The 70,891-nt window shown below is 43.6% G+C and overlaps 4 protein-coding genes across 7 annotated transcripts in view; all 4 read left to right on the plus strand.

Moving 5' to 3' along the window:
* Nucleotides 1-9,547: 9,547 nt before the first annotated feature.
* rpl29 (ribosomal protein L29) lies at nucleotides 9,548-12,506 on the plus strand. Its single transcript, XM_076025319.1, has 4 exons — nucleotides 9,548-9,601; nucleotides 10,098-10,152; nucleotides 10,302-10,366; nucleotides 12,284-12,506. Exons 2-4 carry the CDS (start codon nucleotides 10,116-10,118, stop codon nucleotides 12,431-12,433), a joined length of 252 nt encoding a protein of 83 aa, XP_075881434.1. The 5' UTR covers nucleotides 9,548-9,601; nucleotides 10,098-10,115; the 3' UTR covers nucleotides 12,434-12,506.
* An 846-nt stretch (nucleotides 12,507-13,352) lies between these two features.
* iars1 (isoleucyl-tRNA synthetase 1) lies at nucleotides 13,353-57,481 on the plus strand. Of its 3 annotated transcripts, XM_076025322.1 has the most exons (35): nucleotides 13,353-13,417; nucleotides 14,054-14,177; nucleotides 15,167-15,323; nucleotides 15,420-15,539; nucleotides 15,780-15,862; nucleotides 16,423-16,540; nucleotides 16,621-16,768; nucleotides 17,498-17,524; nucleotides 19,725-19,812; nucleotides 20,861-20,921; nucleotides 21,156-21,251; nucleotides 23,513-23,635; nucleotides 27,606-27,697; nucleotides 28,226-28,324; nucleotides 30,843-30,969; nucleotides 34,577-34,650; nucleotides 35,689-35,883; nucleotides 36,657-36,743; nucleotides 37,471-37,554; nucleotides 38,563-38,707; nucleotides 39,448-39,568; nucleotides 40,186-40,277; nucleotides 40,491-40,568; nucleotides 41,108-41,229; nucleotides 43,178-43,280; nucleotides 43,659-43,742; nucleotides 45,849-46,023; nucleotides 47,851-47,963; nucleotides 49,808-49,903; nucleotides 53,318-53,494; nucleotides 53,642-53,762; nucleotides 53,878-54,003; nucleotides 54,909-55,055; nucleotides 55,589-55,741; nucleotides 56,500-57,481. In XM_076025322.1, the coding sequence occupies exons 2-35, from the start codon at nucleotides 14,059-14,061 to the stop codon at nucleotides 56,580-56,582; spliced, it is 3,834 nt and encodes a 1,277-aa protein (XP_075881437.1). In that variant the 5' UTR covers nucleotides 13,353-13,417; nucleotides 14,054-14,058; the 3' UTR covers nucleotides 56,583-57,481. The 3 variants fall into 3 exon arrangements, with proteins under 3 accessions (XP_075881437.1, XP_075881438.1, XP_075881435.1); XM_076025323.1 differs by lacking the exon at nucleotides 17,498-17,524; XM_076025320.1 differs by lacking the exon at nucleotides 17,498-17,524 and having other exon boundaries at nucleotides 15,167-15,539.
* Nucleotides 23,642-26,719, plus strand: LOC142887581 (vimentin). The gene has a single exon (XM_076025324.1). The coding sequence runs from the start codon at nucleotides 25,166-25,168 to the stop codon at nucleotides 26,309-26,311; it is 1,146 nt and encodes a 381-aa protein (XP_075881439.1). The 5' UTR covers nucleotides 23,642-25,165; the 3' UTR covers nucleotides 26,312-26,719.
* Nucleotides 57,482-61,590: 4,109 nt separating the features above from the next.
* atp2b2 (ATPase plasma membrane Ca2+ transporting 2) overlaps nucleotides 61,591-70,891 on the plus strand; it is a 103,518-nt gene continuing 94,217 nt past the window's right edge. For both annotated transcript variants that reach the window (XM_076025326.1, XM_076025329.1), the window contains exon 1: nucleotides 61,591-61,955. The gene's annotated coding sequence lies outside the window, so the exon portion shown is untranslated. The remainder of the gene's footprint in view (nucleotides 61,956-70,891) is intronic.

The following is a 70,891-nucleotide window of genomic DNA, read 5'->3' on the forward strand; positions in this document are numbered from 1 at the left end:
AGAGAGTGTGTGTGTGTGTGCGTGCGCGCGCGTCCCCTCCCAATATGATGTTCTCCCCGCTGCGTGCACACGATTCGGCCCGCACGGCACGCACACAGACAGACACGGGCGCGTGCGTGTCCATTGCCCGTCCGTCCGTCCTGCTCGAAGAGATGCATTAGCGTGTGCATGAGTGCATGCGTAATTGTGCGTGCATGCTCCTTCGCTTTGTTGTTGCATGCAGTCGCTCCGCTCCGCTCCGCCGCCTGTCGGATCCGCTGTCACATGGCCCGCCGCTCAGGAACACACGAGGCAGCGGCAGCGCGGAGGGAAAATGATCGCATCTCACACTCGCGGGGTTGTCTTAACTTCTCCACCTGCACGTGAGAGAGCCTCTCGGTGGGGGGGGCATCAGTTTTGACTGGCTCGCCTGGAAAAGGTGAGACGCGTGGCTTTGCGGAGTCGAGCTGAGCTGCATTGCAGTCGTTTGTCAGAATGTGAAGTGTATTGTGAAGGAGGTTGCCGTTTTCCTTTTTTCCAGTTGAGATTTTTCTTCCTTCCCTCTGCTTCACGTCAAGGACTGATCGTCCTCCCTGACGGCACTTTTTACGAGGCGCCGCGCAACAATGAAACCACGTCTAATCCTTGAGGGTTTAATGAGAATCTGTGGCCATTTCTTTGTTTTTGCACTGCATTGAGAAAAATGTGCTTCGCGATCGCATGGAATCCCCGAAAATGGTGTTGTACACGTGCCAGGCCTGTTGGCACTGTCACAGAGATACACCAGAAAAACAAAGAGGAGGACATGGAGCACATGCACGCAACTCTTGCGGTGAGCAGCGTATTTAGCCCTTCGCTTGCAGCGCGCAGCAAGAGCGACGAGTTCTTGGCCTCAAGAAGAAACTGGCATGAGAAAATTTCATTCGGACGCTTTTATCGAATCCGATGGAAAAAGTTTTCCCGCATTTGACTCGGACACAGCGAACTTTCAGCTCGTGCGACCACAGCGTCCTCACCGATGTTGCCGTAACGAGCGGAGAAACGCGGCTGCTGTCAGGGGTGACGCTTTAGAATCGACATTGACGCGTCTCTCTCATCAAGGTCGACAATTATGCAACATGCTTTTTGAATGCGCCGTAAACAGGAAGTGCGCAATTTGCACAATAGGCTTCGGCAAAAAATGTCAGCAACTTCTCCCAGGACACATTTCACACTCTAGACATGCTGCCAATGTCATGAAATTTGCCACACATGTGAATACGGGTCTGAACTTTCTGATTATGAACAATGAACCCGAAAGGCCCAACAGCGCCACCTACAGAAATAAAATAAAAACACATGATTTTGAAAGCCGTCTTACGCAGTCTTCTTCAAACTTCACTATTTCGCAGAGATCTCTTCGATGAACAAAACTCCCTTTTGGGTAATTTCATGGAAACACACCGTTTTCATTTTACAGTTCATCAAAGACCGAGCATCAAATCCGAGCCCATTGAAACCCTCTGCCACAATCAGAGAGGGAGTCTTGTCCCTTTTTTCACACTCCTTACACTGGCATGGTGGTTTAAAATAAGTCGTGTCATGTCATGTCATGTTTTTAGTACATCAGTCTCTGTAATTTAATAGCACTGTGGGAGTTCAAACAACGGATTCAGCGAGGGGGATTGGTCCGCGTCTCAGCTCTCATCTGTTCTCACCCTTGGCGGGTGAGGAGTTTCCCTTTCGCCGTTTCATCTCAATTCTACCATGTGAAAAAGGAGAAAAAAAAGAAAGGAAACGTATCAGACGAGAGCGCCTCCTTAACCGCTTTGGGCTGACCTAAAAAATCCCCTGTCGGTGTGAAAATCCTCTGGCAAGGCTTCCACTCCCCTCTGTCTTTAACGCCACGTTTAATCAACACCTTCATCTGGAGGCAGCGAGCAGCACACGTGTGATTAACAAAATGAGAGACCTACTTTTTCTTCGCCGGCCCAGACGGCGGCGGTGGTGGCGGCGGCAGTGCTGCCGCTGCTGAGGAAACGCCAGCGTTCAGGAGTTCAGTATTGCACGCCTGTGTGTATGTGTGTGTGTGTGTGTGTGTGTGCATCCATGAGCATGTCAACACGAACACTTCCAGGCCAAACACTCAGAGGCTACCTCTGTAATTACTAACACCTTGAGAGGAAATAAATTTTTGCTGCGAACGAGGAGGAAGACTCAGCTTTTCTCAGGAGAGGCAGCTGCTCGAACATTTTTGGAGAATTCGGGATTATTTATGAAAAGGAACACATTGTGTTGACACATTGGGTCACAGAATTGACATGCATTGTGGGTGATGCTAAATCGGCACAGGCTTTAAAGGGGTAATGGGCGAAAAATGATCTTTGAATAAAATCTGACAGTCCATTAAATAGGTGTGAAAATCTTGATTCAAATAATGATATGACGGTCCATTACGAAAAAGCGTTTGCAGAACAATGGATCACTGGATGCCGAGGGCCAGAAGAGAAAAATGTAGTCAGCAACACGGCAACATGGACAGGAGAGGTGGAGAAAGAGACGTACACGAGTCCTCAAGGACGCTGTCCTTTCTCTGCTGTTCTGTAAAAATTCTATCTCCATCGTCAGGCTCCACGCCCACCGTCACAGGCACTGAGCAAACATCGGCAAACTTTTGGAAAAGAATTTTGTGTCGCAGAGCTTTGGTTTCAATATTGTTTTTCTACCCAGAGCAAATGAGTCGTTAAGGGATGAATGAAAAGCAGGGAGAATTCCATCCTCATGCACACAGTTGCGATGTGATTAACCCATGGGGAGGATTTCATTAACAACTAGTTCAGATGATGCAGTGACTTGCATTTCAAGATTTTAATGGATGCGCACCAATCGAGTAACTCATTATTTCAAAGAGGGCCTAAAATTCTGATTGAGATGCAAGTCGGCTTTTATTTTCCACTATTTTCATTCATTCATTCATTCATTCATTCATTTTCCATACCCGCTTAGTCCTGAGCTCAGGGTCACGGGGGTCTGCTGGAGCCTCTCCCAGCTGTCATAGGGTGAAGGCAGGGTGACACCCTGGACAAGTCGCCAGTTCATCGCAGAGACAGACAACCATTCACACTCACATGCACATCTACGGGCAATTTAGAGTCTTCAATTGACCTCACATGCATGTTTTTGGAGTGTGGGAGGAAGCCGGAGAACCCGGAGAGAACCCACGCAGACACAGGGAGAACATGCAAACTCCACACAGAAAGGTCCCAGGCCCGGAATAGAACCCACGACCTTCTTGCTGTGAGGCGGCAGCGCTAACCACTGCGCCACCGTGTCGCCCACTATTTTCATGAGATTGCAAATGTAGTGCAGTGTAAACGTCAGTGGGGCCGCTAGTGTAGGTGTGAATCTGTGACAGTTCAGACAGCGAATGGTGTCATAAGCGACATAATTCTGCGTCAGGGTCACTGTAGGTTTAACAACAGTATTCTCAGATCAAGTTTAGGAAGCGGGCCGGGGTGTGAATTGGTGCTAAAGTGACACACGCGTGCTTTACCTCTGACACAGTTCCTCTGCTAATCGCCGCTTCCATATGTTTATTTTTGCCACAGTGCCGGTGCCACCCCATTGCCTCTGCGTGCTCGCGTAACACCCACATGATGCGCACAATGGAACTGGGTTTTTATCTACTGTTGAACGTATGACACTGAAGTGTCAACAGACTGTGTCTGAAATTAACTCTCCCATAACGTCCAGAACAAAGGTGAAAAAAAAAAAAAAAAAAAAAGAGTCATGTTACATAAAAGATTTGCTGCGTGAGTGACAGAACTAGCACAGCAAGTGGAAGTGGAAGTGGCCACATGGTAATTGTATAATTGCACCGTGTTACTTGTGAGACACACATTGCCGAAACAAAAGGAGCATATCGTTGATGTCGGTAAAGCAGGGTTTCAGTTCCAGAGGGAACTTGTTAGATTAATGTCAGTGAGTTGAATGTTTCCGAAAGGACATAATTCATGTTGATTGACTGAGCAGAAAACATCTGTTTGGTGTTTAATACTGTTTTGGGCTTGTATCATAATTCTCAAGTGCCAAAAACACGATTCACAGATAAATCGTAAAAAAATATATTTTTGTAGTTGGCCGGATCACATAAACGGTACAAATACAATCATGGCTAAATCAAAATTTTAAGGCCGATTGACAATGATAAACAACTGCAGGATCTACTTTAAGCTTGGACAAACTGAAAGAGAAAAAGACTACAAAGTTTTCACTCCTCAAGGTTAAAAAAAAAAATATCCACCACTTTTTCTTTCTTTTCTTTTTTTTTGTACTGTAGACTTAACAGTCTGAAATCGACTTTTGTGGAACAGGACCTTTAGTGGTCTGCTCGTAGCACTCTTTTCTCGAGGATTTTTGAAGTGTCTGGTTAGGTAACCGACAACCTATGTCCAAGGTCGGCTCTGGTGGTTTGGTCGTGAACTAAATGCCGTCCTATCCGAGGCAGCTGCGCCCTGTGAATCAAGCTATTTTTGCCAATAGAAAACGGCAGCCACTGATAAGCAGACCCCACACACTGGTTCGGGGTTAAAATGTCAGGTGAAATGCTGCGGCAAGGACTGTAACAAGCTTTCAAGGAATGTTCTATCAGGCAGGGGACGGTCCATTTTATTTCTTCTTTATCCGTGTAGGGCAAACTAAAAGATGTTTTTTATTGGTCTGCCTTTTAATTACTTACTCTTCTTATTAACGTTACGTGGCAGTGGAAGTTGCTGTGACTCCACCAGCCATCCAAACATTTCCAAGAATTTCCTGTTAGATCAGTTCTAAGTATTAGGTAGCTAGCCTCCCTAAACACACAGGAGAAGACAAAGAAGATTCAACTACTGTACAAGCTAGCATAAATGCTAGACGACTAGCACGTCGCGGATCGATTGGCATGGCAAGGTGCCTTAACCGGTTTCCGACTGGGCCTTCACTTGTTACACATTTACTACCAGCTCTTCACCAGGTGGATTCATGGGATTAATCCAACAGACTTGGGAAAAGTTGGTCTACAGTGTACAATGTAAATATAGTGAAATGTTCTCTCCACATGCGTGTTTTCTCCCTGTGGAAGGACAATAATGAGTCGTGCCTGGGTTTAGGACAAATGTTTCCCACTGTGACGTTAAACAGGTGAGAGAGACGCTGGATGTCCCTGAGACACTCATTGTATAACAGGCTACCCAACAACACCGTGTTCAGAAATACCCAGTGTCGAGCTGCACGGTGTGCAAAGGTGTGAGTGGGTGTGTTGGGGAAACATATTATATGTGTGCGCGCGCGCTGCGCGAGTAACAAATGTGTTTGCAGCGTGCAAGGAGTGAGTCATCAGAATCTGATTGAGACAGTCTGTTTCCTTCAGTTCTTCCTCCGGTCAAACAATCCACATTCAGCTGTGCCAGTCTTTTTGAGAAAAGGATGTCTCGGGTGTTTTAGCGTGGACCATTTGACTCCTTGAGCTGATGCCCAAGTGCCTCTTGGACATATGTGGGCCTCACGATCGGTTTTGTAATAGCTGAGGTTTGAGAAAATGGCAGGAAAACAGAGAGCTGGACTGCACGCCAGGCCATCAGCGCTCAGGCCACGTCACTTCTTTTTTGACAACATATGGTGTGTTCTGTTGTGGGTCATGCTGTCAGCGGCCCTTCTTCGTTTTGATCCGCATGCTGTCTATTTAGCCACATGCTAGCGTGTTCTGCTGCTGCCCACATCTAACAGGAGGCTATGGATTTTATCGTTTCGTCTGCTTTGAGCTTTTCTTGGGGTCATTTTCATGAGAAGCTGTCAGAATAAGTGTGATAAATTTAATTTCAATCTGCCTTTTTTTATATACAGCAAACTCATTCATTCATTCATTCATTTTCTATATTTCACTTTATAGCAGGGAAACAGAAAAATAAACAACTATTTACACTTACTCACACACTCACTCACACACACACCCACTCACACACACACCATTGTTCAGGGTCATTCGGTTTAATGGTGCAGTTATACAGCACGAACAGTAGGTGGCGTACTGATTCTTGCGTCACCATTCTATTCATGCAAGTCATGCGTGTGGACTATTTCCTGGTTAGCTGCTAACTTGTAATATCAATTCAGAATCACTCAAACATCTGCTAGTAGATAGTGTCAGGCTGAACCTGCGTTTCCTATTTGACAGTCTAGCTTGTGACAGCACTTTACTTCTGACTGTGGGCTTTACTGGCTGTTCTTTAGTTTGTTTAGAGCTGCTGAATCATACTTTTGCGCTCCATGAAAATGTTTCAGCCAAGAAGCCTAACATAAGCTAACATTAGTTAGCCAAACTTAGCTTGGTGCGATACGTCTTCCTGTAAAATCTGACAAACCAGAGACAGCATAAGCGGCATCTCCTTTCGAATGTGTTGCGGTGAAGTGATTACCTGACGGTTTGACTCTGTTTCTCAAAAGCAGGATCTTTTTTTTTTCTCCCGACAGATGATGAAAACGAAAGAGGGTGGGTAGAAGTGCAAATATGAAGCGGGGAGTAAAAGAGGGTGAGTTCAAAAGTACAGAGTGAACTGAGCTGTGGCGACGGGGAAGACAAAGGCAAGGTGGGGAATTTGAGGATAACGAGAGTAGTACCGTCTCATGATAAAAAGACTTTAAGTTGTAAAGACAACTTGACTCAAAACTTGAAATCCTGGAGATAACCTTCCCTTTCAAAAACGTAGACATGCAGAACTGACTCGTGGTCCTTGCTCTGCCTAATATTGTGGAAATAAAGCGGTACGCGCACAGTGCCGCAGTCAACGTCAACGCTTCTGGTTTGGATTCCGCTCTTTTTCTCAGGCAACACTCGCATTTTGTGAACGCGGACACGTTCGCAGGCCATGTTTCCCCCAGAGGGGAGCAGTAACGCACCACTTGTGGCTCGTTATGCGGGAGCCTCACGCTGGCAAAGCGCCGTTACGGCGCAGCTACGCGGTGGCGGACGGTAAAGTTCCCATGGCGTCGGGTCAAAATTGCAGCCGATAAAAAAGGCAAAGCAGTACAATTACACCAAAGTCATCATCATTCGCGGTGGAAATTCAAAAGTAATTTAAAGTAATAGTAACTAATTTCTTTAGTGATTTAAAAAGGCCGCGCGGCAATATCGGGAGAACGAGAGGAGAAATTGTTCAATGATGAAATGCATGTGTGGGGAGTTTTCCTCTTTACCGCCTCCTGCGAAAACTGGTTCTTTGTTGTACCTCACGTGTGTCAGAAGGTGACAAAAACACGGCGGCAAAAAAACAAATGGACCTAAGGATGGACTTTTCTCCTTCTTTCTGAAGGGTTTACTGACATTATAATTCCATTTTTTTTTTCCAACAACACAGAGTCCCTTACGCAGATGTTTCTCACAGCGTGTGTTGGAATTGGATGCTGCTGTGACTCATCGTTTTTGAGACCCTGAATTTCTCTCTCATGGCAGCAACTCAGACAACTTGCCCAAGTTCAAAGCTGTCGTCAGAATGGAGGGGGGGGGGGGGGGGATTTTGAACATGGTGAACATGGTTGTTGGGGCCAGACGAGCTTTCCGGAGAATGGTCCCGGAAGAGAAAATATCCAGTGAGAGGCAGTTGTGTGGAGAAGCGTGTTGATGTCAGGGGTCAAAGGTCAGAATGGCGACAGGAAATTAAAATAACCTCTGGTAACGATGCGTTCTGCTCATATGCAGAATAGCGCAGTGTGTATGATGTGTAGCTCCCCACCAGTCACTTTATTAATAACTTTATTTAAAAAGCACCTTTCCAGACCAACTTTATTAGGTACTCGAGACCTTTCACTGTGTGCGTAATCAAGTGACTAGTGAGTTCGGGTATCAGTTCCTGGTCATTGTCCCGAGCCAGTGGGCATCATAAAATGCAAGCATGCATGTGTAGGCATCTAGCAATGAATTAGAGTCTCCTCATTCAGAAACAGAGCAGGGGCGGTTTCCAGGAATGCGCAGTACCTGAGGAAAAAAGGAGGGGGGAAAAAACGACGACAATGCACAATAACCAAAAGCTGTAATTGACTTAGCAGAGAGCTGAGCGCTGCAGAATGGAGCGGAGAGGCTCTTGTGATCAAACGGGTCTAAATATAGGATGCCGCCGCATGATTTCTTCTGCTTGAGCAGGGAATCACCCAGCCTCGGCTGAGAATGAGAGGAGGGATTAAAGGAGAGGGAAATAAAAGGAGGAGAAAGGAGAGGAAGACGGGAAGATGGGGCAAATGTTCGGAACAATCTCCTGGTTTCCACAGCGTGGACGTGCGCGCACGCGATGCGTGTGACAGTGATGTTGGCTCGCCGCGGTGTTCGCGCATTCTGTCAACATAACGTGACTGCAAGCGGCCAAAAGCAGCAGCAGCAGCAGCAGCAGCAACAGCAGCAACAGCAGCAGCTGTATTCACTCGTAGGCCCGAGCATAAATTCTGACCATCATCACATCCCTGGAGCTGCAACCTCAGTGTACCGTAGCAGGAACAGGTGTATATATTTGCATATATTTCCTTGCATATATTTATTGTATATATATATATATATATATATATATATATATATATATATATATATATATATATATACATATATATTATTTTTTTTTACACAGAGTATAGAACCCAAGTATAAAATTCCACAAAGGTTTGCCTAAAAATGTCTCTGGCTAACATTTCCTTCTGTCAAATGGACTGAAAACAACAAACAAAAGTGTTGGAGGGTGAAGGGTGTGCCCCACTGGTAAAATGGGCCTCGACCAAACTTACATTCAGCATTTGGAGGTGATAGTCAGTGTTTACAGGGAAACTGATCATGTGAAAGAACAGTTCAAATAGAGCAATTCAAATATCAATTATATACAAATGAATGAAAAATGATCAGAATTCACTCCTTTGTTGTTGAAGACAAAATAAATGGATCTCAATAATTATATTTTTCCACGTTTATGATGGACCACGGTAAAATGCAGCTTGCGTTGGCGTGAAATGAAAGAACAGCTGGTTACACTGCCACACTGCCGCAACACAATATGAGACACACAGATCCTAATGTAGTTTTTTTATTAAATGAAATTAAATGAAAAATGTATTATTATTATTGTTATTATTATTATTATTATTATTATTATTATTATTATTGCACTGCGTTGTAGAAAACGTGTATGTATGGTTGCAGTGAAAATCCGTGATGAATTTTTTCTAATGTGGAAGTACATAAATCATTTTTAGTTTTACCCAAATTAAAAAGCATCAATTACAGAATGTAGTCGTCAATTCAATAGTGTGCCACAGAAGACACGTAAACTAAGAAAAACTATAGCACACTGTAGGATGACAGAAATACATGTGGGATCATTTAAGAACCAAAAAAAAGGGTTACCCTCACTGTATCTTGACTTTTTGTATTCAGGCTTCGTTGTATGAGCAAAAGGCGACCTCATGTGGCCATATATATGAACGGTCGCCTGCTTTTCAAAAAGTCACCCCTAGGAGGCAGTGCCATTTGTAAACATACGTTTTCTCTCCTCGCTGACTCCTCTTGAACCGACTCGTCTTCTGTTCGGCCCCGCTCAATTTTCTTTCTCTTCCGGGTATCCTCTGTTCGTGTGGAAGGTAGTTTGTTTTTCCCACTAAAGTTTAGCCTTAAAATCCTTTTCAATCACAGAGTATCATACACGCCAGCACTCAAGCTTTTAAAGTTTTCAATTCCTTACAATAATAGGCATATTCTGAAGACATTATGTTGTTAATCTACCCAATTTTGGTGGTCCAAAATTGAGTTTAAATAATGCTAACACCCACTTAGCTGTAGCATTAGCTGAAATCTGTACTGAACTTGTAGCCGTGCTGCTTTGGGCCCCAATTTTTTAATTATATACCCTCAAATCGCGTAATTCATGTTATATGCGCCTCCTATCGTGAAACGTTCGGGTTTGACGCAAAGGCTGCGTTCACACGCAGTCATTGCCCTGTGCGATGCGCACACCAAACAACTAGCTATCCTACAAGTAGCTAAAAAAAAACAAAAAAAAAAACACTAAATTTACTCAGTGACGAATTACGATGTGATACACGTCTAATGTATTCTCATTTAACCATCTGCAGAAAACCTAGTGTTTGAAATGGCCAAGTCAAAGAACCACACGACTCACAACCAGTGTAAGTATCGCAACTTGGATGTTCTGCACGTGTAAAGCTCAATTTCTGTTGTATTCACAGGCATGATGCGTTAAGCTACTGTAAGATCTTCTGAAGGATGAATGTATAAGATGAAAACGTTAATCTAACTTCCCTCCTTTACCCAACAGCTCGTAAAGCCCACAGAAATGGCATCAAGAAGCCAAGAACTTTCCGCTACGAGTCTCTGAAGGGGGTATGTACAAGTTAAAATATATCCAACAGAACATACGAATTTAACGTTGTACAATGCTACTAGTGAGCATTCAACATTTAATGGTACCCTTGCCTTTTCATCTTCATGTCTTTTCAATTCAATCATGGCTGGAGTACGAGAAAATGTCTCAATAGTTCTTTATATTTTATCCTGTAGTTCAGTCTTATGGGCTTGCTTAATTATTCAGAACCATGTATAGATCTTGAGAAGAGGCATACTAAGTTTTTACAATATTTGGAAGGGGACAACTAAGGTGGACATCGGGTGATGTGAGAGGGTGGCTCAAACGCCTTACCTTGCTGGGGTTACGCTCACGAACTTAGTAGAGGTGTTATTGCCTTTTCTGACAGTTCAAAGAGTTGATTTCCAGAATGTGGTTAGTGACAAAATCACTGGAGCGAGCCTAAGTGTTGTCTGGCTTAAAGACCAATGCAGTGTGAAGAAGACAGGAGGCCGAGCTGGAGGAAGCAAAGATGAAAAGTTGAGCTTTTCATTGGGAGTGAGCAGAATGGACAGGATCGGGAATGACCACACGAAAGGTTGATGTGGACGTTGTGGAGGCCAGACTGAGATGGTGTAAAGCAGGGGTCACCAACCTTTTTGGCACTGAGAGCTACCTCATGGGTCCTGAGCCGTTTGAAGGGCTGCCCGTTTGCTAGATTCTCCTGAAATAACAAACTCTCTGAGTTATATATTATTATTAATGATACTCTTCTATGTGAAGACACTTATCAAGCTCATGAGTTCTCAATAATTATCAAAAATAACTTAACAAGATTGGATAAAATTGAATTTTTAGACGCAGCTCAACAAGCTGTGCAATTTTTCCAACGGGTCTGCGGGCTACTCATGAGGTCCTTTGGGGGGGGGCTGCTACCTGGTGCCTGCAGGCACCACGTTGGTGACCCCTGGTATAAAGGCACAATACAACTAATTGGTTGGAACTAGTAGGCAGAAGGACCAGAGAAAGAGCATGGAGCTGATTTATGGATGTAGTAGGGCTGGACGATATAGAAAAAAAAGCATATCGATTAAAAAAAACAAAAATTCATATTGATCAATATCGATAATTATCATACGGTATCGTAGCTCGTATTCCTGCGGATGCGACTAGTTTAGGTGGTAAAACAACGACCGCAGTTTGCTTTTTGTCGGACTTGAAAAAAAGCCAAAATATTGCCATGCTAGTGAGCTACTGAAATCATTTTTCGAGACGATTTCCTCCACCTCTCCTTGCTGCGGCATCTTTCTACAGGTGCTCTCTGTTGTGGTTTGAGAGGGGCGAGGCTTGGTGACAGAGCGTACCCGGGTCTGTGTTTGTGATTGGTTGGAGGAAGAAATGACCGTAATATTAAGCTACATGATTGGCTATGATGAAAAAGGAAGTGAAACTTTTTCTATCAAACTTTTTATCGACCCCTTTCCTTTTTTTTCGCTATCGCAGCACACGTCTATCGATCGATATATATCGTTATCGAATTGTCGTCCAGCCCTAGGATGTAGTGAATTTGGTGAGGAAAGAGAATGCAGAGGATAAACGCAGAATTTTATGCCGCCACTGACAAAATGGCTGAAAGGAAAAATGACTGCCAAAAGTGTTTCTTAGGGTCACATCCAAACCTATTATTTTGTTGAAAACTGGGACTTTGGCTTCCAATTAAATTGTAAAGTCAAATATGTTTAAACATTTTGAAAATGTATTTAAAAAAAAAAAAAAGCAACTTTTTTCTATCAAGGTGGATATTACTTGATGGCTCGGAGCCGCATTTTGTCACGCTGTTCTTCAAGTTTCTTAGATGTATTGCGAATAGCTGTATATTTTTTTTTGTCATTGCTCTGTTGCTATAAGATTGTAAGTTGTGCCCAATATTCATAAAATTCCCAATTCTTTTGCAGGTGGACCCTAAGTTCTTGAGGAACATGCGTTTCGCCAAGAAGCACAACAAGAAAGGCCTGAAGGTGCAGCAGAAGATGCAGATGCAGCAGAAGGCATCGCAGGCACCGCCGGCACCGAAGGCACAGAAGGCACCGAAGGCCGAGAAATAAGCTGCTGTGCGTTTGCCTCTGTCAGCGTTATTTCTAACTGTTGTAATAAAGCTATGCTTTGTGGACAAACCAATCTGTGCTTGTACTTTTCTTTTTTCTCTTCTGAACATACGAAATGAAGTTGGTGTTTTGTCTTTGCATCTCTAAAGCCAGTAAGATCTAGTTCCATTAACGAGTTTGGAGATATAAGCAGCCATCAATATTATATTGATATAATTGTTGATGATTACTGCGGTCTGAAATGGTCAATGAAATAATTTGCCTTCAATGATGATGAGTATGTGTGATTTCTATTTTATTTTTTTATTTTATTTATTTCAGGTCAGTTTGCTTAGGTAGTGTAATTCTCACAAAGGGTGGAAGTTCATGCCAAAAACAAACAATGCTTTCTGTAGGTGCAGCGACCTGTTGAATTGCATTCTACATGAGAGTTTTAATATCAAAACCTTGTTTTATGAAATTGGTCTGAGCTACACTTTGAAAAAGTAAGCAATTCTTGGAAAGCCAATTATGACAAATGTAGAGTGGTAACATATTGACTTGGGTACTGTCAAAATCCTGTGGATGACATGGACAAGTTAAGATACAGAGATTTTGTACTGATATTGTAAATGAGGTATTAGCGTTTGGGACACAATTGTGAAAGCAAATTGGACTTCAGGTGAAGTTTTTCTTTAAAATAAATATGTGTATATATATATATATCATTTGAAAATAATGGAATGCATATGGTATATTTGTGTAACAGAAGGATTTAAAAAATATATATCATTTTTACTTTCTTTATAAATGTCTAATTATTTAATTTTGTTTGTGGGAGGAGAACCCACGCAAACAACTCACAGTGAGGTCGCGGGTCGTAATCGAACGCAAGACGAGAACTTTTCTTTATTCTTTGACGCCCTCGTTTTGTCGTCACTTCCGCTCATGCTGACTTCAACTTGCATCATTTCTCTTCTCTCGGCAGCCGGTGGCAGGCAGCATGTGAGTGGACACATTCTTACTCTGATTTTACATGAACAAGACAGAAACCAAGCAAATCTCCTCAGTTCATCTGGTATTATATGTGTGCGTGTCAAAGGTGCTTTTGGCCTACTTTGTCGTCCGCGATACGACCTTGAAAAAACTAAGACTTGAGCCGGGCTAGCATAAAACTAGCATGTCAGCTAACAACAAGGAGGCGTCAGTCCTGGGAAGTCGCTGCTGTGCAGAAGTGACAGAAGCGTTGAGTATCGGCAGTGGAGTACCGACAAATAACCTGTCGTTTGTACTGAAATAGTGTTGTGCTGAAAAAGATTCAGCGTTTGTCGTTGGGCCGAGACTCCACAGGTCCGTTTGATTGTAAAAATGTCAATGATGAGAATATAAGCAGCAGACAAACTGTCACTGGTCATTTTCACCTTCAGAATACATTGTTCGTGTTTGTCAGCGAACGGATGACAGATAAAACTTAAGTTCTTGCTATTGAATTGCTTTAAACAATTTGAAGACCGTGTTGGTGTGAATGGGGGGGAGAAAAAAACGAAAGGGTTTCTAATATGACAAGTGAAGAGTGAGTTTATCAGATGCTCATCCATGATCTGTTGTGGTGTTTTACCTTGATGTTATGAATTGTGGCAGACACCATGGTGGAGCGAGTGCCCGAGTCCATCAACTTCCCCTCTGAGGAGGACAAGATCATCCAGATGTGGGATGAAAAGAACTGCTTCCGGGAATGCCTGAAACAGTCCAAGAACAGGCCCAAGTAAGAGCACATGTTTCCTCTGCAACATGAACTCTATTTCTATGTTCTCATTTTTCAAAGAGAGAGAGAGAGCGAGAGCTGGTTCATTTTTCTTTTTTTCTTTTTTCTTTTTTTTTTTACATTTAAAGTCATTCCTTGGTTCAACAATGTTCCCTTTAAGTTCAAATAAAGCGAAATATTTCAAATTTAACACGTGCACATGGGCAAGATTTTTTTTTCTCCTGGGTTTTGTAGTTTACACTTAACAATAATTTATGTAATGATTTACATATATATATTCACAACCACTGATGTCGTTAACCTGCCAACAATAAGTAAACTAAATGAATTGTTTTTCCTGGTTAACAAGTTGTTTGACTTGTCAGTCTTTATTGGAACATCCTAGGGAGTGTCAGTTCACGCATATCACATACAAAGCTTTACTTAGCAGCTAAAACTCTTGAACGCAGTCAATGCTCGAATAGCAGTTTTGTGGCTGAACCAAATCTGTTCTCTTGTTGAATTTGATACTGAACTATGTATGCGAGCCAACAACCATCAGCTGTGTTTCAGTGACTTTATCTGCAGAGCAACATTTAGTGCAGAGTTGTTTTTTTTAATCTGAAAAATACTAATTCGACGGACACATTCGTATTAACTGTTCTCCCAGCAAAGCATGCCGAGAGATTGTCACTGGCGCTCCATGTGGGAGTGACTGTAATTTGCGTCGGCCTTGCATCAGCCCAAATTACATCAGCCTTTGTGCAATCAATACCAGCTGCCGGATGTCACTAAATGTGTGATTCGACTTGGAACAACGGCATGTTTTGTTGGTCAGATAACTGCATCAGCAATCGCAGTGACCGAGTCACTGATGTTTCTGTTGTCGTGTCGGGCTGGTGAAAATTTTTCAGACTTTGTTGTCTGTGTCTCTTTAAAACTGTCTGTCGGATACATGTTTTTAAAACAGCGGTAGCAACACTGTGATTTTATCCCCATCTCTTATTCAGGTACACCTTCTATGACGGTCCTCCATTCGCCACGGGTTTACCGCACTACGGGCACATCCTTGCTGGCACCATCAAGGACATCGTCACCCGCTTTGCCCATCAGAGTGGCTTCCACGTGGACCGACGATTCGGCTGGGACTGCCACGGCTTGCCTGTGGTAAGAGACCCGAGGCTGCGCCGACGTCCACGCGAGACCCCCCCCCCCCCCCCCCCCCTCCGCGTGACTCACGCGCTTGGTTTGGCTTTTTCGCAGGAGTACGAGATCGATAAGACTTTGGGGATCAAAGGACCGGATGATGTGGCCAAGATGGGCATCGCCGAGTACAACAAGCAGTGCAGAGGCATCGTCATGAGATACTCCAAAGAGTGGGAGGTGAGAGTCTTTCAAACGTCATCTATTTTGGGTACGCACCTGAAACTTTGTTTATTAATAAAGTTTGATTGCTGTTGCTTTGTGGAATTACTAAAATTTACAGTGAATTACATTAAAGTGATGTTCATCATGTTTCTCCGTGTTTGGTGAGATTCTGAAAAAGAGTGACTTAATCTGATGCCAGAAACCTTCGAAGGCGTGCGGTTGTGTTTCAGTTTATTTCATTTTATTTTCGCACAGGCTTCTGTGAAACGAATGGGACGGTGGATTGACTTCAAGAATGACTACAAGACTCTGTACCCATGGTTCATGGAGACTGTCTGGTAGGATGAAGACGCGTCTTTTAGCCGAGTGCCCGTGTGTTTCAAACTGCCTTTATGGTCATCACCAAAAGAACAGCACACAAGATGCATGGCTGCCATTGGCGAGGGCAGCTTTATTTCCAGTTAATGCTTTTTTCTTTTCTTTTTTTTTTTGTCTTTTTTTATTCTTTTTTTTACAACGTGTTGGTTTTGGTTTTGCAGTGCAGATGCTTGTGTGTCACAAAAGAAGCGGGTTTGAGCAAAAGGGCGATAGTGCCATCAGCTTTGCTGAGGGTAGAGCAGTGTATTGTGCTGTCGAGGGCATGGTGAATTAGTAAAAGGATAGTGTGAGGGTTATAACACATAATACACCTCATCCTAGTTATACTGCTCCATTTTCTTTTATTTGAACATAAAAGTTATGAGTGCATCTTGTTATTAAAAAATAAGACGGACGCCGTCTGCAAACATCAATGTCCCAGGAGTCCAGCCCAGCTGTAACCTTCCAGCAACTGTCTCTTCCCTTAATGTGCAACTTTCCGGCCCTCTCTAAAGTTCTGCTGTGCCATCGCCTTGTTTAGGTGGGTGTTCAAGCAACTGTACGACAAGGGCCTGGTTTACCGCGGGGTCAAAGTCATGCCCTTCTCCACTGCCTGCAACACCCCCCTGTCCAACTTTGAGTCCCACCAGAACTATAAGGTTGGTGCCAAGCGACGCAGTTGAGGAGATGTACAAATTGCCACAGCCTCGGCTACATGCCCTCGATTTCCGTCCTCCAGGACGTTCAGGATCCATCCGTCATCGTTAACTTCCCATTGGTAGAGAATGAGGAGGTGGCGCTCATTGCCTGGACCACCACACCCTGGACACTGCCCAGCAACCTGGCCCTCTGTGTCAACCCAGAGATGATGTATGTGAAGGTCAAAGGTGAGAAGCAAACCTTGCAACCTGTAACAATGTGCATTTTGATTATGAACAGGCCAGCATGCAGATTGTGTTGATTTTTTCAGGCTGATATACCATGACATGAGATATTCCATTCAATAATCACTCCCTGATTTAGTTCTTTCTGTTTTTTTTAGCTGTTATAGTATAGAATAGAATAGAATGCCTTTATTAATCCCACATTGGGGAAATTAGCATAAATACAGCAACAGTATAGTATAGTAAAATTATAATTATATATATTTATATAAAATGATATTGATTATTAGTGTCGTAGTACTCGATCTCAATACTCTAGTCTCGATAATGTCTTGGTCTCAGTTGTTGCGGTCTTAACTGCAACGCTATTAATTATAAATAAATAAAATATTTATAGAGCAAGAGGAAAAAAGCAAAGTATTTAGATTGCATGGACAGATGGATTGGTTTGTACAGTATAATCTGATGTGCAGATAAGAACTAAATGCTACTTTGCAATGTTGGCTTGAATTGAGTCTGTGGGTAAACCAAATTACTCTGTTACCGAAAGTCATCAATCCACATTCTAGGAATCAGTGTGTCTCTGCTGCAGCCTGACTCTTGCTGGTGTCTGATTTTCAACATCCACTCTCGCCCCATTTCTGTTGCAAAACAAGTTTTTGATTTTGTCCTTTACTTGGCTTCTCTTCTTCTTCTTCTTCTTCTCCTCTTCTCTCCTCTCCTCTTCTTCAGCCATAAATGGAATTGCCGGTGCCGCAGGTAAACAAATAATTGCGTTCACTCGCATGCTAAAACCGAATGTCTGCGTGTGTTGTGTTGTGCTGTGATCACAACAGATGTTAAAGACTAAAAAGTTCACTTTCAGTCTCTAACATCTGGCTTTGGTGTGTTGACCCTAGAACAAAGTTTTTGTGTTTTTTTTTTTCTCCTTTACCCTAATTCAAGTCGTCATCGGCGTCTCATCCAGTTAAAAGTTTTGCTCGTTGATCGGCGAATCGAGCTCGAGGCTGTGCTTGTGAAACCAGTGAGACGCAGGAGCATCCAGTAGGGGGGTGTGCTGTGCAAGGGAGTCGCCTCTCACTTCCTGACCGGCTTAGTTTTATGCCGAATCAGTGACCTCACGCACAACACGGGGGTGGGTTGTTCGCCGGCCGACGCGGCCTAAACGCTGCCGCTTTACTTTTATGAATTTGCTGTTGTTTACCCTGCATGGAGCGTTCCGTCGTGCCAAAGTGTTAGCCAATGGCTGTTTTCCTGTTTTAGAGAGGACAAATGAAGAGAGAAGCACTGGCTTGACGACGCTCCACCCGGAGGAGAGGACGTTGGTAGCTTAATGCTAGTGGACTTTTTTTTGCTTCCGGCTGTCGTATATTAGATAATGAAATAAGAGCAGATGCGACTGCGCCGTTGTTTTTGTACACAACTAATTAGAGTGGTTTTTACAATTATGAGCAGTAATTTGCTGCTAAGTGCTCTGAGACTTTCGTAGACGGTCCCTCTTATTATGGTGATAGCGCTCTGCTTTTTGTTGTTCTAAAAAAAAAAAAAAAAAAAATGTTGCTTTTGTATTCTGAGCACAAAACCACTTATGCAATTTTGAGGAGTTGAATATTTAATCCAGGTCCAACACATCGGGGCTTTGCTGGGACCCGTCAGCTTTTCCCTGTAAACAATTTTGAGTCTGTGTGCGTATGGCTGCGTTCAGACTGCAGGCGAATCTGATTCAAATCAGATTCCTTCTCAAATCCGAGTGACCTAGATTTAGGACGTCCCGCCATTCGCGGTGTGATCCTGCAGGGGGCACTCTTGCACCACAGTCGCTCACCCGTCACTGCATTGCCGGTGCTGTGCTGCATGGAGGACAGCCTCAGAATACCAATGATTTTTTTTTCACCCCGTCAGCTTAGCTTCACTCCCTCCCTCGCTCCCTCTCCCTCTGTCTCACTCTCTCTCCCTCTGTCTCACTCTCTCTCCCTCTGTCATTCTCTCTCTCCTTTCTATGTCCCTCTTCCCATCTCTCTCTGTTGCCCTTCATCTTCTTGTTGCTCTCTTTGCTTTTACATCCTCCTGGTTTGGTCCACGGCCGTCGTTGCTTTCTGTCACTGCGTCTCATCTCATGCCTGTCCCTATCTCTCTCTCTCTCTCTCTCTCTCTCTCTCTCTCTCTCCCTCCCTCTCTCTCTCACTCTCTCCCCCTCCCTCTCTGCCCCCTTTTTTGAAAAACATTTCTCTCTCCCCGAGTTGTTGTGGGGGCTGTTAGCTGCGGCAGGTCTGAGCTGTGCAGTCATTTGTCACTCCGCTGAGGTAGAAAAGAAACATTTTTTATTGATGCTGCCGCCGCCTCCTCCTCTTCCTCCCCCTCCTCCTCCTCCTCCTTCTCTTGGTGTCTCACTGTTTCAGTCCATTTGGTTTTTGCCCTCCTCTCCGCTCTCATTTCTTCAAAAACGAAAAAAGAGAAACCCCACGGACCGGTTCGTAGGGGAGGGCTGCACTGTCCCAAAATGTCATGTGTCATGCAGTCATCCAACCAGGAGCGGCCCGTGCCTGGGAAGACCTCTGTTGTCGGGTGGATGGATGCATGGATGCGGCTGCACAACAGGGTCACAGTTTGACCTTGACTTTCTGACTGCACGGCCACACACAGGAGGCATCGTCGCAGCTTTACAAACTTGTGATCATCATTCTGCAGAGATGATTAAAATGAAAAAATGTGCAGGATGCGATTTAAGTGAAATGATAACTGCCTGCAAATGCTGAGCTGAGGACTTTTAAATCAAAACTCACCGACCTGTTCACTCTGCTGTGTGTTTTGATGTAAACACAAAGGTGTTCACAACTGATCGAGTCGCCTCGTGTGGACTAAAACACTCACTTTTTTTTTTTTTTTAACGCAAACGCCCGACAGAAAAGATATCAGAAAAATATGTTTGTGTGCCTGATTTCTTTATTTCATCCTTCAGACAACACCACAGGGAAGACGTACATTATGATGGAAGCCAGGCTGGTGGCTCTGTTTAAGACCGAGAGCGAGTACACCATTCTGGACAAGTAAGTACACTGGAGCTGTAAAATAATGAAATGACTTTGACGATGGAGTGAAAAAAAAACACAGTGTTTCGTAGTTGTCTTTTCTCTGCGATCGCTGGATAAACGTGAGAAACCTGCTCTCAACTCTTTGACTCTCTGCTTGTTTCCTGCTTGATGAGATCAAGTGTCGACTTGCGGCGAGCTCGCGCAGAAATCCATTTTCAGGAAGCTCGAAATGTTTGCCTCACTTAAGGAAACGGGGGACGCTGCTGAATATTCTCTTCACCACCCCACCACCCCCATTGTCATCCGCCATCTGATCCTCTCGTGCGCTCAGTTTCCCACTTCAGTGCACTGTAGTGCGGCATCGAGTGGAGATAAAAAATGATTTGCGACCTGAAATAGGGAGAGCTCCTGACTGAGTAAAGGAAGGAGGCTGTCCTGAAAACCTGATGGATCGCCTTTCCATGTCGGATTTCTGCCCACTCATCTCATATATTGGATAAATGAGCCCGGCGGCACAGCCGGCGAGGTGACTGATGTGTTGACCGGCAGTTGTCTCTTCCTCACGGATGAAAGTCTCCCCACATCAAGACAGAGAAATCTTCATTCTAGTGGCAGAAACTAGAATTAGCACCAGCTGAAGATATTTAACTTAATCCCGATATTGGGAGATTTGTCAAGCAGGGTTTCTCCTGCTACACAACAACAAGTCCGTCCTTTCCTTCTTATGCTTGTTCCACTTCTCAGAATACGGTTGTCAGCAACTCTCATGTCTGGAAATTAGCTCTTTGTGATGTCACATGGGGTATGATCCGTTGTTGTTGCCATCTAACTTATAGGCTCTGCTTTAAGGTCCCATTTTTAATTTATTATTGTCAATTTCTCAATGTTTTCACGCAGTGTATATGTCTTCTACACTGTCAGGCTATTTCAGATTTGTACTTTTTGGGGGTACTTTCAAATTTCCCTTTTGGTCATCAGACGTTTTAGTTGGTGTGGATTTCTATGTATCGTGTAATTACTGTCGGAAAATGTGTGCTTAACCTAAGACGTGTGTGTGTTTTAGGTTTCCTGGCAAGATGCTGAAAGGGAAAAAGTACAAGCCCCTTTTCCCGTACTTTGCCAAGGTTTGTCCATTAGTTTAACGTATCGGTTTTTTGTTTTGTTTTTTTCACAAAGTGTAAACGACCTGTGTCTCGCCCTAATTACCTGTCCCACGCCCACAAATTGCCATCCTCCTGCCGTGTGCCTTAAACCCCTCTCCTGATCTCTCCGCAGACCATGTGCGACTTCATTCCTCACTTCTGTGCTCACAAAGCCATTCCTCTAATTATTTTTCTCTTATCGCTGCTCTGTGACAGTGTGGGGAGTCGGGAGCGTTCCAGGTGGTGACGGATAACTACGTGAAGGAGGAGGACGGCACAGGAGTGGTCCACCAAGCGCCTTACTTTGGAGCTGTAAGACAACTTCTATTTTTATTTTTATTTTTCATTGTTTTTCAGTTCGACATTCTGTGCGGCTGCAACTCGCGACTGTTTTCATGCTTTCACGAGCTACCGTTACTGAAACAAACCAATTGGATCAGTCAGTCAGAATGTTACTCCAAGACACTTCCTGAGCTATAAGCGTATTTCGTTAGAAATGCGAATTTCTTGATCAATTCATTAATCGTTAGTTGATTGATCTTATCGATCGATTAATGATTAATTGATAAGCTGCGATTTTTCCTCAGAACCTAAATTTCACAATGAAAAATGTGTAAGGAACACATTATTTAATTTGTTGACCATAATGAAAATGTTTTAATTAAAAAAAAATGTTTGAAAAAAAAAAAAAAATATTGAAAAAACTGATGAAAATTATGAATCCTTGCCCCGCTGACCTAAAGACAAGCCATCATCCGACCAGAATCTACCTCATTTAACAACAACAGAAGCACCACCAACCACAGCAGCAGCAACAGTCTGGAAAAATAATCAGCGCATCAAGTTACTTGTGGGTTGCACGTGTGATTGAAAAGCTTTAAATGACTTGGAGAGCCTCGTTACCAGTCAAGTCCACACCTGGACCCTTTGACCTGACGTATAGGGGATTGATACACTGTCTAAGTCACTGTCCCACAGAGGCACGTTTTAAAAAGCTATTATAAACTATTATTTTCGAGCATATTTTCACGCTAAAGACTTCTTCCTCCTCTCATGGGTGCTTTCCTTTTTTTCCGTACATGCTGCTTTTGGAGAGAATCCAATTAAGTGCAGTTGTGACATGCTGTTATCAAACGCTCCTCTGTTTCTTCTTTTAATTTATAGGCCAGTGTTACAGATAGTGCCATAAAAAGATACTGGGCCATCGCTAATAGGTTAGGTGCCCTTGTCAGTAGCAGATGAACACCCTTGTGGCTGCAGCCAGGTGTGGACACACTTGTCCTTCTGCAGCTGCAGTCCCCGCAGTGCTATTGAATTGTGCACAGCAACGTCCTAACGTGTGCATTTCATCAGTCACATTATTTATGTGGCCACAGTTTGGTTGCACTGTAGCCACATTGGCTGCGTTTCTATGACAGTTTTTCGCAAAATAAAAGCGATAAAAGTGGAATTGCGATTTGCAGGCGTTTCCATTGAATGGTGTGAAGCGCATAAGCCGTAATTCTCGTAAAATCTCGTCCCGCGAGATTTACGAGAATTACGTTTGCTTTTGTGTGTTTACGTGTGGTTGCTGTCAAGAATTTCTGTTGTGTTTTTCTCTTTTGATTTCTTGTAAAAAAAGATAATTCCATTTCGTCCAAACGTAACGCGCCATTTTGGCTTGAAGTGAACAGGTCACGTGATCCCCCGTACGTCACATCCGCTGACGTGTAATTGCGAAAAAGTGTTTTTATGACACTTTTCCGATATACCTCTCTATCAATACATACCACCTCATGAGAGCATAAAAACCTTGAAGCGATATTTGAGTTTTTTTTTTTTTGAAGATCAGGCGTTTTCATTGCCAGTTTTTTATCGCGATATTTAGATTTTGCGCAATTTTAGGGGTAACGGAAAAGCAGCTGTTGTCATAAGTAAAAGTCAATCGAGGATTTTCCGATTGGGATTTACAGCAGTTGCGGTTCTGCACGTTTTATACGTGGCGTTATTCTGACTGGATGTGAACTGACATTGTGAGCTGTCCATCTCGGGCCTTGGCAGCGGCGTTTGAATACGACATACATTTACAGCCCAGCTGAACTCGCATATCTCACGAGTAGATGTGAAATGCCGGTGGCTCGTGTTTCAGCCCCTCAAAAAGAATCCAGCTCACCGTGGAATTTAATATTGAATCTTGACCATTTTTAGACTCGGTGCCAAAGTGTTCAAGTCATTCATTATTTAACAATATTTCATTTTCAGTTGGAGAGTAACATAGACCGTGAAGTACATGGATTAATGTGTCATTCAAATACTGTTATTGTCAAAATTATTTAGGAATTGGGATAAACTCACGGGCTGAACCGAAGTCCGAAAATACTTTATCAATTGGATGCACTTTAAAGATACAAAACGCAAGACCATTGATATTCTTGTCATGTTCGACACGTAAATGGTCCACGGCCGTTAATGCATCTATCATTTGGTTCTCGTTGCATTGCATGACTAAGTAAGTGAATCACGATGTGACTAGAAATACTCGAGTGCTTCACAAGTCACTCCATCCAGCGCGCTGCTTTCTCTTCTTTCCGTAGGATGATTACAGGGTGTGCACAGAATTCAACATCATCCAGAGGGACCAGACTCCTATCTGCCCAGTGGACGCCTCGGGCTGCTTTACTTCAGAGGTCACCGACTTTGTCGGGCAGTACGTCAAAGTGAGTGACGCGTCAAACTTTTACACGCAGATTAAGTTTAGCAGACATTCCGCACTTTCTCACTGAAATGAGAGCCGCCGCTGCTGCAGTGCACTGCTTTAAAAGTCATTTTGTTTTTCTGCCCATAGAATGGTTCTGACTTATATATAACAATATACATGGAGCAAGGGTCAAGCCCCAAGTTGCCACCTCAAAACCGCCATATTTCTTTCTTGTTTTTAACCTTTTATTTTTCACATTACCAAGCAAACACAACAGATGTATCATTAAGCATCCTATTGAATACATTTGTAGCAGTTGTATAATCCAAACCAAAATCCCCCAATCCTAGCCCCGCTCCCTCCCAGCACATCTGACAATTGCGTAAAAAAAAAAAAAACACACACCAAGTAACAAAATAATGTGTATATATGTCTGTATATATATGTATATATATATATATATATATACACACACACACACACACACACACACACACACACATCTACATAAAATAAAATAAAATAAATAAATAGATAGATAAAATAAGTAGAGAAAAAAAAGAAATGATGGAGTTGGAAATGATGGAAAATAAGGAGTACCAGTACACCTAGTATCTAACCTGTTTGTGGTAGTTACAATGCCAACACTATCACTCCTTTAGCAGTCTTATTAAACAGTTATTTCGAAGTGTTGATTTTGCTGTTTTTGACCTGAGAGATGAATGGCCTCCAGGCCTTATAAAATCTGTCTGTAGATCCATTCGGAGTGGACCTAATCTTCTTTAGCTGTAGGAACCACATAAGGTCTCGAATCCAGTGTGAGTGGGTGGGTGGAGCCCCATCCTTCAATTTCAGAAGAATTAGTATATAAGAATCATCTATAGCACTAGATTTGTATTTTGGCAATTTAATTTCTTCATTAATTTATATATTGGCTATTAGAAATTCCAAATACCTCTGTAAAATATTACAGCCACTGTAGTTCGCAAGCTTGGGAGAGGGAGTGTGAGTCAAACAGCGCCGCAATAAATGTAAAATGTAACCACTTGATGTCGCTGTTTCTTCTCAAAATCTCCAATTATTACTCACTCAACCTTCAATGAATTTGTTAGTGAAAATAAACACGAAAAAAAACACCATGAGTTATATTGGAAAATCCACCACTGCAGCCTGTTGTTGCTGCACAGTTTACCAGCGTGCTGGCCGGCCTCCTCGTCCGTCCCGCCCGACTACATCACTGTCCCATGTGAAAATAGCGCTGCGTGATCCGATTGCTATTTCGCATCTGTGTTCAAAGGCAGAGGAGCAAACCTCTTCCAGCTGTACCTCAGCAGGACAGCGTAAGCTAATAAAGAACATGCTGTCATTGCCCTCTGAAAGTCATGTCATAATCCACTTTTGAGATATGGCAGTGCGAGCACGACTTTCGAGGCCCGGCGAGACATTCTCAAGGGCGGCATATAAACCCGGGAGGTCGTCCGAGGGAGAGAGTCACTTGTGAAAGCTGCCAACTCCGTCCCGTCTAGCGCAGCGCAAGCAGCAGCGCACCATGAGAGCCACGTCTTACACCCAGAAGACCCTGAAGGTCCGGGAGGCCGGCGGGCGAGTGAGAGTGGAGAGCCCCTCACCCTCCCGGTGCCGCGGCTCCTCATACGATGCCCGCGGGCGCTCCGGCTACGGCGGCGGCGCCGCTCCCGTTGAGCTGGGCACGGAGATACACGGGCGTCGTGTCAACGAGAAGGAGGAGATGCAGGAGCTCAACTCTAGATTTGCGGCGTACATCGACAAGGTCCAGACGCTGGAGCGGAGGAACGGCGCCCTGCGGTCGGAGCTGGCCACCCTGCAGAGCCGCTACAGCGGCGGCTCTGCAGGCGTCGCCCAGGAGTACGAGCTCAAGTTCCAGGAGGTGCGCGACCTGATCGAGGCGCTGACCGACGAGAAGGGGGCCGCCGACATCGAGCGGGGCCATGTGGCCGAAGAGGCGGAGACGTGGAGGCTGAAGCTGGAGGAGGAGCTGGCCCTCAAGGAGGAAGCGGAGGCCATCCTGAGGGAGTTCCGCCAGGACGTGGACGACGCCACGCTGCAGAAGGCCGAGCTGGAGAAGCGCGCCGAGCGCCTGGTGGCCGAGATCGAGTTCCTCAAGAAGCTGCACGACGAAGAGGTGGCCGACCTCGCCAAGCAGGTGGAGGACTCCAAGGTCACGGCGGAGCTGGAGGGCGACCGCCCCGACCTGGCCTCCTACCTGCGCAACATGCGCGCCGAGATGGAGGCCGTGGCCGCCCGCAACGTCCAGGAGGCCGAGAAGTGGTACAGGGGCAAGTTTGACACCCTCAAGGTGAACGCCGGCAAGCACGAGGAGCAGCTGAAGACCATGAGAGAGGAGATCGCCTCCTTCCACAGCCAGGTGGAGGACCTGCAGAACCAGATCGAGGGACTTCGGCTCCGCAACGCCGCCCTGGAGCAGCAGCTGGAGGACATGGACGCGGCCCACGCGGAGAAGGTGGGCGGCCTGGAGGACGTCATCGCTCAGCTGGAGGGGCAGCTCTGCGAGACCAAGCTGGAGATGAGCAGGTACCTCCGAGATTACCAGGAACTGCTCCACATCAAGCTCAAGCTCGACACGGAGATCGCCACCTACAGGAAGCTGCTGGACGGGGAAGAGCACAGGCTCGGGATTGCGAAAGACGTCGAATGATCCGAAACCCCACGAGTCAAAACGCAAAGCCAAGACGACCAGCGGCACACATTAAAACCCCAAATATGAAAGTTTTAAAAGACTTTCATTAGCATCCTGCCCACTCGGTCTTTATTAAAGGCTTTGTTTTGGGTGAAATGTTTTGACTTTGACTTGATTGATACTAATACTTCCTCAGTGTTTTTATGCTTGCTCCTTCGCTTAAACGAAAGGCTCAGGTCCAAAAATAATTGCACGGAACAATCACACATCCTGTGTCAGTGTCATTTTGTGTTGGTTCTCATCTTTCCACAACAACCTCTGCAGTCCTCTCCTCCCTCCTCCATTTTGAATGTTCTGCTGACAAACCTCTACTAACGGGTGGTCCACTGGTACTGAATAAATATTGTGCGTGTGCATTCAACCGCCGCATTGCCGCTTCTTGAATTTTTCTCTGAAGTCCTTCCGCATTCGCTCATTTTATTTAGTTTAATTCTGCCAAAATAAAGTTAAATGGAGGTTCTTCAGACCAGCCACATCCACTGTCCTCCATTGTGATTCTTATAATAGAGCAGATACAAATAAGGTCATGGAATATTCAACACTGCCGGCGGCATAACCGGCAGTCCTTGTTCGTGCATATACACAAAATTGATTGAATTACACACCCGCCATGTTAAAGGTTGATTTCCAGAAAGTCTTTGCGAAGAGTTTGAAACTCCATCAGAACAGGAAAAACAAGAGAAACAGTACAGCAGCGTTTTGTGTGTATAAATGGGTTATGACCTCAGTGGAGAGCCATGAGCTCGCTATAAAAAGCCGTATATAATATACAGTTGTAAAATAAATGGTGAACTGAACAACAGAAGATGCGACGTGTTCCTTTTACCTCTGTGGTCAAAATTTAATGTGGTTGTATAAGTATTATTTATCTGTATTGGTGAATGTACCACACATCTATTCTATTATGTTATTTTGGAAAGGTGGTTAAGGTGTTTTTTTCCCCCCTCAAATACACATTAATTAGCTTAAGCTCACTCATGCTGCTCAAGGCATTTAAAGCACAATTGTTATTATTATTGTTAAAATTAAATTAGAGGCGTCATTCCCGAAAATGTATCCCGGGTAATCTCCAGCTGTTGTCTGGATTACATCAAGTAGAACCTTTTTTCTTTCCTCGTTGCTTTCATGGAGAGAAACAAAATCCAAAATGTGCATCAAACTCGAAATCAGTACTGCAAATATTGTATATTTCTTCAGATAGGTGATGGAAATTGCCTTACCTTTCCAACTGTGTTGTCTTTTTTTTTTATAGGATGCAGACAAGAACATTCTCAAGTGGCTGAAGGAAAAGGGTCGCCTCGTCAATGCCAGCACTTTCAAACACAATTACCCATTCTGCTGGAGGTGAGACACGCAGAACTCATACTGTTCGATTAGGATCGGCTGTGTGTCGCGTTATCAGCTCTGTGTCATCAGGGCTACATCAGGTTCTCCAAGCTGGACTAGATGGAGTAACAATTACATTTATCTGTACAGACCTTGTTGATTTAAAGACCCGAGGTTTATCATTTAAAGGGTAAAACCTGTCGATAGATAGATAGATAGATAGATGTACTTTATTCATCCCAAAATGTTTAACTTGATTTAGCACATAGCATTATACAATTATGCAAAGAAAATAATTCTAATAATAATAATTATATTTATTTTCTTGCTATTATCTGAACCATTTGTGTCTGTAATAAAAGTTTCATTGTTGTTATTTTATTTTATATTCCAAAATATTATTTAGCATTGCTATATTTTGCCAGTTAGCAACAGCATTAGCCGTGCTAGTGCCAGCGCTAGTTGACCTGCCACTGTTTTGGTCATTTACAGCAGAAATAAATTCAATGAAAATACGTCATTGTCTGTTTTTCATAATGTCTTCAGGTCTGACACGCCCCTGATCTACAAGGCTGTTCCCAGCTGGTTTGTCCGAGTGGAGCACATGGTGGACAAGCTGCTGGAGAACAACGGACAATGCTACTGGTACGTAGCGCAGCGGTGAATTGGCTTAGCACAGGAAGGCTTGTCCATAACTAGTAAGGTTTTTTTTTTTTTTTTTTTTATTAAGATAAACAAGGCTAGTGTCAAATAGCAAGTGTTGGCGTCCTAATTGTTCATCTTATATTCAGAGGGAAAGTAGGAGTCAGCGTATTTGCTCCGTTAAGTGATATTACCCCTGGTGCTCTCCGCCCTCCTCCCTGGGCCACACTGGTAATAGCACTGTCACGCTGAGATGAATGACTTGCTGCTAGCAAGGTGAAGTCACACAAACGGGCGCAACGCTGGGAAGGTGTTTTGCATTGGAGGCTGTACAAGACGACTGTGTCTCCAAGTGATGCAGACTTAATGGTTTCATGGTTTCAGAGGGGCCTCGCTAAGAGGCGTCATCATTCATCAACAAAGTATATTGCCGTCATTGTATACGTGTATAAAATAACTTTTGATATTCAATTTTTAATGCTGAAATTATGAATGTGTGGTTGCACTTTTTAGGTTGATGTTCCTCTGCAGCCTTCTTAATTAAGCTTATTCTCCAACCCTTTTTTTTTTTATCTTCTTAAGAGGATTTTTTTTTTTTTTTTTTTTTCACTTCACATTTTTGATTAGACGCGTCATCTGTACTCGAGCTCCAGCCACGTTGAAATCGTCCATCTCTCAACGACACTTTGAGGCTCATCAGCGTCAGTTCTTCATTATAACCGAGGCTTGAGAGTCTTCCTCAGAGTCTTCCTCAGCCGGCCAAGAGCCGGCCTCCGTCCGTCTCCTCTCCGAGCGTCCAGGCTCAGACGCTCAGATGAGCAGATCAGCAGATGTTGAATAATTTGAGGGGCGAATTAAAAGTGGAGCCGGGTCTCTTTTGGGGGCTCGCGAGAGCACGTGGTGCGAGAGCGAGTGGTGCACGATCTTAAAAAGAGAGTTATTGCTGAGATGTGAAATTGAAAAAATGTGAATTCGGTGCGATTCTGTGAAGTCATCGGTGCAGATCACCTGTGGAGGGTTGTTTTTTTTTTTTGTTTTTTTTTGAAGTAGAGGATTCGAGTCAGTCATCACCTTGCCACGTGTAATTTGAGGTGCACCGCCACGAGAGGCTGCGCACTATTGAGGAGCACGTTTGAAGTCAACAGCCCCTGATTAGTGCATCTTCATTTTCCTCTCCGGCGCTCCTCCTGTTTTTTTTTTTCCCCGTTCCTTTTTTTCTTCTTCATATTTTTGTCTCAACCTCTCTCCCTCTGCGACTGCCTCATCACCGCCTTATTATCCGTGGCGTTTCTCGGCCTAAAATAGAAACCTGCACAAATCTCCGTCTCCTCTGCGCGTCTCTCCCAACACAAGACGGCACATTTAAATTCCACATTTAGCACGAGGCGAGAGGGGAAGGGTGACTGGTGGAGAAGCGTCGCGGGAGGAGGAGGAAGAGGAAGAGGACGAGGAGGAGGAGGAGGCGAGCTGCGGCAGGGGGGGAGAAAATCATTAAATTGATATATTAGGGGCCTAAATAGAAATGCCTCCTACAAATGGGAATTGATGAACTCGTTGCTTAGCGTGTGGATCCTGACAACGATTTATACCCTCCTGCCCCGTTCTGTGGAGCAACACGGCGTGGCAAGAGGAGGGGAAGTATGGGGAGAGGAGGAAGCGACTGTGGGAGTGCGTTAAGGCCAGACGTTGGCCGAGGCGAAAAGCGGAAAGGGGAAATGAGCGAGGAGTGCGACCGAGTCGGATGCCTAAAAGGGAGCGTTAACCTTTTTGTAGTTCAGCTCCGTAAAGACTTCAGGACGGTCTATTTTTGAGGCCACGATAATAAGTAAGATATGCTCAGTGTGGTATTGTCTTGAATAGAATAGCATGGAATGGAAGAGAATAGAGTTTTGTTTTTGTTTTGTTTTTTTCATTTGTGCAAGTTAAAAACAGGTTAAAACAAATACAATGGAATTCTTGTGCTTGTCCCGGAGTCGGTAGGAAGAAAGTTACCAGACAGTGAATTCAAGGAAAACACATTAACACAATCCTCCTCATTACATTCAGTGTGTGTATTCCGGTAGTGTTGAAGAGCATAAGCATTGTTTTCCCTCCCGTCTTGGGTTGGAATTGCTGTTGACGCAGAAACACATAAATCTCTAGATCGCTTATAAACTGGTAGTTTTTGTGTTCCTAAAAACAGCCTGCACTCCAGGAGGCCACACTGCTGTACTTCAGTCTTTATTGATCCCCAACCCTTGATCTCGATGCTACTTATCCACTCGTAGATTACTTGAATTTGCCGTCCTATAATGTGATGACAGATGTTTTGACTAAGAGGCCACGCACCTCCCATTGGATTGCGATCTCAAAAAGTCTTTGATGGAACCTTGTATGCGGTCGCCCTCAACGGATATTGAATACCGCCACGTGCACACTCCAATCGCCTTCTATCATTTTTATTTATTTTTTTGCTTTTGCTTTGTATTTTAATTGTAGTTAAATTGCATGACAAAAAAAAACTACCATATCTGTTGTCCAGGGTTCCAGAGTTTGTGCGGGAAAAGCGTTTTGGTAACTGGCTGAGGGACGCGCGAGACTGGGCCATCTCCAGGAACCGCTACTGGGGCACGCCGATCCCCCTGTGGGTCAGCGACGACTTCGAGGAGGTGAGGGCCGACACGAGACACAGCGCACTCAAAACACACATTTGCCGTGCCTTAATAGAGTACCTAATGTTGCTAATGCGCTTCCGTAGTGAACGGAGATCCCGCCGTTTGTCTGTGTCAGGACTAAATACCAAGTCACTTACTCTCTGGTGAGGAAGCTCATCGCTGCCTCGGCGCCGCCTCGTGAATCAATCTCGGCTAAGCATGAGAGGGCATAATTGAAAATGGGAACTGTCCATAACTCTGGCTTTTATTTACCGTATAAATGAGTTTGTCTGTCTGAAAGGGACGTTGGACCGTGGCGAGGGAGCCGCAATCCAACCCACTCATGAATTCATAGGGTGCACTTCCAGTTTTATTTTTTTTTTTTAAGATGCCCAATTCGGCAAGTCAACTGTGTGTGTTTGTGAGTGAAATGCACACAAATGAAAGTCTGTTGTGGTGAGTGGACTGACTACGGTGTCAGTACAGCCTGACTTCACTTACTCAGTGGTTACTCTCACACAGCTCGCAAATTGGCCCGTAATGTGACCCGTATATGATTTTTAACACAAATTCAACTTTATTTTATTTGTATTTTTTATTTGCCCCCTCTTCCCTAAGTCAGAGCCAAACTGCTTTTTATGTTTGGTTGTACGCCAGATACACACACTGCCAGTTTTATTTTCATTGTCATGACTTTTTAAGTTGTAGATTATCTCTTAAGGCATTAAAACTGTAAGTGAACACATGGAATTCTGCAGGAAACATAAAAAGTAAAAGTTTTTATATCCTAAAAATTGCCGTAACAATACAGCTGACAGGACCTACGCAATTTGCAAGATTAGCAGAGCAGAAAGAGGGTACCTCAGCAACGCCACAAACTTGAGGCTACACTTCATATGCTTTCATCCCGAAAAGGCAAAGTGCAAATTTTTACATCGTCATAAAATAAAATATTTTATGTCAGATGTTCAAAAATTTTTTTTATTTACTTAATGAGTGTAGTGTAAGAGGAACTGAGTGAATTGGCAGGCTATTTATTTACAAATTTAGCCACAGATGAAGACAAAATCAATCTTGTATGGGGAAAAAAAAGCAATAAAAATCGCAATAATCGAAGAATCGTGGCTCCAATAATCGAATTAACAATCGTTATAATCAAGGATCGCATCATGAGGTACCCTTGATGGAACACCCATACTGAATGTCGCACTGCTTCTGACTTTTGCGTCGTAAAATAATAAATGACGGACATTACAGTCTTGCGACGTTGGGGACGGGGCTAACGATGCTAGCAAAAACGAGCGCGGATTGGACGGAGTTCGTCCTCGGGAGGGAAAAGAAAGTGAAATCTCATTATCGCTCGCTCGTGAAGCTGTCGGCGCACGGCAGCTCTGAAGTGACACCCGCGCACGGCGACATGAGTAGCTCCCGCATTGACGCCGCGTCGTCTCCGCGCGCGCACGGCTCACTTGACGCGCGAGTCTGACGCCAGTTGCGTTTAAATCATAATAAGCACACACACACAGACACACACACACACACAAAAAAACCAAACACATTTCAGCAACAAAAAAAACGAACAAAAACACAACCGAGCGTGTCGTCGTAGCCTAAGCTGCAGCGCCCCCCTCAGTCATGATCCGTCAGTGGCGCTGTCAACTCCACACGTGAATGATTCATCGGCGCAAACAGCCATTAAGCGCCGAGCAAAACATGTGGGGCTCCCTCCCCACCGGTCATCGGGGCCACTTCAAAGTTTCCCCGAGACCGGCGGCCACCCAAGAGAAAAAAAAGATGATGTGGAATATGAGCGGAGGAGGGGGTGGAATAAATCATCTGTCAGGGGAAATGAGGACGCGAGTTTCTGCGTGCGCGCGGAGGGAAGGGGGCGGGACTAAAGGAAGGCTACGATGACGGATAGAAGAAGAGGTGTGTGTGTGTGTGTGTGTGTGTGTGTGTGTGTGTGTGTGTGTGTGTGTGTGTGTGTGTGTGTGTGTGTGTGTGTGTGGGGGGGGGGGGGAGAGATCGAATCCAAGCGGTGAAGGTTTGTCTGCCCATGGACGTTCTCTGCCGCGACGTCGCTGACGAGGCAAAGTCGACAGCAGCCGGGTAGTTTTGTCAGAATTGGGTTGTTCGAGCGTCTGCGACGCGAGTCCGCCGGCTGAAAGAGGGACAGCCGGCGACCTGCTTGCTGGAAATAGCGCCGCCGCAACTGTTTCCAGGCCACTCGCCCCCCCCGCACGCCCATCAGCGGCAAAAACGCACACCGGAAAGCAAAGCTCTGTTCTGCGCGCAACTGGGAGATTTATACAAATATTTTTTTCCGCTTAAATTTTCCTTTTGTTCCCCGTTCTCCACGTCTCTCTGATCCTTCAAAGATTTTAAGATTTCTTCTTCTTTCTTTTGTTTTTTTGTTTTTTTGTTACGACTGTGGCATATCACTGGGTATCTGGGCCACATTACCTGGTGCTGCGGTGTAAAACTAGAGCACAGCCTACAGGTTGAGTCCCGGAGGAGACCACATAACACACTTCATACTTTATAGCTTTGTTTCCATGACAGTTTTTCGCAAAATAAAGGCGATAATTCTAAAATTCCAACAAGGTGCAGTTGCGATTTGCAGGTGTTTCCAGTGAATGGTGGGACGAGATTTAACGAGAATGACGTTTGCTTTCGTTTGTTTACATTTGTTAGCTGTCAAGAATGGTTGCTATTTTTTTTTCTCTTCGATTACTCCCAAAAAATATTCCGTCTCCTCCTCTGTCCAAACAATGGGCCATTTTCACTTTAAGTGAACTGGTCACATGACCTCGTGCAGTGCGTCACGACACTTTTGCGATATACCTCTGTATCGATGCGTCTGAAAAACCTCATGAGAGCATAAAAAACTTTTAGTGATATGTGAGAGTTTTTTCCAACTTTAGTCGTTTCCAGTCGTTTTTTTAGTACGGTATTTAGGTTTTGCGCAATTTAGGGGTAGTGGAAACGCAGCTTATGTTTAACACTTTCCAACTAAGTCGGGGGATTTGGCAGAGTAAGGCCTCCTTTGGGTGTCATTGAACAGTCTAAAAATTTCAAGTATTCTCTTTGTTTGTGCACAAGCCTGAGTTGTCGACGCCATTAGCTTCAATTACGTTCACTTTAAAAATGAGCTTGGATGATTGTGATGGAGGCCACAAGCCAAAACATGCTGGACAAATTATTAGGAAAGTAAATACATGTCACTGCAGATTCTTCACATAAAAAAATAAATCATTTATTCAGAGATTCATACTAAGGATTGACTACATTGCAGCTCGAAATTGCTTTCAACGTGTTGCTGCAATACCCAATAAAAGGTTTTTCATCTCACCTTGGTGTTATCCATGCTGTTTGCAGCATTACCAGATTTCTCTAGAATGGCAAAATAATAGCGCACATAAAATCCGATCTAGGTGCCGCATTTCTTTCCCGGGTGTTGGTTGGTGGGGTGTAGTGTGCTGAGGCTTTACAGGTCTTATTTTACCCCTCCATAATGTGCCAACATTAACTGTAAGTCACTTTTCAGTGTCAGCAATGGATGATTCAAAGGATATCTGTAAATAAAACCACTTTTGTCCATGTGCGTGCGTGTGTGTGTCAGGTGGTGTGTGTTGGCTCCATGGCTGAGCTGGAGGAGCTGACCGGAGTCAAAGTGACTGATCTGCATCGGGAGAGGTGAGTCGGTGATTAACTGGCCATCTGTGTGTGTGCGCGCGTGCGTGCGTGTGCAGGATGCACGTCTCGTTAGCGCGTCGGCTGGGTGAAGTTGAAATGATGCCCCTGCGTTCTGTCATCCCTGTCGAACGTGCTGCTGCCACTGCAGCGCGGCCTGCCCGCCCGAACCAGACCACTGTCGTGGAACACAGATCGCTTTACTCTTCCGCTTTTCATCAGCTAATTACCTTTAATCACTTCCATGAGGTTGGCTGTCTTTAATGAATGGGGCAGGGAGAGGTCACCTTTCCCCTGCTCCCGTTTGTATTTCAGCAAATGAGACCCAAGCGCACGAGTGGGACCCTCAGAAAAGTAATTATTAAAAATGGAAAAAGTTTTCTTTATTTTTAATCTACTTAAAAGAAAAAAGTATTATTGAAGAACACTTACTGTATTTTTTTCACATAGCTAAAACCTAATGGATGGCCTTAAATATTACATTGTAATCATCTTCTTCAAGATTGTCAGTTATGCAAGATGTAATAGACTCTGAGAACACATCCATAAGTGTGAATGCATGTGTTTTGCCATATTGCCTTGTAAAGCAATTCAATTTAACGGCATTTTGAGAATGTTTATTTTCTTTTAGGCTAAAGCCGCCTTTGGTGCAGTGCAGCGATGATCAGTCTCAAAATATTCTCAAAACATAATTCGTTGCTAAATTGGAGTGAGAAGTAAATCAAATAGTACACAGTTTTAATATCCCTGAAGCATAAAGCAGTAACTAAACTTTCTTCCGTGGGTGTCAGCACAACATAAGTACAACTTTTTTATCCCTCTAAACTTTTTCTACTGGCAGTGAAAGATTATGAAATCGTTGTTTGGGTCGCAGCCAAAAACCTCCCAGATGGATCCACAGCGCGTGCAAATATTTCTTTATTAGATTCCAAACGGAAAGTCCCAAACTGAGTTTGTTAATGCCGCCATTTGTCTTCATAACCTTTGTATGCTTGTTGTTTGTTCCCCCCTCGCTCATGCCAAACTCTTACCCGTGTCCAGCATTGACAGCTTGACCATCCCCTCCCGGGGTGGTAAGGGTGTGTTGCGAAGGATCACCGAGGTGTTCGACTGCTGGTTCGAGAGCGGCAGCATGCCCTACGCCCAAGTCCACTACCCCTTTGAAAACAAAAGGGAGTTCGAGGACACGTTCCCCGCAGACTTCATCGCAGAGGGCATTGACCAGACAAGAGGATGGTAAGATGTGATTGAACAGTGAATAAAGGGGTGATGAAAGATGAGAGAATCATCAATTGTTGTTAAATAGAATTGATGAAAATATGTCCCTCCACAACTCTTGAGTGCAGAAAGAAGTGGGTATTGAAAATGGTTGGATGGAATAATACATTTTATGGGGATGGGGTAGACTAGGTCCTTCCCCTCTTCCTAAACCCAACTCCAACCCTAACCCCCAATCCCAACCCCAACTCCAACCTTAACCCCAACCCCAACTCCAACCTTAACCCCAACCCCAATCTTTATCCTAATCCCAATCCCAATCCAAACCCTAACCCCAAACCTAACCCCAACTCCAATTATAATCCTTACCCCAACCCTTACTAATCGTAACCCCAACGCTAAGCCCAACCCAAAGCCCAAACCTAACACTAGCCCCAAAACTAATCACAACCCTAATTTCAACCCTAACACAAAACCCAATCCTAACCCCAACTGCCACCACAACCATAACCCTAACCCCAACCCTAACCCGAAAACCAAATTCTAACCCCAACCTCAACAGTAAATTTACCCTAATCCCAATCTTAATTCTAACAATAACCCTAGTTCCAACCCTATACACAACACAACAAGATGCTAATGCTGTTTGTTTAGCCATGGCCTGGAAAAGTTTGGGAACTCCTGCTTTAGGGGAACTGACCGGAGGAGAACATCAATAAAAGAGTCAGGCTAGATATATCTATGTACCCAATACACTGATGGTAAGCCTGACTTTGGGTCCTGTGATGTAGGTTCTACACCCTGCTGGTGCTCTCCACAGCGCTCTTTGGCAAACCGCCCTTCAAGAATGTCATTGTGAATGGATTGGTTCTCGCCAGGTAAGCCCGCCTTGTGTATTGACATATTGTCAGTGTTGTTTGTGTTGCATGTGAAATGTATTTATCTGTCCAGCTAGCCAAGTGGCCCTTAGAACACTTCACTCTTGACAAGCAAGCAATTCTCAACAGTAACATGTTTCGACCTATGCTGAACTATGGTGGTTGGGACTTCATGTCTTAGTTGCCAATGAATGTTCATTTTCACCAAGAAGTGCATTTTTATCCACTGCACAGCATCCGCAGCAGTGTCTAGTCTATGTTAAGGACTAGATGATACGCTGGTTATAAGAACTGTGTGATTCGCCAGAGTAACAAAGTAAACAAACTCTCAGTAATTCGAAGTCCTGTGTGTTTAAACGGATCTCTTTAAAGAAAATGGAACTGAAAGTATGTTTATGTTTGCTCACATTGTCACTATCAAAAAATAACCACTTTTATTAGCGACAGTCAGTTCAACATTACCCGTTTCAGCCTCCCTCCAGTTTCCTTGCTCTTCTTCCTCATGCTGTGGTAGCGTGTCCTATACAATATCGCCTTTAGAGCCGCTCCGCTCTACGGTTTCCCGTCCTCCGCCCCGAGGCTCTAAATGCAGCGCCGCGCTCACAGGCCTGCTGACCTGGAAGGACTCATTTGAATACCAACGTGTGCGGTTGCTACCAGGCACTTTAGCGCACGCGTAAATGTTTATACATGCATTGATGCCTTTCGCCTTGTCCCGTTCCCACAGCGATGGACAGAAGATGAGCAAGCGCAAGAAGAACTACCCGGATCCTGGGCTGATTGTGCAGAACTATGGGGCGGACGCCCTCAGGTCAGAGCTGCGCCTCGGCGTTTGTCAAACATGAATGCCTGCGCGCCGACGGCAGGTTCCTCTGTCTGTGGCCAGCCGACGTTATTAGCGGGCACGGTTTCTAAAGAGACGAATCTACCGTCTCACGCTTTAATCGTACGTGCGCCGCCGCATTAATACGCGCTCACACGCTATACACAAGCCCGCTTACCGTTTCCACTCATGCGTTTCCCTCCTTTGCCCTGAGCAGTGACAGTGCCATGGCCATATGGCCTAATAAATAAAGCACTATGCGGTTGCACCATATGCTCACATATAGACTGATGGAGAGGGAGAGCCGCCGAAAGAAAGGACACAGTCTGTTTCTCTTCAAGGCTTCGATTTTTTTCAACACAATGTCCAGCTTGCGCCATGAAACATTGCTTATGTTGCAGCACTTATGGCGACACGGTGGGCTCCAGAAATACCTGACTAACACTTTTTATTCATTTTATAATATTATAAAAAAAAAAATAATCAAATATCCATTGTGCTCCACATTGGATAGATACAGGTCAGGGTTAAGATTACTTAAGGTCTGTTGCACAAAGCTGATAACTGTTGTTGCGTCATGTGCTAAACACAGGGCTGCATTATAATTTTGAAACTTGTACTTGCCTTGTAATTACTTGTCTTGTAATTTGCAATGAGGGTGTCAAATGTATGGAGGCGCTCCGATCCCAACAACTATAGGTAATGTAAAATACTGAGAATTTGAGTTTCAGAGACCTTCCTTCTAATGCAGACCACAGAGAGCGACGCCAACGTGGAGTACGAGCACGTGCTGATAAAGCTGACATTAAGATGTTTTCCTGAATAATGTAACTGAGACAACAGCACTTTTTATCCCAAGTACGATCACACATTTATTAAACTCTGGGTTCAACGGAATGCCGCAGTCGTAAACGCGTCCCGTGCGTGCTAGCGCCTGGCTCCTCCCTGTCACACGATCGCCGCATTTACCGCCGTCTTCACTGTTTCCCCGCGCAGGTTGTACCTGATCAACTCTCCCGTGGTTCGCTCGGAGAACCTGCGTTTCAAAGAGGAAGGCGTGCGCGACGTGCTGAAGGACGTCTTCCTGCCCTGGTACAACGCCTATCGCTTCCTGGTGCAGAATGTGCAAAGGCTGCAGAAGGTAGGAGTTCAACGAACGCAGTGAAAAGTTTTTGCGTTGCCCACACAGTCAACTCGCTCGTCCGATCAGAAGCTCAGCACCTCTTGTGCTGACAAGTAAGTCATGATTATCTCTCAAAAATGTTTTTTGCTGTTAATGACCATAATTACAGCTTTAGTGCAGAGCTAAGAGAATTGCGCAAACCTAAATATCGCAATAAAAAATTGGCAATAGAAACACTTCACTAAACTTCGAAAAACCTCTCAAATATCGCTAAAAGGTTTTTATGCTCTCGTGAGGTGGTATTTCAGATGTATCCATATAGAGATGTGCCGCGTTATGTTTGGACGGAGGAATAGACAGAATGTTTGTTTTTGGTTTTTTTTTACAAGTAATAAAAGAGAAAAATATAACAACGACTACATCGAAATGCAGATTTATATCAACATTTTTTTGTACGTCCACCCTCCTTCGTCTCGTCCCGTTCTCGCGGAGCGAGATTTTACGAGAATTACGGCTTATGCTGCAAATCGCAATTGTTCTTTGTCAAAATTTTAGAAATATCGCTTTTAATTTCCCAAAATTTTCATGGAAACCTTGTGACAACATTAATTTCCATGTTTGTCATCGATCGGTACAATTCAAGACTTGCATGTGCTGTGTCCGTCGACTCGAACGCGCTCTGCACTCTGCACTCTGCACTCTGAAGATCACGTGGGCATTTTACATGAGCGTTTGTGTTTTTTTACGTGTGGCCACAGGAGGACGAGGTTACATTCCTGTACAACGCAACCACGGCCAAGCAAAGCGACAACATCATGGACAAATGGATCCAGTCCTTCACACAGTCGCTCATCCAGTTCTTCAAGGCTGAGATGGACGGTGAGACGGCCTTAAAGTCAAACTTCTTACCCGTTATTTCTAAAGGCCAAAAGCCTGAGTCATGAGTTTAAATCCCATCTCATTTTGGGATTTAAGATTTCGTAAATTATCTTTTGCTATTCGTTCAGGGGTGGGCAAGCGTTTTGACTGGTGGGTCCTAAAATTTAACAGAGGGGCCAGAACAGGAGCAGATGGATGGAGTGTTTTAGTGACCAACCTCATGGGAGGAAAAATATATCATGGGATATGTAGAAAACATGTGCTTTAATGTCTGTTGAAAATGAACAAAAGCAAAGTTACAATTAAATATGTCTCTTTGAAGCCCCAGAGTGTTTAGCTCTTCATTGAAATGACTATTAAACACTAAAAAAAAATGGATGAAATACAGCTATTTTATGACTTACTTACTATTAATAGCATTTGTTCAGGTTCGGCGGGCTGGATTATAAGGCTTAATTGGCTGCATATGGCCCCCGGGCCGTAGTTCGCCCATGCCCGCCTTCGTTTGTAATACATGGCTCTTATTATACATGCAAAGCCATATAACAGAGTATGGTGATTTAGCACTGTGTTTAATGCATCTCTTTTAAAATACCCAATGTTGATCCTCTGTGCAGCTTACCGCCTGTACACCGTTGTGCCTCGCCTGGTTAAGTTTGTGGACATGCTCACCAACTGGTACGTGAGGACCAACAGGCGCCGTCTGAAGGTGAGACACGGCTCATTAGCTTTTAAGCAAAGCACGTGAAATATATATATGAGTGCCGGTGAAACCCCTTCATCCTCGTCTCCCACCGTGGATGTCGGCGTCGGGGTCGTTGCGGATCGGAGGAAACTCGAGCGGGTCCCCGTTGAAGCGCGTTCGCCTTTTTCCACCGTTGCGAGGGGAGCGACCGCATTGATGCACGTGTGAACTTTGCAGGGAGAGAGCGGGACAGAGGACTGCCTGTGGGCGCTGGAAACCCTCTTCAGCGTTCTCTTCTCCATGTGCAGGCTGATGGTGAGTCATGCAGTTCGTGTGTGTGTGTATGTGTGTGTGAGTGAGTGAGTGATGGAGAGAAAAGAAATTCAATGCAGAGAAGGGAAAAAAAAAAATCCTCTTTTGTGCACGCGAGAAACAAAAGTATGACGGCGGTGTGTGAGAAGTGTGCGCCTGTGCGTGCCCAAATGTCTATGAATAATGCATTAGCAGTAGGAGTTGTTATTTATAACGCATCGGGCATGTTTGCATGTGAGCTCAGACACATGCTAAAAGGCAGTTAGCCCAAACCCGGATCAATACGGACCGGAGCGGGAGCCTTCCAATTTAATCCGCCGTGGTTGAAAGAGAGGATCACACTGGAGATAAACTCCATCAAGCTTAGCGCTGCGCCCAGCGCATCATAGCAGGCGCTTAAAAGACGCCGCGCAAAAGGTTATTATGCTGATTTTGTTGCTGCGCCTGACCTTTGGCGACGTCAGAAGAATGTAAACGCGACTGTCAAAAGGGAGAATCTAACAATCCTCTGCTCTACCCTTTTCCTTCCTGCTTTTCCTCAGGCTCCCTTCACACCCTTCATTACGGAGCTGATGTACCAAAACCTGCGTCACCTCATTGACCCCGCCTCCGTTGAGGAGAAGGACTCGGGCAGCATCCACTATCTCATGCTGCCTCAAGTCAGGTTGGCGAAAGTCCTTAGTCACGCTCACAACGGAGGAAAATCTTTGCTCCTCGTGTCGCTCAGCAGCGTCCGACACAGCGGTGGGGTTCACTGTTGTAGTCTTTGTGCATTCTCACCGCAAGAATCTGTGCAAACGCAGGGAAGTTGCAGACTGATCTCTCCCGCTCCAACGACTTGACTGCAGATTCTTTTCGCAGCAGAAATGTTTGCGTGCGTGGCAGCACTTTCTCATATTAAGACGGCGTCGTCAAATTTGAGATTGTTTCAGATGGGAAGCAACTTGGTTGCAATTTATGGTTATCGACATCTAATTCACACATTGACTTCGACCATTTCGATGTCCAAAGTGTTTCACGTTGAGTGGTGAGATTGAATGGCATGGAATGGAATGTAAAAATGTGTTTCCAGAAGTCCAGAACAGGAGTCGGGTGTTTTATACTCTGGCTACCAGTGCTGTCAAAAATATCGATACATTGATTATTTTTTTTCGATACTGAAAAGCAAAAACGATGCAATATGACTTCTGCGTAGTATCGATATATCGGTACTACATCGAGGCAACCAGTATTGAAAATCGTTTCGAGAATCAACACTTAAAATACTTCCAAATATCGCATTGCAGTCTGAAATACAGTATCGTGACAACACGACTGGCTGCTATCACTCGGACATGACAGCTCATACAGTACAGAATGTGAGATCAACGGGGACATCAGGAAAGCAGCATTCACATTAGCTTAGTCTTCAGTATGCTTTATCACCTTTACATGCTACAAATCGACACAATTGACACACTGGCCCTTCAATCATGTCCTGCACACGCTGCGATTCTTTAACTGTGCCCAAATCAGTGTTTTATTTTCCCAGCAGGGAACTGGACGTGGCCTCCAGTGTGCAGGCCTGCTCATTGATAATCCCATTTAAAATGTCATCATTTCCTTTCCCTCAATTCAGTCGCCTCTTAAAGTAAAATTTTTGCCACAGTGGCTGATCGGTCTTGTAATCCATAGAGGAACACCACATTGTTCAGACTTCATTATTTATTCATTGAACATAGAAAAAAAAAAACCTCACACACACACACACATCCGATATCATTAAATATCAATTTGATTTAGCAAATGGAAAACAGCTTGTGTAATGGTTCATATAATCTTCCCTGTCACTTGGGCAGCACTGCTGCATTATTATCTGCCCGTCCTTCCTGCTGTCGAATGGGACTTCGCGCCCCCCCCCCCCCCCCCCCACCCCACCTCTCCCAAAGGTCAGCTACCAATCAGGCGGCGGGAACAGCTACTCCTCAATCAGCTCATTAAATGATTGGCTGTCCCCAGCGTCCTCTCCTTTCTCATTACACTCCAGAGTTGTGCGCGCGTGCACTTGGAAATACAGCTGCGGAGAGAACGGACAAGCGCGCAGCCACAAACCCACAGACCTGTTTTCTCGCTCACAGTTGGGGCTATTATTGCCATTACGTTTAATTGTCCGTGTCTGTGCAGGTCCAATTCCATTATTTCATTTTTTTTTTTTTTTTTTTTGTTGGAGTTAAACTCGTGCTGGTGTCTCTTAACGGAGTCTTTAATCAGTCACGCTAGCTCCACTGGTCGTTAGTTCCCTGCACGTTGAAGCGAATTAGCATTTCCTTCCACAAGAAGCAGAAGATTAGACACAAATGTATGTTAAATACACTTCCATCCCTTTTACTGTGCACAATAATTAAATGCTATACGCTGAATCAGCAAGAACTATTATTCGCACTGGTCTAAAAAAAAAAAAAAAAAAGCATGGCGACTTGATATTTTGAGGACACACACTGTTTAATCCAACCTTCATCATGTCCTGCACCATGTCCAGATAATGTCACCATTGATTATTGAATCTATTATATTCATTATTGTTTTAATTGTATTGCTTTTTGTTTTGTTGTCTTTTGTTTTGTTTTCTTCAGGGAAAGTTTGATTGACAAGCGCATCGAGAGCGCCGTTTCCCAGATGCAGTCGGTGATTGAGCTGGGCCGAGTGATCCGAGAGAGGAAGACCCTGCCCATCAAGGTGAGTCAGTGCCAGTTTACGTCATCCATTTAAGTGGTGCTGGGAAATGGAATCATTTTGATAATAATAAATGAATATCACTTTGGTTAGCTGTCACTGATTAATGATTTCGCATATAAAAAAAAGAATTGTCATTAGAAGCACTTAAACTATTGAGGCCCAGTGTGATTTATTATCATCTATTTTTAAAAGAGCATGTTGACTAGATCCATATGCTCGAACCATTTCCAATAAACTGGGAGTTTTTCTAACTGGCTGTTTGTGACTGTGCTCGTGTGAGTGACTTTTCGACAGGAAGGTCTTGCTGCTGTTTTTTGACAAAATCCTTGTTGGTCCATTGGAAATTCCGACCGAATGTATTGTTTCTATGTGTTTCAGTACCCATTAAAGGAGGTGGTGGTTATTCACCAGGACCCCGAGGCTCTTAAAGACATCCAGTCGCTGCAGAAATACATCCTGGAGGTGAATAAACTTTTCTTTGTCTTTTTTTTTATTTATTTATATATATTTTTTTTAATCTGAGCACTTTGATTGAATTGTTTCAGTCAATACGTGTTCAGATGTTGCCTTCAGGTCCTCTCAAATTGAGTGAAAACTTGATGAACAGTGTTCTATCAGATAGACTTTTTTAGGGTTCTCTCAGGGAAGTAGAGATTCCAGTAGCAAGTCATATTTATGGGATCGTAAAAAAAAAAATGCAAATGAGACATGGCATGTTCCAGGAAGTGCATGTGCAGCACCCTATATCCGCTGGTTAAAACACATCCCATCTCCATCTGCTGTAAAGCATATCTATTTTGTTAGATTTTTAGGACCTACAGCACTTTGTCCTAATTCTTATAAATGGATTAAAAAAAAAATGCCCTGGTTGTTTCCACATAACAACAACATAGAAAAAACAGACATCGACAGCTTTTTACCTGTTGCTTCCTGGTGATAAATCGTTGGAATCAACTTTGTCTCCCCTGTTCGAATTTATATTTCGATTCTTCTTTCTGATTTGAACATTGTTCTTGCCAAGAAGGTTGTCAGATCCACACAAAGAGCACTTGAAGTTGTCAAGGATAAAATCTTTAAACATTTAAATCTTTAAACATTTCAATAGTCCACAAAAACTAATTCGGATTTTTTTTTTTTAAATCATTATAATTAAGCTTATTTTAACACTGCAAGTGGCCTAAACGCTGGTGCGGGCACATTTCTTGCCGTCCACCTCTTCAGTGTGGCCAGTTTTAATGCCTGGACTAGATAAAATGGATGATGCAGCGATTCTTCTTTTCACACCAAGCAGAGGCAAATCCTGCAAAGTGCTGACTTTTATTGCCATTTATTCAGGCAGAACACTATTTTAACTAATTCTCTTAAGGTTTCCTGGATACTAAATTGGATCCGCTGTCGACGCCGTTAAACTTTCAGCTTTGCTCAGCCTTGTTTTCCCTCGGGGTCAATTTTAGCAGCTGTAAAAATGCCTTAATGTTAATGAACGTGCACATTGAAATCAACTCTCATTACTCTTTCTTTACACTTTGGGTTTAGCTAGCTCTATTTCTGCTGAACAGGCTTATTTAGATGCCTCTAAGCCACGCCACGTGTACTGATCTTACTGCTGTCGCTCATCAGTGTTCCCTGATCGAAGTGAGTTCAAGTCATCATGTCAGTGACTCATTGACGCCACATGTGGAAAACCACCAGTTGGTGCCAGTTTGGCTCAATGTAGTTCCTGTCACTTTGGCAGATATGTCTTGATTGCAGTTAAATGGAGGAGGGAAACGTACTGGAAGCCTCAATATTAGGAATGACTCACTGACTGACTTCATCTCTGATGACAGACTGACTCATTGTATCAATTATTGATCAGCCTATAAAACCCATTCCTCGAAGGGTTTACTCTTTTTTTCTGGTAAGTTGCTTTTTTCAAGGTTAGGCGTCAACAGGCGTCTGTTTGGTTGGTTGGCCTGCGGCAGTGGAGAGATCTGTTTGCTTGATTGCAGACATGTATTGTCAATTGCAGTTTTTTTTTTTTTTCTTCTTTTAATTTTGTTACGTTTGCTAAAAAATTTGGTAGCTTAACATTCATGAACATTTACTAAATAAACACACAAATGTTTTGAAAAAAAAAATACATTGCCCATTTGTTATGTCAATGAATTTAGCAATATACAGTCTTTTAAATAAAAAAATGTGTAGAGCTATTTGAGCTTTATAAAAGTACTTGCGCATTGAAGAGTTCAGTTCAGTTAATCAGATTTCAGTTAGTAGGTAGTTGCTTTGTTAAAGGTTAAAATATCCCTCTCTACACAGACACATATGTACATATGTCTGTTTTGTTTTTCACTTATTCTTTTACTTATTTCCACTTATTACTACATTCACAACATTGGCAAGACCTTGGACTACGGCGAAAACACTTTCTCTGTTCTTTTGTGTGAGTTTGGGGCAGAGAACAAAGGCACCGTGGAGAAAAAGAAATCCAGATCTATGAGTTTAATATAGTTTATTCTTTCAGCAACTGAGATACAGATGCAATTTTAGCCTCATCACATTTTTTTGTTTTTCTGGACCCTTTAGGAGCTGAACGTGCGACAGCTGACCCTGTCAACGGATAAAGACAAATACGGCATTCGTCTGAAAGCCGAACCGGACCACATGGTGCTGGGCAAGCGACTCAAAGGCGCCTTCAAATCAGTGGCCGCCGCCATCAGGGAGCTCACCAGCGAACAACTGGAAGTCTTCCAAAAGACGGGTACGTCGCCCTGTTCAAGGGTTAGAAAAGTGAGGCGGGGCCCAAAGTCGAGCCAGTTTGTGTGTCTGCTGTTGTCGAGCCGCTCCTTTCATTCAAGCCATTCCGCTCACCAAATAATCCACACCTGGGTGAAATCAAACGGAGAAGCCTGAAGTGTGAACGCCGGTGGAGGACTAGTTTGCCCGCTGAAGGCGAGCGCCAACCCCCTCTGACGCTCTAATAGAGCAGCAGCAGCGTGAATTAAAGCCACGCTATAGGTGTCTTGTCTGTCCAATGACAGAGAGTCGAGGAGAACCCCCAGACTCTCTGGGGAGGGAGGCAGCAGAGGTCAGCCGGGCTGTGGGAAATGAACGTTTCCAGTCACGTTTGAAGTCCGGCCAATGGGGGGAAAAAAAAGGGGGGGGGGGAGGGGGGGGGGACTGATGGATGGAGCGGAGGATGGAAACGGCAGTCGGATCGCATTGTGCGCGATGAAATTATTCAACAAGTTAATGGTGGCAGGAGGAAGGGCGAAGGGCAACTACATCACGCCGAGTTTGTTTAAACGTTCCAAACTCTATTACAGCGTTCCAGCAAATGTACAGCTTGAGCTCGGAGCCGTTTATCGCCGCGACGACTGGTTTTTAAATAGCCTGTCTGTATAGTCTGTCTCTCTTTCACAGGATGTAGTGAAGAACAGAATAAAACGGATGCTCTGCCACATTCTGGGAAGCCCCCCCAAAAAAAACAAGTTTTCACTTCCATTCCTTATTATTTTTTTTCACTTCCTCAGAATCCGTGATACGTTGTTCCCCCAATTTAGACAACCGTGGCTGCAGCTTTGCCCCATGACCTGCAAAAGTAATCAGAAGTTCATGGCCGGTGGTTGCGCTACTCATTATTCCCTACCTGTGCCTTTGATCCCATTATTTTGACGGCGATGGAACAAAAGAAACGGATTAAGAGCGAAGACGGCGAGGAGAGGATCAGGGAGAGGCTGGGCGGGATGCGGCAAATGAAAGCATGGGAATCTCGTATCGGAGTGACCGTTTCACCCAGCCTCTGGCTGTGGAGACTCCAGGAGAGGAGAGAAACATGGTCATGGGTGTTAGTCATCCAGCACTGTCCCGGGTAATTGGCACCAATGGCAAAATTGAGAACTGGCTTAATCGCGGCCGGACTGGATGGAGTTCCTGTTGCTGTCGATGGCAAAGACGGATATTGTGAACGTGTCATGAGGGCTTCGCTTGCAGGCAAATGCCTGCGTAGACTACAGCCTTGGTGTTATTCATTGAGGACCCGAAGCCTTGGATGGGAGACGCATTTATAAGCTACAGACCTAAAGACGTAAAACTCATGGAGATCTGCCCTTCGGGATGTCACGGGGGGGCGGTGTTCCCTCTGCCAGAACCATCTACTGTATGCCTGGATTCCACACTGTTAAGATCACCTCAAGAACGCTGTGTTGCTAACCTGCGAAAGGCACCAAAGACATCAGTTTTAACAGGACCATAAAAATATTTCTCTAGGACGTTGTAAACAGAGGGCTAAATACTCAGAGACTTTACAAGTATATTCTTTTGTCCATAATCTTTAAAAAAAAAAAAGTGAGAGCCCCTAAAATATGGCCTGATGCTTCCAGGACACAGTAGAATTCTATATGGTTGAGCTTTATGCGCCACCTGGATGTTTGCCTGCAAACAAGACTTTGCCTTTTTTTTTTTTTTTAATTCATTTATTCGTAAATAATGAACAGGAGTCTATGTTGCCATATAATGATGTTTATTTTTAGTCCCCATGCCATAAGTGTGGCTATGAATATTTAACCCTTGTCATGGTTAATTTAAGGATCCATCACGGCGGACGGCCATGAGTTGCACGAGGAGGACCTGAGGCTGATGTACACGTTCGACCAGAAGTCCAGCCCCACCGCGCAGTACGAGACGCACTCCGACTCCCAGGTAGGCAGCAGCAGCACCTAAGAGCCAACAAATAGAGACTAAACTAGTTACAGCAAGAAAGGCAAGGCAATTAATGCAAGCTATTAGATTTATTTGATTAAAAAAAAAAAAAAAAAAAAAAAAAAGATTGCTGTGTTTGTGGATTCTCCCCTCGACGGGATGAACTGTAAGCCCTCCAGACACATTGTGAGCTCTGATTTTGCTTCAGTCGCTGCACCTGGTATGTAATCAAAAGGCTGACACCTGAATATCCACTGCCAGGAAGGGGAAACAAGTGGCAAGATGCCCTTAAAAACTCTCAATATTCAAGTCTCGAGTCTTGTGTGACGTAATAAACTACCTTTAGTTGTCAGGTCACAAATAGGTAACGATAAAAAGTTGCAGAATGCGACAGTATGGAGGGAATCTTTTGGAGACACTTTGCAAAACTTAAAAAAAAAAAAGATTTGCCTTTTGCTTATAATCATTCAATCATTATACACATCCATGCGGCAAAACTACCACTGCACATTATAATTAAAACCTCTCGCTAACTTGCTAGAGACACATCGTGGCTGTCTCTATGTGTTTGCACATGTGTGCGTGCACTTGTGGGCACACACAGCACCCAATATTGTCAGAAAAGCACAGACTTGTAGACATTTTTGCAGATTTATTACAAAATAAACACTGAGATACCACACGGCCATAAGTATTCGGACCCATTGCTCAGTATCGAGTAGAATGATCCAAGTATTGCCATTCCTCCCTGCAGATCCTCTCCAGTTCTGTCAGGTTGGATTGGTGAATGTTGGCGCATGAACGAGGAAAAAAAAAAAATGCAATGAATTGATTTTAGCAAATGGCTGCGGTGCACTGTGAGAAAGAGTAAAAAAAATTCCATCAGGTCTGAATACTTTCCGAACCCACTGTGTAATAGACAGCTACTGTGACCCCCACAGCACGCGGCTCGACGCCGCGCATGTGCGTCCGTGTCTTTACGGCGAGTCTGATGTATGGAATCATTTCACGGCCAAGTGAAAGCTGCGCGCGCGCGCGTTTCCCACGGGGCCCCGGCGCTAATCAGCGCTCCGCCAACCGCACGCGCACCACACGGCTGCACCTTACTACCAGTTTACTGAGCTGGCTCTTAAACTCTCCGTTACTCTCGCTCATTTGCACCGGCTCCTCCGCACCCATCTGCCTGCCTCATCTCTTTCCCTCCCCCAGCTCCGCTCCCCTCTTTTGCTTCGGCTTCTTTCTTTTCTTGTCTTTTCTTTCATCCCCCCTGCAACCTTGTGGGCACGCGCGTTCCCTCCTTCTTTCCTGGGTAGCAGCGGCTCACTCCCCCCCCCCCCAGTCCCCACACACACACACACCTGATACAAATTTTCCTTTAATGTCAGGCTGCAGTGTTGTCAGCGCTGAAGCGTTGTTGCTTTTGCAGGGGTCAGTCTGCAGTGTAGGTGAATTATTAAGTAGACTTTGTAAAATGTTGGTAGAGATGCTATCTTAATTGGCCTGCATATATTCTGGCTGCACTGTCAGGACCTGCTGTATTGACTGAAATGATCACAAAAAATGTGTGCACAACTACAGAAAAAGAAATTGCATGGTAATTCCTATGTTTTGTCGTGTCTTATTATATAAATTAGGTAATGTATTCTTATATTTCTGTTCTAATATATGAATAACTTATATTAAAACAATGCAGAAACACCTGCCCTCCTGATAGACTTGTGCTTTCTGCAACCAGCTGTTCAAATCACACTTCCGGTCAGTTGATTGTCCGCAAAGGGTTAAAAACCATCGCAGTCACGTTCCAGCAGGTCTGTTCATGACCTCCCCCCACTGTTCCCCCTCAGGTCCTGGTTCTGCTGGACGTCTCCCCCGACCAGTCCATGGTGGACGAGGGCGTGGCCCGAGAGGTCATCAACCGCGTGCAGAAGCTACGGAAGAAGGTGAGGAGGGACAGTTATTCATGGGGCGCCGCGAGCTCTGGAAGCGAGAGTGACACGTCGCACGCTGCTGGCAAATCTAACGAGCCGCCGTCTAATGAACGTAGAGAGAAGTCTATTGCTCCCGGCCTCGCTCGGCCAGTCATGTGATGGGAAGGGAGGGAGGGAGGGAGAGAGAGGAAGGGGCCATGACCAGGTGAGCCAAATAATACCTCTGAGCTGTTTGAGGGGAAGTGTTGTAAGTCATGGCAACATCAGGATTATGTTCCACAAATACGTACATACGTATGCATGTGTGTGCGTGTGTGTGTGTGTGTGTGTAAATCTATATATATACTGTATGTATGTATGTATGTGTATATATATATATATATATATATATATATGTATATATATATATATATATATATATATTTATATACATATATATATGCTGCAATAATATATAGATATATATGTATAAATATATATATATATATATATATATATATATATATGTACATCCATATATATATATATATGTATGTACATACATATATATGTGTGTGTGTGTGTGTGTGTATATATATATATATATATATATATATATATATACACTGTGTGTGTGTGTGTATATATATATATATATATATATATATATATATACACTGTGTGCACAATTATTAGGCAAGTGACTATTTTGACCATATCATCATTTTATCCTTAATTTCCAACCCCAAGCTGTATAAACTTGAATGCTAAGAGGATATAATGCATATTATATGATGTGTATTTGTGTAACGAGGGAGGGTGTGGCCTAAGGAGATCAACGCTCTATATCAAGGCGTGCATAATTATTAGGCAGATTCTTCTCCTCAGGAAAAATGGGCCAAAAAAGAGATTTGACTGACTCTGAAAAGTCAAAAATTGTAAAAAAAAATAAAAAAATAAAATAAAATAAATGTCTTTCAGAGGGATGCAGCACACTTGAAATATCTGAGATATTGGGGCGTGATCACAGAACCATCAAACGTTTTGTAGCAAATGGTAAACAGGGTTTCAAGAAACGCGTCAATAAAGAAACATGTATTTATGTACGTATATGTATACATATATTTTTTACACATATATGTAAACACAATATGTATAAATAAATACTGTATGTGTGTGTGTTATTGTACGTGTGTGTGTGTGTGTGTGTGTGTGTGTGTGTGTGTGTGTGTGTGTGTGTGTGTGTGTGTGTGTGTGTGTGTGTGTGTGTGTGTGTGTGTGTGTGTGTGTGTGTGTGTGTGTGTGTGCGCGTGTGTTATGAAGAACAATGAACTGCATCCCAGAAGAAGTCGCAGGCTGGTCTGCTAATTAGTGTTTGGCTCCTGCGGCCTGCCTGCAGAGCCCAGAGGCAGGAGGAGAGAGGACGCAGATGATTGGTACAAAGAGCTGCTGAGATGAAAAGAGACGCCCAAGATGACCTAACAAGACAAAAAGCCTCACGCCTTTACTCATATTTATCTTCATCAGACGCCAAGTCTCCGTATGTTGCTTGTACGCTACATGGACTTCAGCAGTGTTTTTTCTCTTTGTGTCTTTTCTGTCGATGCTAAGACGGCACTTGCGCCCAGCAATGGACCGTTGAATTTGTTGATTTGACCCCATCCTCTTCTGAGGAACACTGGGCTCCTCGTGCGTGTGTGCGGGTCTATAAAATAAGCGTCTCCAACTTCACCTTGCACTACCAGGAAAACAAGAAAAGTCTGCAATTTTCTGCTTCCGCCTGCCCCAGTTCCCCCCCCCCCCCCCCCTCATAAAACCAACTCCCTTTGTGATGTCAGGGAGGGCGCCGGGTGTTTGTCACCAGCCAGGTGCGTTCCTTCCATTGCACGTCACGAGATGTAGAAGGTCTCGCCGAGTTTCAGTTTTGTTTGATTTATTTCGAGTTTTTACAAATACGTCAAAGCTGAGCCACTGGAGTTGAAAGAGCAGAACACATGAATGATACGCGAGCTGTATGCCCGTCATGAGGGGAGCATCAGCACCCACACCCCTCCAGCACGCGGCCATTCAAGAAAACTAGCCACGCCGCCCTCCCTTCCGTCACCTGTCTCATCCCATCCCGCGCTCGCTTCCTTTTTCACGGGCGGTTTTGAAATCTTTCGGCGTCACAGAGCTTTCTCCATCATAAGGCGGGCTTAATAGAAGCTTAATTTCAGTCTGGTCCCTTTCAGATTCCCACGTTGGACCTTTGAAGTGTTCTTGTGAGTAAAGACGGATTAGCCAACAGTCCCTTGTTTTTGCAAGCAGCGAGCAAGCAGGGTTTTTTTTTTTTTTTTTTTTCTCGTCCCCCTATAGCAGCACTGCGGCCAGGTCTGATTGAGAATTTCCCACCCTGTGGATGGGAATTCACTTCCCGTGTATTCTTTGGCACGCCTGTTACGTAGTTTGTCTGTGTATTTCGGCGTTTATTTTGGGTTCTTTTTGAGTGTGGAGACGAGTCAACGGCTCCGTTATTGTTTATTTAATTTTTTGAAGATCTGTTGCTCCATCTGATGTTTTTCTTACACACACACACACACACACACACACACACACACACACACACACACGCCCAGCACCGGCTGTTGCCGTGCAGGGTCACTACCTTGACTTGGCAGGAAAAGCTCATAAAGCATCTTCCATTGATTGGCTGCTCCTCCGTATCTCGCTCCTCCGCCCTTGAGCCACATACTGCGAAGTGAAGGGGTGGGCCTGCGCGCGCGCGCGTGTGTGTGTGTGTGTGTGTGTGTGTGTGTGTGTGTGTGTGTGTGTGTGTGTGTGTGTGTGAATGTGTGGCAATAGCCTGCAGATAACAATGGGATCGATGCATTTGAATGTGTCAAGGTTAGAGGCAGCTGGCAGCGCGCGCTGCCAAAATAGACGCGCTTTCATCCGTTGAAAGAAACCCCCTCGCTCTCTTGTGCCTCCAGTGTTTTTTTTCTTTCTGTTCTTGTGTTGTTTGTCCTCTTTTTAATTCCCGCCGTCTTTCCTTTTGAAAGCTGTTCCGTCGGGTTTAAGGCTGCTGTCTTGAGTGGGGTTTTTTTTGTTGTTTTTTTTTGTCCTCCTTTCTTTTTTTCCACGAGGACCAAGAGGCTTTGGCGCAAATGTGTTTTGTATTGTTGTCATTCTCTGTATGCTTGGCAATCAATTCCCCAGATCAGATAACAGCTGTTCGCAACAAAATTTCAGAATGTTGTGCATTGTTGCGTTAAAGAGCCATTAAAGTAGGACTTTGAACACATTCAGCCACTGCTGTTGAACAATTGCGGGCGTCTTTGAGGTCTTCTGATACTGTTTGGTTACTAAATTGCCTCCTTTCGGAAATTGTTGTGTGTGTACGTGCACGCGCTCTGGCATTTGCATATTAATTAAAACCTTCTACCTATCTCCTAATCCCCCGTCCCACAGGCCCATTTAGTGCCGTCAGATGAGATTACCGTGCACTACCGCTGCAACCCAGAGGGGGAGTACTTGGATTCTGTGATCGAAGCTCACACTGACTTCATCCTGGCAACCATCAAGTCTCCGCTGGTGCTCCTCCCCGTCCCCAAATCTGCCAGCGTAATCATCGAAGAGAAGACTCAGGTTGGTTTGGGCCAGACAAACAGGCTGCTAGCAGATAGCGTCAGTTATGCTAATGTTTTGTGATTACATTTCCTTTTTTTTTTTTTATAAGAAATGTCATCTGCATGACGACAAAAGATTCAGTAATGTGTACTGTGCGTGTTGCAGCTGAAGGGCTCGGACTTGGAGTTGACCTTAACAAAAGGAACTTCTGCCCCCCGGGCTCCTCTGAATGGACCAGCTTGCGCCTATGTGAACTTGAGGGTGAACGTCAACAGCAAAGAGAAAGGTAGCGCATGCGTGTTCCTCATTCGTCAGGTCAGACAAGTGGACCACGTCGGATAATAGCACAAAAACCAGCCGTCAGCAATAAACCCGTCTGACCCGTCTGCTTTGCTCCTCAGATGGGGTGGTGCTGCTGGAGAACCCCAGAGGGGATAACAGGCTGGACCTGGACAGCCTGAAGAGAGTCAGCAGCAGCATCTTCGGGACCATTGGAGCCCAGCTCCGACTCTTCAACGGTGCAACTGGTGAGAGCTGCTTTTTACTTCTTACTCGCACCTCTCCTCAACCGTCAAATGTCACTGATTTGCAAACATGATACTCCCAAAGTCCCCTTCCGTTCTTCTGGCCTCCACGTGACTGTGGCTTTTGAGACAGGGTTATGGTGCTTTGCCATTACACGCTGCTTGACTTGACCTTGTTTGTTGTTTTTGCGAAAGACTGTACTGGAAACGCAGCTACTGACGTCGTCCTTGGTCCTGCCTCAATTAAAACACCCCATAATACCATCTGTACTGTCAAAACTGAAAATGAAATGTCAATTTTTTTTTTTAGACGTTAGTCAGCAAAGTTAGAATAAGTCCTGGTTTATTAGTCATTTTCCTCGTCTACTTTACCAAAGATAAAAACACACAGTCACCACTCGGCGGGCTTTTTAAAAATTAGATTTTTGATTCTGTGAAGAAAGGAGTCGCTCTTGTGAAACGTCCTGTGTCGTCACCCCCTGGCCAATCAGACGCCTGCACTCTGTTGACGCCTCAACTCACTTGGAACGTCGGCCGGGTAGATACTACAACGGTACCTGGTTGCAGATCCGACCACCTAATGGGAAAGCTTAAAAACTGAGTGGAGCCGAGCGGGTGCTAGCGGAAAAGCTCCATTATGCTACAGTGGCCTCATGTTTTTTCTCATCATCACACTTTACCAGTGTTGTCATTATTAAATAATATATTTAGTGACGCTAAGAGGACTTGACTTTACAGGAAGGTGAAAAAGCAAGTTCGCCAAACGTCCAAATCTCCCATTTTCATTTCAAATATTTGGCTATGGAAATGGGTTATTTATGTATCAAGCTTATTTTGGACTTGCCTCATCGCTTGACCCAACTTTGACGCTCTCCACCGTGTTCCCCCGCATGTGTTTTTCGTCACAGAGCTGAACAGCAAAACAGACCTTCAAAGTCTGAGCGGCAAAACTCTGTCAGCGACTTCAGGCTCGTCTTCCCCTGGTCCCGTTCCCACCACCAGCACCCTCCTGTGCCCTTATGTGAACCTGCTGCTTTGCAACGCACAACCATCTGGTGAGGAACACTTTGGGCACTTTTTTTTTTTTTGTGGGGAGGTGATTTGTTTCGACTTGCAACGTGTTCCTGATTTCCAGAAATATCAAATACGTACTGGATTGCTTGAGAGTCTTCCGTGTCTGTGGTTTTCATTCCAAAGTTCTGCATTCCAGTAGCTTTGCACAATAAATAATGTTAAAAAAAAATCTTATCTTTCTATCTATCTATCTATCTATCTATCTACCTACTTTTTTCACTTGAAATATAAAATTCTGATGTAAATTTTGATTGTTTTTTTTTTTCTCATGGTGACACATCATTGTCTTATATATGACCCAGGAAGCCCTGCAGTTAAAAACTACATTGTTGATTATTACACAATCTTATTTAAGTCCTTCCATAGAGTGTGTAGGCTAAAGTGTGTACAGCTTTAGGCTTTCCTGCACATTCATGTCGATGACCCTGCCCTGCAACTTCTTCAGTTTTTGCTTTGTGAAGGACTCTCCAGTCTGCTTCACTTTGCTTCAACTCTCATTAACCTTCTCGTCCAGAGTGCCAGACCGGAGACGTCGGGACCCTCCTGCTGGCCAACCCAGTAGGCCAGAACGGGCTGGACTTCTCCCGCCTCCTGTCCGAGGCTGCCAAGGTCTTCGGCCTCCGCGGCAGACGACTCAAGCTCTACCTGGACCAGGACCTCACCCAGGGTAAGAGGAACATGTGGTGGATCTCAACCATGCCTCAGTGTTTACGATTTTACAATTTGCTCAGTTGGGAACATCAGCTGAGGGCAGATATTAAAGAAGATGTAAAACATTTATATTTCTTATCATATTCTTATGTTCAGTTAACTGTTTATGGCTCTTATTTAACACTGACTTCAGTTTCTTCATTGCTGAAACTTGCCTTATTTCTTGATTTGCAGTTTAAGTGTTCTGGTCTATTAGTTAGGCAAAAATAAATGAATGATTTTTGACTTTAGAGAAAATCTAATCATTTGTGAAAATGATCTGCAAGATTAATTCTAATATCTGGATTTTAAAGACTGTGTCAGTTTACACCGACACATCATGCATTTCAAATCCGAGTTTCACCAGGTAATATATAGCCGGTCAATGATCGAGCCAACAGCCATTTCAGTGCCAGCAATCCAAATATTTAAAACATTGATATTAAATGTGTTTTAGTTTGAGAGAGCGAGCAGATGTGCTGCAGTTGTTTGTATTTAGACAATTAAAACATACCAACAAAGAAAAATGAAAACGTTAAGGACCGAATGAGCTGCAGACTGGAGGAGGTTGGGCTTTCCTTCTTGTTATTTTGTTTGGAGAAAAACAACCCACCTCCTCAGTTTGGGCTTTTACATTTCTTTGGGAAAACTGTGGCGCTTTATTTTTTTTCCATAACCTCTTCTTCCCACACTTTGAGACAGATTTTTTCAATATTTAATGTCTCTATTTTTCAGAGCTGCCTGCTGATTCATCGGTCAAATCTCTTGACACCAAAACGCTGTTTGTGAGAGTTCTGCCAACAACTGCAGAAGCATAAATTCCGAGACGCCGTCTTGGATTATTTGCATCAAATTGTGTCTCTGATGTCTGGCAGGTTCCCTTATGGTCCCCAGCCCCTCCCCCGCCTCCTCCCCCTTTTATAATATCAAACCGCCGCCTCTTTCAATAGTCATGGTGTCGTTTTTTGGAGAATCATCTTCGTAACACGGTTGTTTGCTAGCTTCCCAACTGTTAACCAATGCAAACACTCTCTTTCATTTCTTCACATTACTTAATGATACTTCAGGGATAGAATTTGCACCCAATTGCAACAAGGTTTAAAGTTTCTGATGTCCTCCAGTGCTGTAACATTGTGTCGATAGCTCTAAGAATCATATCATCGATAATAAATGACACGGTTCTCTTCCTTGACCCTCAATTTACAACAAATTCAAATTAACAGGTAAGAGAGCACAATGTGTCACTTGGCTGAAGGGTTTGTCAGAAACAAATATAACATTTTTTGTGGTTTGCAAACATAAAAAAAATGTGGGTGTCGATCATGTTTTTGTAAACCTTTCAGTTGAAGACGAGGTCACCACTGATGCAATCAGTTCAAAGAGTTTTTCAGCACTGTAGTACATTATAGTTCAACTGAGCATCTTAAAGCTGTCTCCACCTTCAAGGCTGCTAGGATGTGCCGTCATTCCACAGTAATTATGGTCATGACAAATATTTCCTAATTAGCCCATTCTGCTTTTTCAGAACGTTCAATGGCTCAGATGAGCACTGTCTTTTGGACATATTGAGAATTCTTTTGACATTGTAAACAATTCACGGCGTTGACAAGAATTTACAGCCATTGTATGAGCAGTACAAAAAGGGTTCTGTGTGGAAACAAATGGATCATGTACTATTTTGCGTGAAAAATATAATAAATCAGAGATGACTAAAAACTTGCATTTGCTTTTTTATTTATATTTTTCCACCCTGTCTTGAAGTTGTAGCTTCACACCTTTCTGAACAATTTGTCTTGTGGGATTTTTTTCATTTTTATTTCATGTATTTTTTATTGAAAAAAAAAAGATTAATTGAGCCGACTAATTGTTTGTTTCATTCTTAGCCGAGTGTAAAATGATTTGTGGCTGGAAATGGTTCCCCGCCATTCTCCCTTGTGGGAGTCATTTCGTCCCGGAAAAAAAAGAGAAGCTTTTCCTCATTAATTAAACAGTGTCAGTACACTTAAAGTTTGAGTGCCTGATGTGTCTGACACAAAGCTTCCGGCTGAAACAACACTCAAGTGTCACACCGGGCCCTCCAGGTAGAGTAAAGACACCTCGAGGCCTAGTAAAACAAAGGACACCTACCGATTCACTGTCAACATGAACTCAGAAACATTTTATTTCACTAATAATTTGTAACGAAACGTCACAAAGGCTTTGGCAGGTGTCAAAAATGAGGTTTTGCAGTCAGCCTCAAACGTGACATCACTATGTAATAACTTCAGTGACCTTGTCTGCTGATGAAGCACAGTAGTGGGCTGACTCTGCTGTCCTGGGGACGTTTATTGGGTACTGATGTCCACAGGCGCAGCCTTAATTTGCATCTGTGAAATCTGGTCTGCTGCCAAGACAGCGGCAGTGAGTGTGTGTGTGTGTGTGTGTGTGTGTGTGTGTGTGTGTGTGTGTGTGTGTGTGTGTGTGTGTGTGTGTGTTTTACATGTAGTTATGCTTTAGATGAGTGAGAAGCAGCAAGAAGTGAAAAACGCTTCGTTGGCACTTTAATTAGCCTTCAAGCCAGGCCTCATGGCCCAACACTGCAACATTTCGAGACATTTATTGGCAATGAGAGCTACTGTATACGTTAAGTTTAAAAAGCCGTTTTCATTTACGTTTTTATTAAAAATAAAATTCACTTCTAAGCAGGCACCATCTACAGTAGCCCAGAACATGAATCAGATTTCTTGACTCCGACATCATCATGCAGCGGCTCAATAGGAAACATATCAGACAAGTTGGACCTTAGAACACGAAGGTCGACATTTATCGTTACATCCTACCCCCCCAAAAATCCCCAAATATTAGCACGATGGACAAAATGTTTGATTTAAAGCAGTAAAAATCATGAAAGTGCTAGTAAAGGGAAGTCTCTAGTGCAGGGCTCACCAACTTTTTTGGCATTGAGAGCTACTTCATGGGTTCTGAGCCGTATGAAGGGCTACCAGTTTGCTAGATTTTCCTGAAATAACAAACTCTCTGAGTTATGTATTATTATTAATGATACTTATCTATGTGAAGACACTTATCAAGCTCATTAGTTCTCAATAATTATCAAAAATGACTTAACAAGGTTGGATAAAATTGAATTTTAGACGCAGCTGTGCAATTTTTCCAACGGGCCTGCGGGCTACTCATGAGGTCCTTGGGGGGGGGGGCTACCTGGTGCCTGCGGGCACCACGTTGGTGACCCCTGCTCTAAGGTAAAGATGGAGAGATGTCTTCCCATTAAGTTCAGTGAGGTGAATGTGTGAAAAATATGTGAACAAATTGCTCAAGTTTTCGCGAAGTCCAGAAATTGGCAAGTAAAAGTCACATAAAAGAGTCAGTGAAAATCCTATATCTTCCATATTGTTGCTGTGGAGTCCAGCTTTAGCGTCAATAAATGACAAACAAATGCCGTAACAGAAGTATATGGGCCGAATTGAGCCATCCCAATAGTAATTTTCCTCATCCATTTCATACTATAACCCATTCTTGGATTTCTCGAATGATTCCCATCTCGCCAGCTCACATTGAAGGAGAGCAAAGCCGACAGGCGAAAAGATTGATTCAAACAAAACAAACTGCTGAGTCCTAAACGCACCATTACTGAGCTGCTAATTAGCATGTTAAGATTCCAAGGGCGTTTGATAACGTCTCTCAGCGTTTCCAATCATCCCGAACACTTGCGATAAAAGTGCCTTGTCAAGCGGCGAGGGGTGCTGGGCCGCACGGCTCCCGAGGTTCCGCCTTACGGCATCCCCGCCGTCGGCGGCACCTCGCCGCAATGATTTCACCCTCCCCTTCCGCGTGCGAGGTCCTAGCACGCCGCTTCCACTGGTTAAATATTAACTACACATCTCGGTCTCATCCTCCTCTCATCCGTCTCCATCCCATCTGCTCCCGACGCTCCATTCCTGTCTCCGAGCACCCCCGGCTCTGTTACGAGAGCAGGTCAGCGACCCATCTGCCGATAGACATCACAGAAATACAATATGCAGCACGGTGGAAGTGAACATGACCCCTGTCATCTGTTTCTAATAATGGACAACACAAGTCATTACAGTCAGCAGTGAGCAAAAGTTATGTCGCAGGGTGGGAAGGAAGACAGCGGCATGTTTGTTTTTCTTTCTTTCTTTCTTTTTCTCTCCCCCTCCTCAAGGATACGTGAGCCGCCGAGGGTTGTTTCCAGCAGCACACCCGACCTGGCAAACATGTTTGCTGCGTAATGGAAAAATCTAAATCTCTGCCAGCAAATCAATTTTCAGCACCCTGCATGTTGCCCAGAGCAGAGTGACAGCAGAAAATACAACCTCAAACAAACAAGCGAGCGCAGCGTGCGGAAGATAAAAACCAAAACGTGCACTGAAGATTTATTTATTCATTGTTTGGTTTGTTTCACAGAGCATAGGTATTATCTTGTGCGACAAATGGGTAATATTTCTTTACAGTAATGCAGTGCATATGCAGCATTGGGTGAAAGACATTTCAGAGTCAAGTTTTTTTTTTTTTTTTTTTATTTGGTCATTACTTTATTTTCCTTCATTAAAACCTCTAGCTTTACTATTTTTTTTCTTTTTCAGTAATGTTTTTTTAAGGTGAGACCACGCTTGACTTTCTCCAATATCTTTTGTATCCTTCCACACTGTGTTTCCAGGAATGTCTCTGTGCTTGAAGGAAAACACAATGCAAGCTGTTTGTTGCAACCGTTTCACAAACTGAAGTTTCAGTCTTTATTTTTGTCTTTCATATTGGACTTGTGAACATTGCAACACTAATTTAAAAAAAAAAAGTTTTATTCAATGTAATCCATCTTCAGTGAAGTGTCTTAACCCGGTGTCCTCAGTCCTTCATGCAGTTGATGTTTTATAACTTCATCAGCACTAACTGAATTGGGGATGGCTTTATCCTCAATGACTGATGCTTCTAAACGCTTTTAGTGGATGTCTTGTATTGTGCATAACGTTTTTATAAAGAGATATATCACATTGTAACTTGCTATTAACAGAAAACATTCCATCCTTTTTTATCACAGCTCTTTTGTCAATAAATGACGCCACCCAATGACACAAGGGGCGGTATTCCAAAGAGAGTGCAGTCAATGGAAAGACTATTTAATCTCAAAAGGAACTTTTGAATTAGATTGTTGGCCGTCAAGCAACACTGGTGTTTACCTATTTCAAACTCAGAGACTAACTATTCTCTTTGTTGACCGCGGTCTTATGTTATTATTGCACACGTTTACCTGGAAAGAAAGAAAGAAAGAAAAAAAGAAAGAAAGCCTAATACAGAAAAGCTTTACGATGGGCTGCGTTCCAAACAGTTCGAAAACAGGTCCAGATGCTGCTCACGGAATGGCTCTTTTAGTCTAAATGGAACTTAACCCGATTACAGGATTGGCTCCTTATTGGCTGTCTATCACCAATTCATTATATACACTTGCAATTACAACACAAGACAGTTTTTATGACCCTTATTACTAACATTACCTTTGAGATTCCCTGGAAAACACCAATTCGAATAGCAACCGGGGCGGCAGCAGCAGCCCCGCACAGGTGTTTCTGATGAAACTAATTACCGGCTGCGTTCCAAACAGGTCAAAACTAGTCCAGATGCGGCACTGGTGACTGTGAGAAAAGCTCTAACATACTAAATGGAACTTAACCCCCCCCAGTGACGCGAATTAATATCTTGTGTATTTCTCAACTTTGATGAAATGTTATTAGCCATTCTGTTTGTTTAGGCTAAATGATAAAAGAAAGCCATACGACGCCACATATATATATATATATATATATTTTTTTTTTCCGTTTGGGACGTCCGGTCGGGAAATATAATAGCCATACCAACAAATTACAAAGAAACAATCGAGGTGGGGACCACCGAAAGCAGCGTCCCAACGTCAGGTTTGGCTGTGTGGCGGGTGTTGTGTTCGCGGCTGAGCGCCAAGCCGAGTCGAGCAGAGCCGAGTGTCTGCCAGCCGACCAGCCAGCCAAGACGTGCTTCGTGACTGAGCTCCGGGACAACCAGCAGGTCCCCGCCGCCGCCGCCGCTGCTGCTGCTTCTCCTCCTCCAGAGCCCGTTACCCCCTCATCTCCTGGATGCGGCGGCATCCATCCGTCCATCCGTCCATCCTCCCTTCCGCCTTCCTCTCCCGGACTGGCAGAAAACAGGTAGGACACGTAATATCACATTTGTGAAATGTCCCCACCGCCCCGCCCACGCCTCTCTGTTCAGGGACTTTTGTTGGGATCGGTCAGATTGCGTTGTGTTCGGTCCCTACTCGTAGCTGTCAGATACTCGTCGGTCGGGCTGACACGCTGTTGCTACCCGGCGTGTGAGTCGGGGAGAGGCTGCGCTGCTGCTGCTGCTGCTGCTGCTGCTGCTGCTTTGCGGTGGGAACCGATGGGGCCACTTCTCCTTTTTGCTGCATATGCAGCATTCCTCTACTGTCTTCACGTCATAGAATTAGGGGACAAATGCTATTCATTTCATTCGACATTGTTGTTTCCCCCCCCAGTAAGTGCATATAAATCAGAAGTCCCATATTTAGTAACATGTACATTTTGTTTTAAAATACCAGTAATGTACGTATTGACTGTCAATGAACTATGCCAAGCCTTGACCTAAAGTCCATCCATCACCCCTTTGCAATGTCACAAAGGGGTCAGAAGCGTCTCTTGGTTTAGTCATGTGGAAAGGTAGCACGGCATCACTCTTGGCCGTTTAAAGATGTGAAAATTTATGTTAAGGCTGTAAACGGAGGGCTGCAGATTGTCCTTGAAAGTCCTTTAAATCCTCTTCCTTTCACCTGTTGGATGTCCTTGCTGTTTTCTAACAATCTGAAGCATTCTTCACTGCAACAATTTGGAAAGCAGTTTATTTGAGATAGATAGATAGATAGATAGATAGACAGACACTTTATTGACCCCATAGGCAACTCAAGAGTCCTGTAGGAAATTGAGGATGCTGTCCATTTAAGAAAAAGTGGACTGAACTATCTGGGTACACATAAATGTCACCTCTACTCTGCAAACATATATATATATATATATATATATATATATGTATATATATATATATACATATGTATATATGTGTGTGTATTTGCGCGTAATGACTCATTTAAATACATTCAAATGAGTGTGGCGCAGCCCTGCCGCTACCTGTGCCTCTGCGCATTTTCCACCGATTTTCACGTTTGCGTCCCGGACCTCTGTGGAAAGGAATCACCGTTTTTGGCGCTATTTACACAGATTTTCTGGTGCAAAAGCCGGGCAATCGCTTTGTGGATCTGGCCCTCAGTTTCTCTTTGCAATTCAAATCTTGGCACAATTTATTCACCTTTTGTATATGTTGTTTTGCTGTTAAGGGTACTATGTATCACATAAAACCCTTTAGTCCTGGCAGCTACTGCACTTTTACTCAATTCTGCAGAGGTGACCTGAAACTTACTCATTTCAATTCAATGGAACAGATTGTCTTTGTATTTCAAGTCATAATAGGCTAACAAAGGGGAATGCATGTTATTCCTTGGACAACGTTCTGTAAACAACTTTGGGGATTTTGTTTGTGGGGTCGGTCCGTACAGCAGCCAATTATGATAGAAATGTTGTGTTGTCTCCCTTGACATTTTGTTGTAAATGCTTGCCTCTCCTAACCCCACTGTTAATCTGGCGCCGAAAGTGTTGCCGTGTTCCCAGTTCTCTGCAGTGAAACCACTGTGTCAAATCCCATAATACCCAGCAGGAGTGTTGGCCTAAACTATGAAAACAAGAATGAGATGGTTAAAAAAAAAAAAAGTCATTCTTTCATTCATTAAAGGGAATATATATCAATAGCCTGAAAGGCGTGTGCGAGTGCCATCCTCATTAATCTTCACCGACACTGGTGTGGCCCCTCGGACACTGGCTATTAATTATGCTGAAATAATTACTTTGTTTGTATTTGGAAAGCCGATAGCTTGTCAAGTGCGTGTAAAATCTAAGAGGCTACAAAGATTGGTGCCTGAGGGAAATCAATTCAGTAGGGACATGGGAAGCAAATACCTCGACTACAGTATAGTTGGATAGATAGATATCAACTTTTTTCCATGACCACCTCTCAGTGCAGCATAACACGTCACGTTTGTAAATTGAAGTGAGCCACACACGCAGGCAATTAAGCCATTGCAATTATTTTGTAAAGGACACATTTATTGTAAAAGTACTTAAACGATCCAACTTTTTTTTTTTTGATTAATATACAGCCTTTACAATATTTCACTCATTGAACGTTCAAATGAACCAGAATAACTGCTTGCCAAGATGCCATATATTTAATTTTCCAGCTCAAGTGACAAAAATTGCACTTTTGTAAAACAGTAACAGCCAATAAGCATTTCCGTTCTGTGGTCCTGTTTATCTTGTTATGTAAGGGATGTCTAATTAGGCTACAGTCGGCCACTCTGTGTCAACTTCCTGAATCTTGGCAGATTTGAAGAATAAGGATTTGTGGTTGAGTAATCTAGATTCCTGGGTAAACTGCACATTAAACGGCTTACACTTTGTATGGGTTGCATTCGGGTCAAAGACTTTAGTAAGACTAAAGAAGAAACATGCAGGTATTCATGTTTCAAGGAATTGAGTGCAACAACCGGAGTGATTAACTTGTGGCTAAATGGCCAGTACTCACATAGATCCTGGCCTATAAACATTTTTCAAGTCGCATTTGTCCATGCTGCACCTTCTACGCGTTTTTTTTTTTTTTTTTTTTTAGGATTTTCTCTCTATACTCGCAGCTCCGGGCTTAAAATTCTTGCCACATATGAGACGCAGCAGGTGCCTCCTGCGTGGTCACCTAAGTTCCTTCCCGCTGAGCTGTTCTGTTACACTACTAGAATACACCCCTGCGCGGATGTGTGGCTTTTTAAAAAGAAAGAGTTACAGTTTTTCACATGGCATGAGTGGCAAGCTCAAAGGCCGATAAGAATTGAGGAACAGAGAATAAAAGCACACAACTTAAATGTCAACAAGATGTTTTGGAAAAATAACAAAATTAGAAGCAACATCAAACAACAGTAAAAAGTTGCAAAATCCTGTGGGTATATATAAAACAATATATGTAAAGCTATGGTCTCCCAGTTAGCTGCCATCGTGCACGCCATATTTCTAAGTAAGCTGGGGGTGGATAGTCCAGCCCACCTGACAGTTTCGTATTTAGTCCTCAAATACACCAATGAAGAAGAAGGTGGGTGAGGTATCCAGGTTTGTGCTCCCAGGCCACTGTAGTTCACTGGCAAGCTCAGGAGAGGGAGGGTACAGAGTCTCTCAGGGAACTTAAGTGAAAGAGCGCTGCAATCTAAACTGCAACCACTTGACGTCGCTGATTCTTGTTGAAAATCTCCAAATATTACACATGTAACCTTTAACGAGAGTGGTTTTTTATCTCTACAAGTAAGAAGAGGGAATGTGCATGTTGTATTGACTGAGGCAGTATTGGGTTGTCCGTTTGCAGTGTGCTGTGGCATTTTAGCAGCACATATGAAATGTCAGACATGATTTGTGGGCAGCTCAAAACCATGAGAGAAATGTAAAATGTGTGTGGCATCGTCAAATAGATCAAGTGCCTTTTGGCCAAAAAAACCTGAAATAAAATCTGCATTACAGTTCGAGATATGATACATGTGTGTTCATGCAAATGATTGATGCGAAAATAACGTTTTTCTGAACCAAAAACCGCGAAAAAGCGACCGACTCGCATAGTTCTGCTTTAAATCACTGTTGCGTCCATTTTTGGCACCAGCAATTTCTCCTCAGCTATTTTTTTTTCTTCTGAATGCATGAATAAATCTTTCCTGATGTGCAAGTTTTAAACAATCTGTAGGCCCTTGGGAGTAGTTGTGATGATGTGACCCTCCCCCTATAGGAATGGGACGTCAAAATAAGGTGATAAGGCAGTGCATCATCCACTGCATTGCTTTTATTATTTATTTATTTTTTTAGACTTTGCTCAGTTGACAGCGTTGGGTTCTGGCCGTGCCTCCTCCCGCCATCACCCGTTATTTTTAATCGCAAAGATGTGTTGAGAGCAAGGTCGCATGATTTACCGCTCGCGTGTTATTGATGTTACTCCCTCACACACCTGCCACGTGAACTGGGGCGGCTGTGATGCACAGCCCCGACCGAGTCAAAGACCACTGTGGGTCAGTTTTATGCTGGAGGGGGTCGCAGGGTAAATATATTAAAGGTTATCGAGAAGGCCTGAGAGTGTGAAACACCTTGATCTCTTTCACAAATATGACCAGTGTCAAGGAGCATAAAGCAACACGGCGCTCTGAAAATGTGTTGACAGTGAAGTGTGTGTGTGTGTGTGTGTGTGTGTGTGTGTGTGTGTGTGTGTGTGTTGACTTGCAGTGTAATCAGGAGACCGTCACGTGTAAATCATTGTTGTTGTTGTGTCCAAGTGTGCTGACATTATCCCGTTGCTGTCCTTGTGTTGAAACGCTGCTCTTTAGTTCCACAACGAGCCGAAGCAAACACAATGCAACCTTCGCGGTTGCGCCGCTTATATAATTCCAAATTGGCTGCCGCGCTGTTGCTTTTCTGAAATAAAAAAAAAAAAAAAACAGTGTCGTGTCATTCGACAAACAACAAAAGCCCTTGTGCGCCGCTTTAGTTTCTCGACTGCCATTGTGCTCTCGCTGATGGAGCGGTGAGTGACAGACGCGGAATACTCCTAAAGCTGCGCCGCAGAGTTCCTGCAGGGGGTGAAGAGATTTGGAATCCCATCACTGCTCACAATGATCATATTCCTTATTTCCCCCCCCCCACGCCACCCCCCAGTCGCTCTGCCCCCCTCTGTGTTTTGAGCACTTGTCATCAATTAGTCATTTAAGCTGGTTGGTATTATTCTGTGGTTGAAAATAAATAATAATAAAAACGCTTTGGTATTGTCTGCCTTTCAAACAAACAATGGTTGATTTTTTTTTGTGTGTGTGTGTAAAGCCTATTAGGGAAAAAACATTATTTACTTTTTGATCCCTTTTCACTGTATTGCATTTGATAAACAAAACCTTGCTGCGTGTTTAATTTTGAGATGCCATTTCTTAGGGGTACACGAACTGAAGATGAGTAAGTACAGACGTGCTGATGTTGATAGTTTTACACTTTCATTTCACAACTTTTTTCATGAAGTTGTCGTATGTCAGACGTTTTAACGCGACAGTTTTCATGGTGCCGAGGCAAAAAGAGAAATCCCCAGACAGAACTGATGACAGAGGATAAGAGTGTTCTCTCCTTATTAGCAACAAGAATGTCTTGTAAGAAGGACAAGAAAACCTCCTGTCATGTAGAGATTTCCACAGCCAGAACTTTCACTTTGGATGACAGCACTTGAAACTCGGCAGCACAAAAGAAAACAGAAGTTTTAAAGTAGTCTCACACCCTTAAATTGTTTCGGAAGGGTGTGACACAGTTATGCTGTTAAGTGCCGTGTGTTTTGCCCTTGAAACACTTGAAGTAACAAAACAAAAACTTGCCCGGATTGAGAAAAGGGAGCTTGCAATAAATCATCTTGACAGCCATAATTGAATGAGGCTCACTCAGGATGAAAGCTACTCATGGAGTTAAAAACAACAACAACAAAGAGGTTTAAAATGATTACTTCCACTGTGGCTGAGGATATGCGTGTGTAGTTCTCTTGTTAATGCCATAATGGCTGAACTCAGTCTGGACAGTTGTTCTTTGTAGCAGTAACACTTTGTCTCTAGTAAGATTCCACAGTGACTTATGTAAGGAATCTCTGCTAATTTTAAGACTATTGTTAAAAATGAATGACATCAACTTGAAAAAAATAAACACGGAAGCCCGGCTGTGACTAAGCAGGATCTTCAAGCTTTCACTTGTCTAACAAGAAAACTCTGTGACTTGTTGTCCCACTCCTTGTTTACTGACTGGGAAAGCTATTCAATCATGACTCAGTAAATGGGTTGGAAATGGATATAAGACACTGTCAAATAATCTGAGAAGTCAAGCTTCACTGCTTGCTGCATCAGCAACCACTGAGACCTGCAGTAGAGATGAGGGGAGCGCAAGGAGGTGGGTCCCTGAAGCCTCTTTGTTTTGTTTACTTTATGGAAAAAAACACTTATTGTATTTTTTTTTTTGAGATTCTTTCTTTATTTGGAAAGGACAGATAAATTGCACATTACAACAAGATAAAAGATGATACAGATTAAAGTCTTTCCATTTTTTGGTTTAATTCCTGGTAACTTGCATTCCTGGGAAACATCAAAGTTATTCTTAAAACCTGTACCGGTGGAATGGCAAGTACAGCTTTGTAACAAAATTTTGATACAACTTAAATTTTATGAGATGAATAGTTCACAAGAACGATGAACAACAACAAGAACCGGAGGGTCAACCCACAGCTGCTGCCGCAAAAGTAGAAAAATAGTAATAGTAATTAACCACACAAACAAAAACAAAAAACAGTAAGATCACAAGAAATCTGCTCTCATTGGGGTAATAAACAAATTCCATTTATTCCAGATTTGGTAGAACTTGTCTTGCTGAATTCTCAATTGAAAGGTCCATTTTTCCATCCTAAAAACCTCCAGGATGGTTCCAAACCAGTCATCTAGAGTAGGTAGTGTCTGGGTTAGCCATCTCCTAGTAATGGTCTTTTTACTTGCCATCAAAAGCAATTGCAATAACTTAATCTCTTGCCTGTATTTCAAAAAAAGTAACATGACCTAGGTACAAGGCCTCAAAATTGAGAGGTAGTTGGGTGTTAAAGACTGTGCTTAATGAAGATTGAATATCCTTCCAGAACCCTTTACGTTTGGGGCAGTCCCAAAAGATATGGTAGTGGTTAGCTACCGTCGTTCCACATTGCCTCCAACATGACAAGTTGGTGCCTTTATATTTTTCCTGTTGTTGTGTCCTAAAATATCTGATGATGTTCTTCCAGCAATGTTCTCTCCAGGCCATGGAATTGGATGTTGATCTTCATCCCAGTCTCCTTTTCCCATTTATCTTTTATGTAAAGAGTATTGTTCTTGGAGGCATGGCATATAGCTGTGTACAATTTAGAAATGGAGGTGGGTGGGGTCATTGTCAAGGTATTTTTCAGGATGTGGAAAAATTCTGATTCAACATCTGAGAGGCCTGTCATTTTACATTCGCAATTGATGTAGGAGCGTAGCTGCAGATATCTATGAAAATCAATTTGTTGCAATCCGTGTTTCTCATGCAGAACATCAAAGCTCTGTACAATGTTATTTTTGGTGAGTGACAAGAAAGTTGTAAGACCATGCCTTGACCACGATTTAAAGCTAGAGTCTTGTCTGTTGGGAGTAAAATCAGAGTCAAAAGCAAACCATCTAAACACCCTCAACATTCGGTGTAAGTCACATTTATTAATCACCTTCTGCCAGGTTAGTAGAGTGTGGGACAGCCATGGGTTCCCAAGCTCCTGCAGCTTACGCATTAGGCCCACATCTGCAATTGCGGCTTGAATGTTATTGTATATTTTTAATATAGTCTTTCAAGTAAATTTATTTTTGCTGCCAAAATTGTGTCAAAATCAACTTGTCCTCTTGCACTTGGTCATATTGTTATGACCAAGTGCAAGTATTTGAAATATTATTTTTTACCCCAATCCCTGTCTGCTAATAAATCCCTGTCAATGTAAACACTTGACCTTAAACACCCACGTGCTCGACACTTTTAGTACAAGGCAAATTATTTTCTTCACTGCCTCTTGATTTCCTGTAGGCAACATGCTGTTACCTTACATCTGCCTCTCTGCCACTGATGTTCTACATGTAATAACTAATGATCTAATTTGGCTTCAGGGATCTGGTAATATGTCAGTCCATCTTAACGTTTAACTAATTGTATTTGGACAGTACCTAGCAAGTCTGAAGCCGCTTGCAACAGCTACACGCCAACTTTTAGGACACTTTATTATACTGCAGTCCTGCGCTATAACTTCCTGTAGGCTGAAACTGAATTATGTGAAACTGCAACTAGCAAGTTTCTTGTTCCTGTCGAATGGCTCAATAATGCTGCGTGTCTGCTCTGCAGTGAAAGACCTCCTCTGACATAGCATAAACATTCCCTCTGATCTGTTCGGAGGCAGTTACTGATCCTGGTGAGGTCGTTTGCAAATCTTTCTGACACAGTAGTGGAGATGTTTTTGGACACTCCATATAAATTTGGAATGTAATCGTTGCAAAAACTGCTCTAAAATCTCCAGGTGTGATTTCTTTTAGTTTAGTCACCAATGGCCCACATACTCCCTTCTGCAGGCGCGCTGTTCTGTCCAGGTTGAAACTATTTTAGTGAGATGAAGTGCCTTCATCTAGGGCAAATACCAAGAATTGAGTTGTATTTTTTTCTTGTCAACTACAAACTAAAACAGTCTTGTGCTTTTCACTCAGGTTGGGAAGGTACAGTGTAGTTTTGTGCGTTTGATTGGACAAGCTACTGTACCGAATCTCACTGAAGCAGAAGAACTGAGCCGAATTAAGGTTAATGTTATAAATTAGGACTGCAAGTATTGCTCTCTGAAGTATTGTGGATGAATGCACATGTTGCTGTGCACTTGTGTGTGTGTGTTAGAGAGAGAGTTTGTGCAGTTTTGTGCAGAGAGGTTGGGGGGTACTATTTATTTACAGCTCAGCCTGTGGGAGATGTCTAACTGGGAGGGCATGGGGGCATGGGAAGACCTCCACTCTCCCTCGTGTGTCATCCTCTAACTGCGAGAAGCATTGTGTGTGTGTGTGTGTGTGTGTGTGTCCGCGTGCGAAATGTTTAGTTGTCATGCGTGCTAAAAATAGTTTCTCTCTTCTTCTTTTTTTTTGTACAAAGAATAATAGAACTTTCTGCTGCTTGCTTATGTAAGCCGTCATTCAGGCATAACTGGATGACATTATCCCACTGTTGATGCAACATTCAGGGCTATCAAGTTCCCTGAGACTACAAACCCCCCCCCTCCCCCCCAAAAAAAAAAAAAAATAAAAATTAAAAAATTAAAAAATGCAGTTCCTTTGAAATTATTATTGCTGATTAATCTTTCATGTTAAAATGAACGTGTGTGTTCAATTATTTAAACAGCAGCCATC

The sequence above is a fragment of the Nelusetta ayraudi genome, unplaced genomic scaffold (assembly GCF_046127955.1).
Source record: "Nelusetta ayraudi isolate G7.1 ecotype Tasmania unplaced genomic scaffold, CSIRO-AGI_Nayr_v1 ptg000017l, whole genome shotgun sequence".
Lineage (NCBI taxonomy): Eukaryota > Metazoa > Chordata > Actinopteri > Tetraodontiformes > Monacanthidae > Nelusetta > Nelusetta ayraudi.

What these genes read in the sequence shown, in the direction of transcription:
- iars1 (XM_076025320.1), top strand. Translation starts at nt 14,059, where the DNA reads ATGGTGGAGCGAGTGCCCGAGTCCATCAACTTCCCCTCTGAGGAGGAC. An exon ending in TCAGCGACGACTTCGAGGAG is followed by an intron (nt 30,970 to 34,576) that starts GTGAGGGCCGAC and finishes TGTGTGTGTCAG; the next exon opens with GTGGTGTGTGTTGGCTCCAT. An exon ending in TCATCGAAGAGAAGACTCAG is followed by an intron (nt 53,495 to 53,641) that starts GTTGGTTTGGGC and finishes TGCGTGTTGCAG; the next exon opens with CTGAAGGGCTCGGACTTGGA.
- LOC142887581 (XM_076025324.1), top strand. Translation starts at nt 25,166, where the DNA reads ATGAGAGCCACGTCTTACACCCAGAAGACCCTGAAGGTCCGGGAGGCC.
- rpl29 (XM_076025319.1), top strand. Translation starts at nt 10,116, where the DNA reads ATGGCCAAGTCAAAGAACCACACGACTCACAACCAGT. An exon ending in CCACACGACTCACAACCAGT is followed by an intron (nt 10,153 to 10,301) that starts GTAAGTATCGCA and finishes TTTACCCAACAG; the next exon opens with CTCGTAAAGCCCACAGAAAT. An exon ending in GCTACGAGTCTCTGAAGGGG is followed by an intron (nt 10,367 to 12,283) that starts GTATGTACAAGT and finishes ATTCTTTTGCAG; the next exon opens with GTGGACCCTAAGTTCTTGAG.